At 38.2% G+C, this 72089-nt stretch overlaps 5 protein-coding genes across 5 annotated transcripts; 2 read left to right on the forward strand and 3 right to left on the reverse strand.

The window, feature by feature from the left end:
* The first annotated feature begins 16599 nt into the window (after positions 1–16599).
* Positions 16600–22491, forward strand: LOC585367 (lengsin). Its single transcript, XM_003725016.3, has 2 exons — positions 16600–17064; positions 20399–22491. Exon 2 carries the CDS (start codon positions 20424–20426, stop codon positions 21768–21770), a length of 1347 nt encoding a protein of 448 aa, XP_003725064.2. The 5' UTR covers positions 16600–17064; positions 20399–20423; the 3' UTR covers positions 21771–22491.
* Positions 22492–25621: 3130 nt separating this feature from the next.
* On the reverse strand, positions 25622–28626 carry LOC585390 (lengsin-like). The gene is made up of 2 exons (XM_785221.2): positions 28105–28626; positions 25622–27263 (listed from the first exon to the last, which is right to left on the reverse strand). Exon 2 carries the CDS (start codon positions 27232–27234, stop codon positions 25888–25890), a length of 1347 nt encoding a protein of 448 aa, XP_790314.1. The 5' UTR covers positions 27235–27263; positions 28105–28626; the 3' UTR covers positions 25622–25887.
* A 3999-nt stretch (positions 28627–32625) lies between these two features.
* LOC585406 (lengsin-like) lies at positions 32626–38059 on the reverse strand. The gene is made up of 2 exons (XM_011670145.2): positions 37939–38059; positions 32626–34881 (listed from the first exon to the last, which is right to left on the reverse strand). Exon 2 carries the CDS (start codon positions 34850–34852, stop codon positions 33506–33508), a length of 1347 nt encoding a protein of 448 aa, XP_011668447.2. The 5' UTR covers positions 34853–34881; positions 37939–38059; the 3' UTR covers positions 32626–33505.
* A 6315-nt stretch (positions 38060–44374) lies between these two features.
* LOC590331 (lengsin) lies at positions 44375–49371 on the forward strand. Its single transcript, XM_789940.4, has 2 exons — positions 44375–44582; positions 48010–49371. Exons 1-2 carry the CDS (start codon positions 44397–44399, stop codon positions 49369–49371), a joined length of 1548 nt encoding a protein of 515 aa, XP_795033.2. The 5' UTR covers positions 44375–44396.
* Positions 49372–56058: 6687 nt separating this feature from the next.
* Positions 56059–64535, reverse strand: LOC594186 (small ubiquitin-related modifier 3). Its single transcript, XM_030980848.1, has 4 exons — positions 64407–64535; positions 61232–61279; positions 59960–60037; positions 56059–58735 (listed from the first exon to the last, which is right to left on the reverse strand). The coding sequence occupies exons 1-4, from the start codon at positions 64422–64424 to the stop codon at positions 58604–58606; spliced, it is 276 nt and encodes a 91-aa protein (XP_030836708.1). The 5' UTR covers positions 64425–64535; the 3' UTR covers positions 56059–58603.
* Positions 64536–72089: the final 7554 nt, after the last annotated feature.

The raw sequence follows: 72089 nt of genomic DNA on the forward strand, positions 1-72089 counted from the left end.
ATTACCGGTGCTCCCGGTAAATTTTGATAAATTTCAAATAGCGCCTACGGCCGTACAATGGTAGATGCGACCATGAAAATCTCAGAATATGTAGTTGGGATATATAATTTCCAAACGGGAATAGCTAATCAGTCGATTTTAGTCAAGAAACATTGTTTCCTGGCTAAATTAATTTCTTGACCTTGAGAGGGAGCTATACAACATAAAGAGTTTATTATTTATAATTTCATAACTTTAGACTCGATTTCAACCGCGACAACGATCAATGTATATTGTAGGAACGCATATGCTTCCAATATGTTAATTTGAACCAAATTCATGACCCATACCAAAACTTTGTAATACCTTTAAAAAAAAAAAGAAGATATTGCAAAATTACGAGAAGAAAAAAAAAAATCATCGTTCAACGTTTTCTTTAAAGTACCATAGGCGCATTAAAACGTGAATATAAAAGAGGATACACAAAGTTAAATCCTTATTATAATTTATTGTCGATCACGTGATAAGTTTAAGAATAAATATAGACCGAAACGTGTAAATTATGAGGCAGCGATATTAACAAGTAAAATTTGCATATGGCAATAAGATGACCCAATGGGTGAATTGTTGAATAAGTACATAAATTGTTCATGTTTTAAATACAACTTTCAAAATAGTATCACTAGAAATGAACGTAGGTCTAAATTGCTTAGGTAAATTTCTATAATGCAAGCGTTTATTCTTAAAATAACCTTATAAAAGCAAGAAAAACAAAAAAACGAAAAAGGTTAGAAGCCGACTTTCGTCACACCGTGCTAGCTCTATATTCCTTTTTAGATAAGCTCATAGTAACTGCATCCATCATATTGGGAGAAGTAGCTAGAAAGAACGCTCGCTCTTGTTTCTTCATTTAGCTCGCATACTCCGTCTTTGTAATTTATGGACTTGCAACCAACTTCATGAATGCATTCTGCGGCGCAACGCAGCTTGGTTCTCGCTGGCACTGTCTTCATCACGTGATCAGTCAGACAGTGGCCAATCAGAGGGCTTCCCTCGTTGTTCTTAGCAACGGAGAAGAAGCCTGCAGACTTAACTAGATTGTGAAATAAAAATAGAAAAATAAACGACCATAACAGTTACAAATACATGTACAACTATAGTTAACAACTAAATTATTCAAACCGCTTGTAAATTTGATGTTTATTTTTTTCCCCCGTAATTAAAGAATGGAAAGTAGACTGGTGGAATAAGGGCGTTTGTTAAAATATTTTTAGCTGTAAGCAATAATTCTCAAGAAAGATGAATCAGGGGAAAATGAATTTTTCACATAATTAAGAAATTACAAAACTTGGTAAGGGTATGAATAATTTAATTGCTAACTTCATACATTTATCAATATATACATATACAGAGTGAGTCAGAAAAACTGTCCCACTTTTTAAAAGTTTTATCGTTTGAAGTATGAATATTTTCGTGGGTTTCATGATATGTCTTGATAGAGTTATCCTCCCAGTACATTTAGATACTATTTTCATTTGGATCTCTGCATGCATGACTGAACATCAGACATTCTTTACAAGACTGCCAGATATCACGCCAAGTTGCTAGGTGAGGAATAAAATAGTGTCTTTATTAAACAAAGACTGCCATACAGACAAAAAAAAACTTTAAAAAAAGACAGGCACACACACGCACACGCACATAAATGAGCGTTCCATTTCCAACAAGGCCCACCTAAACTGTTCCGTTTTGTCGGGAATTCTTCTTATCGTACGAAAAGTAGAGTGGCCGCTGTCCTCTTGGTGCGTATTGGCGGATGTTGTGCTTCATGATGATGATGATGATGATAATGGTGAAGAAGATGAAGATTAAGATGATGACAATGATGATGATGATGACATGGTGGTGGTAGTGAATGTGTACTAAATGGAAAGATTGTCAGGGTTATGCCACTTAAGCATAACAATCAATGCTTAATCAGAAAAAGGGAAATATATGAAACAATTGTCACCGTGTATGTGTGTGTGCATGTGGTGCATGTGTGTGTGTGTGCGTGTGAGTGCGTTGTGTGTGTGTGTGTCTGTCTGACTGTCTTTGTTTAATGCACTGTTTTATTGCTCACCCAGTAACTTGGCGCAAGTGAGATCTGACAGTCTTGTAAAGATTGTCTGATGTTCAGTCATGCATGCAGAGATTCAAATGAAAATGGTACCTAAATGTATAACTCTATCAAAACATTATCATGAAACCCATGATTAAATATTCATACTTAAACAATATAACTTTTAAACAACTTAAGAGGGTGTTATTTTTATCATGCACGACTATTGGAGTCTGAAAACTCGGCAGGGATGTGTGCTATGATACGATTAAGAAAAGGTAAAAGTTGAGACAAAACGAGATTGGTCTGAGAAGGTGATGGCAATTTACGGTTTTCAGGGGTTAAATTTGTTAAGAATTTAGAGATATTTGACGGAATTGATTTCGGATTTGAGTTTCCAGTATGAAGATGGCATTTTTGATGGCGTGGTTATACGTCGCAGTTGGAACAACATCCCTTAGAATATTCAGAGGAATTTGTTCGAAGTCTGTAGCATCAGGATAGTGGATCTACACGAAGGAAGAAAAAACAATAAGGTCCTAAAACGAACCAGAAACGGACAAAATGGCGCCTGGACGGTCACACACAGGGGCGTACGCAGGATTTTTTTAAGGGGGGGTTTGAACAAAACAAAGGAGGGTTTTAGGGGGGTTTTCTTAAAAATACACACATAAAAAATGAAAAAGGGGGGGGGGATGAGCACTATTTTTTTTTTTTTTTGCTCCCGTAAATTTGAAAATCGCGCCGGCAGAAAAATCGCTCAGTAGGGGGGGGGGGGGGGGGAGGGGGGAGGGAGTGAAACACAATTTTTTTTTTCTCTAACCAAATACTTTTGTATTGGGGGGGGGGGGAGGAGGGGGGGGGAGTGTGAACACAATTTTTGTTTTGGTCCTCGAAAAAAATTTCATTTGCACCCCCCCCCCCCCCCTTGAGCGCCAGGGGGGGGGGGGGGAGGCCAACCCCCCATTGAAAGACCATTGACCCTATAATTCCACCATTGAAACAATATTCACCATACAGACACCACCATTGAAACACCATTCACCATACAGACTCTACCAATGAAACACCATTCACCATCATGCACCACCATTAAAACACCATTCACCATTCAGAATCCACCATTGGCCACTAAGATTTGTTTGTAAGGGAAGGATTCCATTTTGAATGAAATTCTTTGAAATCTTGATAACCAAGGTCATGCTCCTTTTTTCTAATTCAAGAAACAGTCAATACCTACCTTCTTGTACGGCGCTCAGAGTAAAAGAGCAGTCTGTATTTGTCAGTCCAGTATTAGCAGTCACAGTGTAGGTAACTGTGATTGAATTGTCAACAGAGACTACAACACCACGCTGATGGTTAGACACAATGGATTGAATCCCAGTTGGATCAGTAGCTGTTGGTGGTGTCCATGTAAAGGAATGTGTAGTAGTAGTGCCAACAGAAGTTGTGAATGTTTGGTCTGGGGGACAGGAGTGGACTACTGGCGGTATAATATCTTCGACTGAAAGACCAAAGAAAACAATAACAGAGAAGCTTTAATTTTTGTCATCTACAGCTAACACCTGTTAATTGACGTTATGTTAATGATTTCTTTCGGAAAGTATAAATTGGGTTTGATTCAAAGTATTTTATTATAATATCATGAAAACTTTAGCTCGTAAATACATTTACTTACTGAAACGATTAGAAATAGGCAATATCATGACTTGTTTGACTCCAGAAAAACTGTTTATATGTGTTACTATAGTATATATATATATATATAGGCGTGAAGAAAAAGGTCGCACTTTTATATTATATATATATATATATATATATATATATATATATATCATCTCAGCAGCACAGGACATTATTCATCGCAGTATTATTCACACTGTTTGGGGCTACAAAAATTATACTATTACCGAAATTCATTGCCAGACTGTGTAATTCCCTGTCTGATAATCTATCGACATAGATAAATATTTCTATTCTGATATCTATTCGTTCACTTTTGTGTCATTACAGAATATGTTTCATTCATAAATATTGTAGGAAAGACCGGAGTATTTGCTTTTATTTAAATCTTTTCAGCTAAGGGCTTCTTCTTATAAAATTATTGCATGAGCATCATGAGAAGGGAATGTTTAAGCCGTAAAAAGCAAATTTATTTTTTATATTAATCAACATGATTTCGATCAGACGGTGATTCTTTTTCATTACAATTCAATTATATAAATCAATTTTAGATGACCAGTTCATGAACAATACGAATCGGAAACTAACTTCACCTGCAGAGACCCACTTGCACACACTTACAATTTGTTTTATTTATTTACTTTCTTTCCACTTTTTAAAAAGATTCTTTCTGAACAAAATCTTTATACGTGACACCCTATTACCCTACATACTCATATAACAGCGTCATGTATCCTGCTTCCCGGCTGCTATCGACTCAAGTATTCATGTTTATGATAATTGGCCTCTGCATTTATCTTGATTCTTTGACTTTCCTCCATACTTTGAAGTTTTCAATTATATATATAAACACTGTCGGTCATAATGGTGGTTATCAGGCGCGTACGCAGGGGGTGGTTTTGGGGTTTAAACCCCCCCCCTCGAGTTTTTTTTGTGTATATTTTATGTATGTTATTTTGGAAAACCCCCCCCCCCCTTTTGAGATTTTTATTGTTTTTTTTGTTTTTTTAAATAAAATTAAAAAAACAAACAAAAAATTGCCAATGGCTGACCTTTAAAAAGGTGACCTTACCCCCCCCCCCCCAACTGGACAAAATGTCAAATCAAATTTCAAATTTCGAGACCAAAAAAAAAAAAGTGTCCTCTTACCCCCCCCCCCCCCCCCCCCCCCCCCCCCAGAAGATTCAGCTGGCTGAGTCGTTGCGAATTTTGGGGGACTCTAAACAAAACAAAAAAAGGGTACGCTTACCGCCCCCCCCCCCGCTTATTTAGCGGCTGGATGAGTCGTTGCGAAATTTTGGGCCCGATTTGAAACCCCCCCTTAAAAAATCCTGCGTACGCCACTGGTGGTCATATTCAACTGGGGGACCTACGTCCTTAAGTCATAACTGACAGTAATGAAAGGGCACTTATATAGCACATCGACACGGTTTTGATCATGGGGGCTCACAGTAACGAGGTCATCGCTTAGCCACTGAATCGTGGCTGTACGCAGCGGGGGCTAGGGTACGTCGCCGCTCCCACACAAATATAACAAAACAAAGAAAATGCAATAAACTATCAATAATTCATTGTATTTCCCCCCGATCCTCAGCAGGAAAAAATTCCTATGTAGGGCCATGCATTATGGTACAACGCATGCCCACATAAAGGATTTTGTTATGTTAGGGGTCGGGGCAAAATGCAATGAATTATTGATAATTTTTTTTTTTTTTTTTTTTTGTATTTGTGGGGGCGGCGACATACCCTAGCCGCTGCTGCGTACAGTCAGGTTTTAGTGGCTAAGCAATGGCCTCGGTACTGTGATCCCTCGTGATCAAAACCGTGTCGATGTGCTATATTAGTGCCGTTTTATGAGGCATTAATCCTCATTAGGAACACGTCATGACATTGTGAACATGACGAAAAAAAGAAAGGGGACAAAATATACAGTTCCTCAGGTAGACAAAGGAACATCCCTTCACTGCTATTATGTAAAAAGGTGAATATGCATGTGACACCTGTTCTACACATTTTACATAATAGCAGTTAAGGGATGTTCCTTTATTTACCTGAGGAACTGTATATTTTGTCCGCTTTCTTTGTCAGTCATATTCATAGTGTGATGCGCGATGTGGCACTAACAGCTGGTCATACCTAACATAATCATTATTCTCATTCTTATTCACATTCACATTCTCATTCTCATTCTAATTCTTATTGTTATCCTTATTCTTATTTCATTGTTATTCGTATATTTATTTTATTATTCTTATTCTTATTGTTATTTTCATCCTTATTCTTCTTTTGCATTCCCCCCCCCCCGCCCCAAAGAAGATTAATTGAAAAATAAAGAGGAAAATACTACTAGTAAATGAAACATGACATTACCTTCGCAAAGGTTGGCCAAACGGGTATTACATACGTAATACAGCAAACCAGAGTAGGCGGTATAATAGGCGACGCAACTCAAGTAGCTACTGGCGGCAGCGGCGACTTCTGCCCACCAACCTTTAACAAAGCGAGCCATTAAACATAATACGAGAGAGAAATAACAATTTTAAGCTTTCAGAGGAAATGACAATAAAACTGTTCTGAACCCACTCCAAAAAGTGATAAACATACATAACCCCAGTTGAAATAGAAATAAAGAACATAAATAGGGGTAACCCAACCCGCTTTTGGAGGAGAGGTTACCCCTGTATTTGACAAATCAGGGTGTGTAGTAGGTCCATGAAAAAGTGTTGGGTATATATTACCCGATATGACGGTAATTATATGTGCGACCATAGCTTGTGCAGTTATAATTTATATTTTTGCTCATTTATTTAGTTAAAGGCGATTGTGATTTGACAAAACATTATCAAAATAGGATATGATATTGCCTAAAAGTTATTCGGACACGACATTAGTCACATGTTGGGCAATTTTGCATTTTTGTAAAGAGTTAGGCTGGCCCAGGGATTTCGGATTTTGTCTTGTGCTTCTCTCCCCAATGAAGTCTTTAACAAATTCAACCCATCTTCTTTTCTGATATTCTAGGCTTTTGAACAAACCAACATTTCGTTGACGTCTCATCTTTCCAATCAGTTAATCAGTAAGACAGCTGATATTTGGTTTGATTTCTTAAGACTTCAAGCGAAACATACCAAGTTAGCGTGACACTTACCACTATTGGCATATAACTGTGTGCCGTCTTCACATGGGGTGGTACCGTCCATAGCTTCATACGTACATCCAACCCAGTAAGTGCTCGGGTATCTACTGATGACAGCATTATGCTCATCGTTACTATTGGGAACGTAGAGAGTCCCACCAATCGATTTACATTGTGAAACCGCTTCGGAATGTGTGAACCGGTCATTCACCGAGTACTTGTAGCACACGTGACCAATGCGCTCCCATCCACTGGGACATACTGCATCTTTATGAAGAAAATTAGAGGAAAAGGATTTTTTTGAACAGCAACAACAATGATAATAATATAAGTGATGACAATAGTAACGATAATGATGATGATGAAGACGATGATACTACTACTACTACTACTACTACTACTACTACTACTACTACTATTATTACTACTACTTCTAATACTACTGCTACTACTACTACTACTACTACTTATAATAATAATAATAATCAGATTAAAGGTACGATTCACGTTTTTTTTTAAATGGTGTAAAATCTGTTTGAAATGTTGTAGACAGTGAGATCATATTATGGATGGCGACAATCTACGATTTTAGAGTTATTCTTATCGAAAAAAAGGAATGATTCAAATCATCATATTTATTCAAAATTTACCCTACGGTGTTTTTTTTTAAATTTTACTTCCAATTTCTTTTTGAATTAGTCGAAATATGGGTCGTATTTATTATTTCTCGTATTACTGTCAGGGAAGTTTATTCCTACACCTCAGACAACCATGTCAAAATGATAAACATTGCATTTATGTGTGAAAATAGTAATTACCTGTGCGTTGAATGGTTGAAGAAACAAGCAACATGATAAGAAAGACCAACATTCTTGGATCACACGACGTCACACTTATCGAAATGACACCCTAATCAGAGGAACACAATTTGTCGAAAAGCCTTCGATCCCAAATGATACAAGATCTGATCAGATAATCTCGAAATGCGTCAGATATATATATCTAAACGTCAAACGTCGAATAGGTACTAATTGTTTCGACCTTCGTCAAATATGAAAAACATCATTAAAAATGCATCCGTGTCATGCATGGATACGGAGAAAAACACTATTTCCAATCCAGGGCGGTTAAAGAAGAAGTCGCGTTTTGAATAAGGGTGAGAAATCATTTGCGAGCTTTTTTATTCTCTTTGTTCACTGCTTCTGGACCAAGGTTTTTGGAACAGTCTTTCTCAGTGCCATCATCCTTGTGGTCTGCTATCCACTTTCAAGACCCAGTTCAAGACATACCTATTCTACACGGCTTACAATGATTAGCCACTACTCCAGTCTTTCCAAGGTGAATCATGAAAGGTATTTGGTTAGTCATATTTTGATCAGGCAACTATATACTGTCGCTCTACGAAATCCAAGACTGGATTCGATTCGATTGAAACGTGGAAGAATATCACCGTAGTAAAGTCACATAATAGGACTACGGTGTACTTTAGTAATGCCCTCATAATCTTTGCGACAATTGTAATGCCACATGAATGTGTATAGTCCCATAGTAGTCATGAGCAGTGCTTTTTCATTGCTAATTGTGTTTGTGAATGACAGGAAGGTTGAGTATCAAAATCTCTCCTCATTTTGACGATTCCACAACCTCACAATACACAATCTTTTAATTCTCTTCGTAAACATTCCCTCAAAGCTTCTAGAATATTTTTTTCCACGATACACTTATATGCCCAGAACTCAACTTTACCTTAAAATTGTATAAACACAATGGAGTTCATTAGACCATGGACCTATGATTAAACCGAGCGATCCGTATACGCGTAGGATACGGGAGTGCATTACGGTCTCATTTTTGTGTCGTGTTTCCATATTAATTTTCTCCATTACCATAATGAGTTTTGTGAAGCTGCATATTTTATGGCTCTAGAACCACATCACCATGTTTGAAATGGTGGTGAAATCCTAAAGTTTTTTTTTATTCGATTCAAAAAGATCTGATCGTGGAACAAAATTACAAAATAGAACAACTTTATATCAAACAGATGAACACTAGCGCATTTCAAGGGGCAATAGGGGAATTGCCCTCGCCCCAAAAGGTTCTCAACCATTACAAAAAGCTCACATTTCAATCGCTATGAAGAAAAAAAATATCAAATTATATGATTATATTGCTCTTGAAACCTCATAAACTTAGGGCCAGGGAGGTGATTTTGAGACTGTGGATCACCATTGGGTAGGACGTGTTGCACCCCCACCACCCCCCCCCCCACGAAACCAATATCGACGACATGTGATATCAATAGATCGAAATAATAATTGTAATCGTGTAGATCAGGATGTTTTTGTGTTTGTATATATACAGAGTGAGTCAGAAAAAATGTCCCATGTTTTAAAAGTTGTATTGTTTGCAGTATGAATATTTAATCATGGGTGTCATGATATGTCTTGATAGAGTTATCCTCCCAGTACATTAATTTAGGTACCATTTTCATTTGAATCTCTGCATGCATGACTGAACATCAGACAATCTTTACAAGACTGCCAGATCTCACTTGCGCCAAGTTACTGGGTGAGGAATAAAACAGTGCATTGAACAGAGACAGTCAGACAGACAGACACACACGCACCCACAAGCACAGACACACACGCACACACACAACACACACGGTAACAATATTATTGTTTCATAATTTCCCCTTTTCTGATTAAGCATTGTTTTTTATCAAGATCGCGGAATGTTTAAGTGGCATTTCCCTGACAATCTTTCCATTTAGTACACATTTATTACCACCATCATTATCATCATCATCATCATCATCATCATCATCATCATCAGGGAAATGCCACATTCAGCTGCCAGGCTTGTAACACGCGCACCTTCGCTCCAGTACTCCGGACATTGCATTGGTTGCCGGTTATATACTGCATTATGTACCAGGGGCGGCGATCCCGGGAGGGAAAGGGGAAACCCCCTTCTTAATTGTTTTACTGACCAGAGACTGCAAAAAACGTTAAGGCTTTAGAGGGCCCGAGAGTGCAGCGTTTAGAAAAATAAAAGTGCAAAAATCTTCTCGAGTCCTCTCGAATCGAATCTTCTCCAATTAGTGACCTGCATGCCAGTGTCAAAAATAAGTATTCAAAATTCAAAATGTGCTCATTTGATCGTTATCAAATAACAATCCCTGAGCTACATGGGGCCTAGCCCCTTGACCCCCGCCCGGTTTTTTCCCCTGGACCCTACGCCAATTTACGGTCCACTTGCTTTGCTCTTCCTGATCGTAAATACTTTAGCCCCCCCCCCCCCCCCCACTTTGAACAACTTTCCGCGGGGCCTGCATGTAACATGTAAGAGTGGGGGTGATGCGGATTTTTTCTTCTTCATACTGCCCCCAGACTTTTTGCTCCTTAGGCCACTGCTCCCTCTTCCCGCGTATTTCGCCCCCCCCCCCCCCGGTCATGAAAAGAAATCGCCGCCCCTGTTATGTACAAACTCTTGGTTTTAAGTTATAAATGTATTCATGAATTGGCACTAATTTATCTGCAAGAACTAATTGCACTTTTCACAGTTTTCATTTTTATTTATGCATAATTGATTTAATCAATTTGATCGCTTTCTATATTTGCCTGAACAATGGACATGTCGTTATAACCTATTTAGGACAGAGTTCTACATTATGTTATAATTTTGCTTATTATTATTATTATTTTCATTTGCAGGCACAATATATTCCAGATACAGGATGTTAGTATTGCGGCAGGGATTCGAATCCCGTACCTTGTGGTTAATGGTCCTGAGACTTACCCGCTAACCAGCTGAAGGTAATAACACAATCGAAATGACATCTTGTGTCCAAGCAACGGGCATATAAGCATTGTGATTAATTTTGACATTTAGTTATTGTCACGTGTATTCATCCTCTTAATAACAAAGAAACAACTATTTTCCTCCAATTAAAGTCCACGAAAATTATTTTGACTGTAGTATATGCATTGGCTTATTAAGCAAACAAACAAAGCATAATCAGGATAACTCTGAGTTGGTAGCTATATAGATCTGGGAACTCACAAACCATTAGTATTAAGCCTTGCAAACGATGCAAACAAGTATATTTTTTCAACACCGCACACAAAATATGGATAAACAAACACAGCATAGATAACGGTGAGTTGGTAGCTGCAAAAGTCTGGCAACTCATAAACCATCTACCTATTACAGTGCGACAGGGATTCGAATCCTGTACCTTGTGGTTCACAGTCCACTTAACCCCATGCATGCATGTAATTATACAATCGAAATTACACCTCGTGTTCATCAGGCGTATAGCATTGTGATCCCTGTTGACATATATATATATCGTCATGTGTATACATCCTCTCAATAACAAAGTGACACTTATATCCTCACATTTAAAGTCCGCATTAGTTAATATATACATAGCCTAAATTGGTTTATTAAGCCTTGCAAGTGATGCAAACAAGTCATTTAAAAATACACCGCACACAAAATATATGAGTTAACAAACACAGCATAACCAGGAAAACGTTGAGTTGGTATAGCTCGAACTTATAAACCAGTACGATTGATTAAAAGACCTATCAAAATTATTGATGATTTAGTCCAAGGATATTTTCAAACACGCTCACAGCACTCTGAGCATTACTGAACACTGACTACAATTTTACTAGTACAACAACATCAACAAATCCAGAGCAATATCAATATCAGACCATAATAATAAATGGATTGTATATCACACACGAAAAATTGTTAAAAGTAAAGAAGAGTTCTACTTAATAGGTCAAAGAAATAAGTATGATTATCAAGTTCACCTTGTGGTTTTTTGGTACTGAATCTATACAAATTTCATAAGGAATTACTGTCTGGTTAATTATTCTGTCTTTTGCATCAATTCATGCGTTTGAATTCACATGATGTATACACATCAAGATCAACCAAGAATTTTTTTTAAAGATACTGCAAAATTACGAGGAGAAAACAAATCAATTTGAACAATTTATCAAATTTAGACGAAAACAAAAATCATCGTTCGACGTTTTCTTTAAAGTACCATGGGCTCATTATTAAAAACGCGAATATAAACGAGGATACACAAAGTTAAACCCTTTAATATAATTTAAAGTCGGTCACGTGATATTCTAAAAGAATAAATATTGACCGAAACGGATACATTACGAGGCAGCGATATTAACAAGTACAATTTGCATATGGTAATAGGATGGCCGAATGGGTGAATTGTTGAATAAGTACGTACAATTTTTTATGTTTTAAATACAACTTTCAAAATAGCATCACAAGAAATGTAAGTAGGCCTAAATTGCTTAGGTAAATTTCTATAGTATAAGCGTTTTTATTTTTAAACTAGTCTCATAAAAGCAAAAAAGAACATTAAACGAAAGAGTGCTCTCTATATATACTTATTTAGATAAGCTCATAGTAACTGCATCCATCATATTGGGAGAAGTAGCTAGAAAGAACGCTCGCTCTTGTTTCTTCATTCAGCTCGCATACTCCGTCTTTGTAATTGATGGACTTGCAACCAACTTCATGAATGCATTCTGCGGCGCAACGGAGCTTGGTTTTCGCTAGCACTGTCTTTATCACGTGATCAGTTAGACAGTGGCCAATCAGAGGGCGTCCTTCGTTGTCCTTAGCAAGGGAGAAGAAGCCTGGAGATTGGATGGTGGTTGTCGGTTTAACTATATTGTGAAGTAAAGATAAAGAGATAAACGACCATAACAAATATAAATACATTTATAACTACCGTTAACAACTAAATTATTCATAACGCTTGTAAATTTGATGTTTCAAAAAAAGTTTTTCGTAATCAAGAATAGTTAAATAAGGGCCTTTATTTGAATACTTTTAGATGTAAGCTTTATTTCTCAAGAAAGATAAAGCAGGTCAAATGAAATTGTCACATACTTAAAAAATTACAAAACTTGGTAAGGGTATGAATAATTTGGTTGAAAATTGCATACATACATACATATATGTAATATATGTTTATAATATTGACATATTTTAAAGACAATTACGTATTAATAATAATAATAATAATGGTGGCTTCTTTAATTGTGCACATGTCCGTCGCGTTGTGACGCTCCTGGCGCTGCCCAGATTATTACCCTGGATTTAGCAAGGCGGCCATTGCGGCGCTCTAGCATTTCAAGGAATTAATTCCTGCCAGGTACCCATTTACATCACCTGGCTTGAGTGTGGAAAATGTAGATCAGATGTCTTGCCAAAGGACATTAGTGCCGTGGTGTGACTCGAACCGCGGACCTTGTGATCGACAGTCCAGCGACGAATCCACTCGACCACGACACCTCTATATTAATCTCCGTAGGCATGGACAAAACAAACAGAACAAATTAAAAAACCAACATTCTTATTCTTAATCTTATTCTTATTCTTATTCTTAATCTTAATCTTAATCTTATTCTTATTCTTATTCTTAATCTTAATCTTAATCTTATTCTTATTCTTATTCTTATTCTTGTTCTTATTCTCATTCTCATTCTCCAAAATCATCCAATCCAAACAAAAATAATTAATTGAAGAAAAAAAGGGAGAAAAAAACTAATGAAACATGACATTACCTTCGCAAAGATTTCTATAAGATTGATCACATAGGACGTGGAACAAACTGGAGAAGTAGTGAGATAAGGTGACGCAGTTGTAGGTGCTACTGGCGGGAATTCCGATGTCTGCCCACCACCAACCTTTAAGAAAGCGAGCCATACAAACAAAAATACGAGGTAGAAGTGAATTTGTTTAGCTTCAGACATTTTTGCACCGAGCTGTCCTTAACCCACTCCAAATAGTGATAACCATGCATACCCCGCAGTTGAAATAGAAATAAAAACATATCCAGAACTCCTTTCGATGGAGGTGTTACCCCTGTATTAAACAAATCGTAGGTCCATGAAAAAGTGTTGGGTATATATAACCACATATGACGGTAATTATGTGTGCGACTGTCGCTTGTACAATTATATTTTAGATTTATGCACATAATATTTAGTTAGAGACGACTGTGATTCGACAAAACATTTTCAAAAATTGGATATGATATTGCCCTAAAGTTAGACGGATACATCATTACTCACATAATGATTAATTTCTGCATTTTGTAAAGAGTCGGGCTGGCCTGTCAAAATTTCAGATTTTTTTCCTGTGAAAGAATAATGACCTAAAAGAAATTCGCCCCAACTATTTTTCTGACATTCTGGGCTTTTGAATAAACCAACATTTCGTTGGCGTCTCATCGTTTCAAGCTGTTAATCAGATATACGACAGCTGCTATTTGGTTTGATTTATTTAGTCTTCAAATGAACATAACACGTTGGCGCTATACTTACTACTATTGATATCTAACTTAGTCCCGTCTTCACATGGGTAGGTACCCTCCATAGGTTTATACGTACATCCGACCCAGAAGCTTCCCTCATAGCCTTGGTATGTACTGGTGACAGCATGAAGCTCATCGTTACTATTGGGAACGAAGAGTGTCCCACCGATCGAGTTACATCGTGAAACCGCTTCGGAATATGTTATGATCCATTCATCGACCAAGTACTTGTAGCACCCGTGACCAATGCTCTCCCATCCATTGGGACATACTGCATCTTTAGGAAGAAATTTAGGGATTAAAAAACATGATGATGATGATGATAATAATAAAGATAATGATGGTAATGATGATAATAATACTACTCCTACTACTACTTCTACTAATCATGATAATATTAATGATAAGATTAAAGTTGTAAAATCTGTTTAAAAAGTTGTGGGCAGCAAGATCATATGGATGGTAAAAATCTCGTTAAATTCGTCATCAAGTTTTATTGGTAGGCCTATATTTTACGATTTTTCAGTTATTCTTATCGAAAATAAGACTGATTAAATCATTATATTTAATCAAAATTTACCCTACGATGCATTTTTATTTTACTTCCGATTTCTTTTTTACTCGAACTACTACACCCTAAATCAACATGTCAAAACGATAAATAGTGCATTTACGTGTGAACATAGTAATTACCTGTGCGTTGAATGGTTGAAGAAACAAGCAACATGATAAGAAAGACCAACATTCTTGGATCACACGACGTCACACTTATCGAAATGACACCCATTTTAGAGAAACAAAATTTGTCGAAAAGCCTTCGATCCCAAATGATACAAGATCTGATCAGATACTCTCGAAATGCGTCAGATATATATATATATCTAAACGTCAAACGTCGAATAGGTACTAATTGTTTCGTCCTTCGTCAAATATGAAAAAAACATTAAAAATGCATCCGTGTCAAGCATGGATACGGAGGGAACCAAATTACCTACATTTCAGGGAAGTTAAAGAAGAAGTCGTGTTTCGGATAAAGGTGGGAAATGACTTGCGAGCTTTTTCATTCTCTTTGTGTAGTATACCTTCACCCTTGTGGTCTGCTATCCACTTTCAAGACCCAGTTCAAGACATACCTATTCTACACGGCTTACAATGATTAGCCACTACTCCAGTCTTTCCAAGTTGAATCATGAAAGGTATTTCTTTAGACATATTTTGATCAGGCAACTACATACTGTCGCTCTACAAAATCCAAGACTGGATTTAATTCGATTGAAATGTGGAAGACTATCACCGTAGTAAAGTCACATGATAAGACTACAGTGCACTTTAGTAATGCCCTCATGAACTTTGCGACTATTGTAATGCCACATGAATGTGTATAGTCCCATAGTAGTCATGAGCAGTGCTTTTCCATTGCTTTCATTGTGTTTGTGAATGACAGGAAGGTTGAGTTTAATAATCTGTCACCATTTTGACGATTCCACAACTTCACAATATACACTCTTTTCATTATATCTCTACGTAATCATTCCCTAAAAGCTTCTAGAATTTTTTTTCTTCCCACGATACACTTGTATGCCCAGAACTCAACTTTACCTTAAATAATATGAACACAATTGAGTTCATTAGACCATGGACCTATGATTAGACCGAGCGATCCGAGCACGTAAACGCGTAGGATACGGGTGTGCATTATTAATTTTAATATGTGTTACGATCTCACTTTTGTGTCGTGTTCCTTATTAATTTTCTCCATTACCAAAATTGATAGAATTGTGTGAAGCTGCATATTTTATGGCTCTATATAGAACCACATTTTTGAAATGGTAATGAAATCCTAAACGTTCAATTAATTCAATTAAAAAAGATCTGATCGTGGAACAAATTTTAAAAATAGAACAACTTTATATCTCACAGATAACCTTGGGCGTCTGAAGGGGAAATGGGGAAACGCCCCCGCCCCAAAAGGTTCTCAACCATTTCAATCGCTATGAAAAAAATCATTCTATGCAATTATAATGCTCTTGAACTGAAACCTCATAAATTTAGGGCCAGGGAGGTGATTTTGAAACTGTGTATCACCATCGGGTAGGATGTGTTGCAACCCCCCCCCCCCCCCCCCCCCGCCACGAAACCGATACCAACGAAATGTGATATCAATATATTGAAATAATTTTAGTCATGTTGATCAGGATGCTTATTTGTTTGAATATATATATATATTTTTTTAATTTATTATTTTTTTTTTTTTGGGGGGGGGAGGTTAGATATCTGCTTCTTTTAAATTCGAAGTTAGTATACAAAATGCCATCGATGGCTTGTTTTTAAACGCGTGTGTTGCACCCACCCCCTACCCCTCTCTCTATCTCTCTCTCTCTCTCCCCTCTCTCTCCCTCAAGCCATCCAGGGTCAAGGATTCGGTGCATTGCTGCCAACCCATTAATGGCCTCCAATATTGACTTCGAACCTGATCATGGGCACAGTGGACCCTGCACTGTTATGCTACTGCGCACTATATTTAGACGGTGATCACACAGTATACGTATAGTTAACGACAATATTCCGAAAGATTTCGTCGGGTTGAAGTTCAATTTTGAAGCATAATATGTGCAGCATCTTACGATTTTTGTCTTCATGCATGCATGCACATCGGCTGCTTCCGAGGATTGATTTCCGTTGATTATTTCAGCTACAAAGCGATCTTAGTATATCTCTACTGCTTTACCAGGGAACGAGTAACAAGTGGTGTCCAGACAGTCGAGGTATAGCCTAACTCATTTGCTTTTCAAGGTAAGCATTCATAATCACCACGTTTCACAAAAGCATAATATTCATTCACTATTCGTTAATTATACCTATACTTATTAAATAAAATATTAACGGTGGAAGAGAAAATAGGAATCTTGTTAAAGTCGATCGAATTTGCAATCAAAATGTCGAGGGGGTCGAATATCCTACCCATCCCGTGACATTTATATATTTGCACTTTATTATCCCCAACATCATTTTTATGTAAAGGAATTATCAAGTTTTTATAAAGGATCACCACGCCTTCAAGGTTACTTTATGTCGCAATCCTTCTTCATGAACGTTGGTGAGGTAGTAATAATTTGTTTATTATCATGATTATGTTGTACATGTTTAATGGTCTGTAACATTGGGGAAAGTCCATGAATAGAGAATTACAGAAATCAAAAGAAATTAATCATCATTATCATTACAAGGGTAATTTAATTCAGCGTAGCAACTTTTTTTATGTTGGGAAGGTTCGTGCAGCCAAAAATGAATATTAAAAGGAAAATGCGCTAACAAAGTGAGAAAGAAAAAAGAGAAGAAGAAGAATTCACATTACGCTACGTAAATTATTATACTCAATACGGCCTAGGATATACTTAAAACATAAACCAGCAAGAAAGAAAAAAAAACCCTGATTTATTCATATAGGCCTACTTATATGCAGGTTTACTGAAACGTTTAAAAAAAACATTAAGTTTATAGTATTGCCAATACATCCTCCCCGTTTGAAGGCCCTTTAAACCAAACCAAAGACAAGAAATCCGGCACATTTTCTCCATTTGGTACCCTCACCCCACCCCCCCCCCTCTCTCTCTCTCTCTCTCCCCCTCTCTCACTCTCTCTCTCTCTCCCCCCTCTCTCTCTTTCTCTCTCTCTTCTTTCTCTCTATATCTCTCTTGCTTCTTGCAACACATTTCTGGATGCGCCACTGTGTATTATCCATTTTTTTCAGTTATCGTGGAATAACTCATGATAAGAATCTCATCAGCGACATCACATAACGTAAACAGAAGCATTATTATGTCAAGTTCCCCCACATAATGCCATCTTTGAGTACAGTACATGTTGTGTGTATACAGAGATGCTATTCATCGCTGTGTAACATGATCCATTGGCGCCATGTAGATTTGCCGGAGGACAAAGTGAATGCTTTCACAGTAGAATCGTTCGCGGCGCCGTGTTACACTTACACCCTCAGTCACACCATCGCAATTATTCCGCACCGGCCCTGTAACTATCGATCTCTTGGCCATAAGGGTCAATGTATTTTTTGGCTCTGTCTCTTGTCGGTATGGCGTCGGTCTTTGTCGTGTGACCAGGGTGTAAATGCACGGTTTACATCCTTGAGTAGGCGATCGAAACAGATTCACGAAGTGTTTTTTTTTTTCTTCTTTCATGAATAACTATTAGGCTTTGAATCCAGACCTGAGTTTGGGGAAAAAACGGAGAAAGGGCTTGATCGCGAATGAGAAAGAGAAGTGACACACGCGCAAAATATAGATAGATAGTGAGAAGGGAGAACTGAGGAGAGATAGGGGAGAAAACTCCCATATATTTCAACAATTACACACTATAGAACAAAGTACAGCTATATACTATTACAATCCTTCAGAAGATAACAAATTAGGCCATAAAAAAAATAATTTGTTGGGTTGTCCTCGATTGCTATTCTGGAGTAGGGGCGGGCAGGCGGATTTTTTTTTTTTTTTTTTTTAATTATTTTTTTTTTAACCTAATTTTTTTTTGTGTCTGTTTTTGATTTTTTTTGTTTTTAATAATCTTTTTTCCTTAAAAAAAAAATCATTGGGATTGTCAAGCATTTAAACAAACAAAGTCTATAAAACACTTTAATATGGTAAAAGACTAGTTTAATGTACAATGAATATCAAGACCAACACAGAAAGTATTTTGGGCTTTGAAATACAGCACCTTTTAATTCGCCATTATACTACTTATAGCTTCTTGCGCCCTCTATGTAGCAAATAATGCCTAATCGGTGACCATTGGTCCCCCATTATCCTCTTTATCTTATATTAACTGAGAGCTGATTTGATGAGATAACCACATGTCCAGTGACCTTGCAGGGTGGTCTAATCCCTCCTGTTAACTAGTACAGATGGGCTTTAAAATGAGTCTAAGAATGCTCAGAACTTGATTTGAATGAACGACATTTTGACATAGAAAAATAAAAATGGCAAGTTCAATAAATACCTAAGTGCGTACTGAATAGACTAACTTGGCAACGGGACGCATTTTGATCATTGCAAATGCAAAAAATGGTATGTCTGGCATTTAATATTGCTCCCCCCAAAAAAATTGAATAAAAAAAAAAAAAATGAATAAAAAAAAATATATATATATTAAAAAAAATATAAAAAAATACGAGCGGCCCGAAAATGACGAGCGGGCGGTCGAGGACAACCAAATGATTTTTTTTGGCCTTAGAGGTAATTGTCGCGTTTAGGACGACAAGATAGATTTCCTAAACAACAACCACATCTCAATGATATTACTGTTCAGTAGGGCGACCCCTTTCGGACAGTTACCCTTCAATAACTCAATCAAAACATTTTTTAAATGCTTACATAAAATTAATACCAAATGACATTGCAATATTACATAGAAAATGAAACTTATTTGTGATTATGCAATATTAATTAATGTCGATAAGTAATCAAAGCATTTATGACACAAGATACATATCCCAATTCAAGTCGAATATTGAAAGAAACTGATAAATCCACCAAAAAGCAGAGCTTTATTTGTTAGGATTACTCCTAAAAGAAGAAAAAAATAGTTTTTTATATAATTTTATTATTATTTTTTTTATCTCAGGGGTGCTCGAAGATAGTTGTCCGGATTCAACTGACAGTTAACTATGCCTTTTATCAAATAAAAGGCTCGCCCTTGTAATCACCCAAAGGAAATGTTAAAGATCTGACTTTTGCAATTAGGTTCAGCCAATATCATCATTATCTGGGGGAAAAAGCGCGAATGCGTTACTCGCATAATTCCTAGATTCATCTACAATGAATATAGCAGCCCAGGCTTTGATGGAGTATATCTTTCTATGTATAAAAACGAAAACAACCCATCATTTACTATTTACCCCTAATTTATGTATTTTGCTTGTACATCCACTTAATTGTCAGGGCTCACAGGGCCATCAAGCTAATTTGCTTATCTTGGTGCCCTTGACAGTTCTGTTTAACATAAGTCCATATTTCTTTATTTATGTTCTAATATATACTGATGTTATTTTGTAATCAGAAATGAAAATAAATAAATTAAATTAAATGTACATATCTTTAAATTTTTGTTGTTACAGATTTTGGAGTCTACAAAGCCGCAACATGGAGCTCATAAAGAAACGTCTACAGGATAATGACATTACCTCGGTTCGTTTCGAACAATCTGACATGTATGGGATCCCACACTGCAGATCCATTCCAACCAGGCATTTCGAAAGGATGGCAACGAAGGGAGTTAACATCTCCATGGGTTTTATGGCTTTCGACCCCAAGGGCCAAGTCGCCAAGAACACTGGATATGGGGAGGAGATTCACAACGCTGATTGCCTCGCCTTTCCAGACCTGGATACCTTTCAGATCTTGCCTTGGTGTACGAAGACGGCTAGGGTCTTGATAGAAGGGGTTTACAATGGTGAGAAGGTGGCTGTCTACCCAAGGGTTGTGGCTAGACGACAGTTAGAAAGGCTGGAGAAACACGGGTTGTCGCTTTGGTCGGCGCACGAGCACGAGTTCTTTGTGGTCAAAGAAGACACCCTGAAACCGTTGCATGATCAGACAAATGCCATTGCGGTTATTCCCATGGCCGCGTACGAGTCGTTTTTCCAGCAGATACTCAATGACCTACCTCAGGCTGGTGTTGACGTTGAATGCTACGGTGTTGAATCCGGGCAGGGACAACTGGAAATCACCTACCGCCCAGAGTTTGGGATCAAAGCTGCCGACACTGCTCACACGTACAAGCTGGGTATCAAGGAGATTGCAGTGAAGCACGGATTAGTGGCAACGTTCATGTCAAAACCATGGCCGGACGTAGCTGGTAGTTCAGCACATTTCTGCCACTCGCTCTGGGACGTTGACGGGAAGGTGTCCAAGCTCTATGATGCTGGAAGCCCGACTGGGTTGTCGGAGATTGGGCAACACTGGGTGGCTGGACTCCTTGCTCACGCCCGAGCCATAGCCGTGCTGATGGCACCAACAACCAACTGCCTCAAGAGATTCAAGCGGCATTCTTTTGCTCCTTGGAACGCCACATGGGGTCCCGACAACCGAACCTGCGCCATCCGCGTCAAGGCAAACGGCAAAACTGGCACATACGTCGAGAACCGGATGGGAGCCAGTGCATGCAGTCCTTACATCAGCATGGCTGCGACTATTGCAGCAGGTTTAGACGGTATCATCAACAAACTCCCGCTTCCAGAAGGCATCGATGGAGCAGGGGATGCATACGAGGAGGAATACATCCCACACGGAACACAGACGCTACCGGACAACATGGAAGAAGCCATTGATGCCTTGCTCTCTGACGATGCTATCACTGCGGCCCTTGGACCAGAGTTTATCAAGTGCTTCGTTGCTACTAAAAGGCATGAAGTGAAACTAGAAAAGGAGGCCATTTCAAAAGGAACAGTTGAGGAGTGGGAGAGAGATTACCTCTTTTTCATTATGTAAGAAGAGTGTCCAGTCGGTCTTTTGAACCAATACCCTTTTAAAGTTAGATTATGTGTATCCTTTAAAAGCAAGTTAGACGACAATTCTTAGTATCCTTTATCATATAGTTTTAGTGTGTACTGTCAATCAAAGGGATATTGCTGTTTTTCTCAGCAATCGTATTTTACATGTATTATACAGCTCAAATCATTTGGTTTGAATTTCAATGTCATATAGTTTGCTGGGGCGTAACGTGGTAATCTCAGGTCAGTACTACCTCGACTACTTACATGTTAACAGACTTTCAAACGGTACCGTCAGATGATAAAACTAACGATGCCAATAATAATATAGGTTTTCTCGGCCAATTTCGCACTTCATTAAATTTAGCGCAAACACCATTTTCGGTTGGGACTGTCATTCAAAAATGCACTTCAATCATTCAGTTTAGAGTATCGGACAAGGAATTTCGCACTTTTATCATTTTTATTCATTCCGTCTAGTGCGTGTGTCAAGATTCATTCGAATCCATTGGCACTTGCCAGAAGGTGATATCGGGCATTCAAATTCGCGAATGGGCAGTCAATTTGGCAACATGTTCATTTAAAGTAACATGTATATTGTTTATGTAGGCCCTATCTATTTGTTCTTCTTTAGTTCCCTAGAAATGAACTGATATTGATTTATCCCGTTCCATTTGCATTGTTGATACCAGACGCATTTTAATCATTGATTAAAAAAAAAAAAAATCGACTCAAATATCCAAAATTAAAATGAAATATATAAACCATACAGTATTACAATATATAATAGAACAAATGAATTATACAAGTAACAAATACTGGTAAGTATCTACGAAACAAAATAAGTTTACAGAGTACATTTAAGTTTTAGAATAAGACAAAATGTATTAACTGAGAGGGGGAGAGAATCTCAGTCATGCTAGGCTTGTTGAGCGAGATGAATTAAGTTCTTGTAAATGTATTTTATGTATCCCTATTTTCGTCACCTCTCAAAGCTATATTACATCAGATACCTGAAATATTGTTTGCCAAGTACTTGAAAACAGCTACAGTGTATTAATTGATAAAGGAAATCTAACCCATGAGTGGTAAATAGATCAATCAAAAATGTTTAAAGTCCATTTAGTGTCTCTAAAACAATCTACAAATCATTCCTGTTTGGTAAATGTTAAATACTACGGTGTGTTCTAGGCAACCTCTTGTGCTGGCGCGTTTCCTTGACGTCTATATCCACGTTTTTTTCTTTTTCTTTCCAGGCAGGTAAATAAATCTGAATTCTTTTTTTAGTACATTTTATATGATGTCATCGTATTGTACCAAATATACAATCTTTGTATCTAGTATCTTCTATGCTTGTCTTTAACTTTAAAAGCAATTATACTTAATAACCTGATTGGTATCATTTAAATCAAGTTCTTGACTTATTATATATTGCAAAATTTAAAAAAAATATATATAAATCAGCTTTATACATCAGCTTCTTAGTAGTTGAATCCTATTTTTGTTCTAGCAATCACTCTTATCTTAGATATAATTTTGATTTGGATATTTTTGGAGTAATAATGCTACAAATGTTGTTTTTGTAACGTGTTTATGTAATAGTATCTTTTTCATTTTCTTTCGTAGTTTGTTCAAAGCGTAAATATTTGTGATAGTGTGTATAACAGCTCTACAAATAGCTCTAATGTTGCCTTTTTTTTTCGTTTGTAAATTATGTCTTAATATCTTTCGTAATCATGTATGTGTACAGTGTTTATGTACACGGGGCTCCGTCGTGATGTGAAATAGTTTTTAAAATATGAGTGAAAGAAAAAAATATATGCGGTGTGGGAGTGGGCGTGTGTATAGGTATGTGGACCTACACATACGTATAATATAGTATACATGCGTAATGTGATGCATGGTTTGCATGTACAATGATTATGAGAATTCCGTCTAATTACTTTTTTGCTACATTAATCTGGTATTTTCTGTATTTAAAAAAAACAAAAATCGATGTTGTTTTTTTAGCAATCACCAGGCATCCAATATTTTTTAAAATTATTAATATCATAATCATCATTTTTGTATGCTTTTATAATGTTGTTCATTTTCGGTGTATGTGAACTTTTGATGTTGTGTTCCTGGATACTTAATAAATACAAAATATTGAAATGATAATAATAAAGACCTTGCTACACAACCTTTTCCAGAGTGAATAATGCATAATTTTAAACATCTCATATTATCACTACATCTGTGGAACAAGGAAAGTGGCAGACTTTTCATGTCATTATGATGGTTCGACAGGCGCGTACACAGGGGGGGGGGTTAAACCCCCCCCTCCCTTTGGTAATTTTTTGTGTGTAAACCCCCCCTAAAACCTAAACCTAAAAAACCTAAACCCCCCTAGACCTAAAAAAGCTGACCTTACCCCCCCCCCCCCCCCCCCCCCAACGGAGCAAAATGTCAAATTTTCTAATTTCGAGACCAAAAAAAAAAAAAAAAATGTGTCCTCTGCGTACGCGCCTGTGGTTCGAGATTATGAAACTAAGGGAAAAACAAAGCGTTATAAATTATAATTAGATCGGAAGACCCCGTATAAATTATGTTCAAGCAAAAACCATCGGTACACATAATATGCAATCGTATTTGTACATGTACATGCGCCCCTACATTATGTATAGTTTTGTATATGGCCATATGGGGTTGGTTTATGCGAATAATTAAGACGTATACAAAAAAAAAGAGATACAATTTGTCACATCTTTCTAAATGTAAAACTATTCATAGATATTCTTATTTGTGTACACCCTTGAAACACTGAATGATATTACCGAAGAAAAGATAAATGTATAAAATGAAAATGCATTGACAACATGAAGTTTTGTCATATACAACGCATCATAGCAAAAGCTCAAAAGACCTCGTTTTCAAGAAAAAACATCTGGGCACATAGTATTCAATGTTATTTGCACTGTGAACATGCTGGACAAAATGACTTAAAATGATCTTGCCATGCAATTAATGTCTTAAATCCCAGCGAAATGTCTTAAAACAGTCCATTTTCGATCGCGGACCCAAACGGTCTTATTGTGATCTTATGGCATTCTTTTTGAATAAGATCATTAAAAGACTAGTTTCAGGCTGTTCGCATACAACATGGGCCTATGACGAAGGTCGTGAGCCTTATATTAGTTTGACAGTTATACTCGGTCACTATTCAAAGCAAGACGACTAATAACGATCTTAATTTTAACTCATTTTGACTTGGTGGAAGTCCGTGGTTCGGAAGACCCGACCACTAAACTGAATTAGGTTTTCATACACGTTGAACCATCTTTTGGTTTCTCTCTCTCTCTGCTAAATAATCCAAACAACATATTCAACCAAGTAGAATCATTATTGTCAAACGAATTTGTCCTGAAATTTCAAGTTGTTACTGCACGTCATAGTAGAATTACAAAGAACAATGTCGAACGATTGTCGCTAAAATTCAGAAGATGTTGATTAGATTGCTTTTCCCTGAAAATTACCATGAGACATCAAGGTATATAGAAATATGATCGACAAACATGATATTGTCTTGAAAACATTCAGAAAACATGCTGCTATTACTAGTACAAATACTACATTAATTATGTCATATTGTCTATTGTCATGATTGAATTCTCTACTTAGTTCCTTTTTCTATTTTATTTAATTCAAAATACATATTCTATTCGAGGTAAAAGGAAGGCAATGACATATGAGAGAGAGACAGAGAGAGACAGAGAGAGACAGAGAGACATAGAGAGAGACAGAGAGAGACAGAGAGACATAGAGAGAGACAGAGAGAGAGAGAGAGAGATACAAAAAAGCGCTAGGGAAAGCATAGCCTGCGTTCAAACTCAGTATTCGTTAAATCATCGTAAATCATACATTCACCCTAAATTTGATTATGGCAAATATGTTTTTATACAACCACTGTATGAAACAAATCTTTTCCGCCAACAGTAACTGAGAAAATGAAAGTTTATGAAATCTTATGTATAGAGCAAATTGGAGTTTATGTTTCACTGATGGCTGGCTTACAATTTTAACAAAAGCACAGTCAATAAATTGTTATTGAAACATAGAACGGCAATTGTACATGTTTACATCATATAAAATAGATATTTCCTCTCCCACTCTCCGCATTGTCCTTTGGCTATTGCCTCCTTTTCCAACTTAATATCGTGTCTCTTTGCTGCCACAAAGCATTTGATGAACTCAGGGCCGAGTGCTTCAATGATGACTTTGTCTTCCAGCAAAGCTTCCACTGCCTCTTCCATGGTCTCAGGTAGCTTCTGAGTTCCTTCTGGAACATGCTCGTCATTATACGCATCTCCTTCACCATCAATGCCTTCTGGAAGCGGGAGTTTCTTGATGATACCATCTAATCCTGCAGCAATGGTTGCGGCCATACTGACGTACGGATTACATGCGCTTGCTCCTATCCGATTCTCGATGTAGGTGCCTTTTTCTCCTTGTTCCTTGACCCTGATGGCGCAGGTTCGGTTGTCAGGACCCCAAGTGACGTTCCAGGGAGCCATGGAATTGCGTCTCAATCTCTTGAGGCAGTTTGTGGTGGGTGCCATGAAGACGGTGATAGCTCTGGCGTGCTCAATGAGTCCAGCCACCCAGTACTGTCCAATCTCCGACAAACCAGTAGGGCTAGAGGCATCGTAGAGTTTCGGAATCTTACCATCAGCATCCCAGAGCGAGTGGCAGTAGTGCGCTGATGAACCGTATTGATCTGGCCATGGCTTAGACATGAACGAAGCGATGTATCCGTGCTGAAGTGCGATCTCCTTGATTCCCAGTTTGAAGGTATGAGCTGTGTCGGCAGCCTTGATCCCAAACTCTGGACGGTAGGTGATCTCCAACTGTCCTTCTCCGGCTTCACACCCGAAACACTCGATGTCAACACCAGCCTTAGGAAGATCGGTGATAACCTGCTGGAAGAAAGAATCGTAGACCGACGAGCAAACTGTTGCTAAACAGAATGTCTCAGAGTCCATTGGCTTCAGAGTTTCTTTGTTCACGAGGTAAAATTCGTGCTCATGGGCTGACCAAATGGACAGATCTAACTCCTTCAAGCGCTCAAGTTGTTGTTTGGCAACAACCCTAGGGTAAACAGGTACCTTCTGCCCATTGTATTCTCCTTCGATCAAGACCCGAGCAGTGTTGGAACACCATGGTAGAATCTGGAAGGTGTCTAGGTCAGGGAATGCCTTGCAGTCAGCATAGTGGACCTCTTCGCCATAGCCGGTGTTCTGAATAGGCACCCCCTTCGGATCAAATGCCATGTAGGTAAGTGACATGTTGACTCCACAGGTAGCCATATGCTCGAAGTGTTTGACCGGGATAGATCGATTATGAGGAATTCCGTAGGTCTGCGATTGTTCAAATCGGACAGTCTTGATGCCATTTTCTTTCAGTGATTTCAAGATCTTTTCCATGATTACTACAAAAGTTTCTAAATAGCCTCCTAGAGTAAAGAGAAAAAAATAGAAAAAGATGTGTGTTTGTATGTGTGTGTGTGTGTGTGTTTGTTTGTGGGTAACTTGGAAACTGCTAACCTTGAAAAAGTGAATATCAGACAACGCAAATACCTGTAAAATAGCGTATCAAGAAATTGGGTTTGCTTGGTGGAGCAGATCCCGTGCCTCCAAAGAAAGATAATTGTTATTTAACAACGTCACGTATGCTTCCTAGACGCTACCCGCCGTGTTTTTTAATTTGTCGTGCCGACCTAATTACTTCGTTCCATTGGTTCTTCGCGTCGAGTCGGGCTGTTGCGTCGTTACACAACTTTTGTGAAAACATTCCCATCTTTTTTGGTTTGCTTACATCTTGTGCTATAGACATCAACTTACATTTTTACTTCAGATGTGAGCGAAATACAAAAATGGAATAAGTAATCTTTAAATCATTTTTGCAATTTTTCAAAACATCTTTCCCGATATAATGTCGACAGAAAATGTTGCATTAACAACTTCATCACACATTAATTTCTCTAACATTTTGTGCATACACAGCGTAAATAGGGACTTTTAGATTTGCACAAATACAACGCGGATTGCTACGATCGACGTCCTTTTAATGCACTGCCTTGAATGGACGTCACACGTATCAGTCCACTCAAATCTAAAAGTCCCTGTTATGACCAAATTAACGCCCTAAACAAAACTTCTGTTCAACATTATTAGCAGGCATTCCTATTATCATGATTACTTCGAACAGACATCTATATCCACCTCAAACTATGCATTACCACTCACTTTGATACAGGGTTAAACTCAATATCTATTTCTATAAGCATTACTTACTTATAAAGACTGTCAAACAGTTGTACGAAAACCTTATCAACGGTAATCCGCTTGTGTCTCTAACACAGGCACAACAACAACATGCACTTCCCCCTTGAACGTGACAAATGTGCTTTCCCCAAACTTCAATACAAACATGTGTGTTAAAACACTAACGTGGGCGGCGTATTACACAACCAATTATCCATCCGCGAAACCGTGTGTAATATGTGTAATGAAGTAATTTGCATCATCGGATAAGTCCGCGATCTGCATCAGATATAAACTAGTCCACATTCCCATAGGCTACCACCCAAAAAAGTGAGGATTTTTTTTTACATATTCATGTGTACATCAGTGCTTATGTTTCTGGTTATCTTTATCATATAGTATTGTCAATAATTTGTTACTACATGTATTCATTGCAGAAGTAATATACAGTATATATACATAAGGTATCTATACTGTATATTAATTATGCCATAAATTGAGCATGTTAAGAGGCTCCAAAGTTTAGATTTCAACATTGAGCTGGAAATTAAATAAAACTAATGCCAATAAAAATGAAAGCATTTCAAGTTTATATCAAATATAAACTAACAAGCAAAAATAATGATATTAAATGAAATGAATATCACTGAAACAAAAAAGGCTGTTCTTTCGCAGGTCCGTGCACAATAAAAAAAAAAATGTACAATTTTAAAATAACACATGGGCTATCATAACATAGAAATATTGAAAATCAACAAAGAACATAATTAAAAAGAAGAAGACAAAAGTAAAATAGAGAAGAAGATATGTTACTACCACCCAACCTACCCCCCCCCCCCATCAGCAATCAGCAATCAGTTCTCTTCAATCAACGTTTTTTTTTTTAATTTGTTATAGTTATACTTATATAAATAAATATTTAAGTGTAAGGTGTAGTTGTTGAAGTTGTTAAGCCTTAAGGTAAAATGTCGAGGATGGAGGAAGTGGGTATCAGGAAGGAGGGAAGGGGTGAGAGAACTTTAAAATCGTAAGAGATCTTGGGTTTACAATTTCAATTCCACTTGTTTACTTTTCTACTATATTTCTTCAATCTCAGCAACCCCTCCCCCCATGTGAAACAAACAATTTCCCCAGATTACCAATCATCCCGTTTAGAAGACACTGACAAAAGGCACTAACTTAAAAGTGGTTGTATTTCAAGCGGCAGCCGAAATCCAATTGGATAGCTAGACGGACAACGGGGTTTTATACATCAAATTATCGTCAGATGAGCATAATAATTTTATAACTTATTTGTGACACTGGCAGGTCACGAATTGGCGAAGGGTCTAGGGGGCGGAGCCCCTGAAACTCAGGGGTTTTAGGCAATAAATTACGGTCAGATGAGCATATTTTTATACCGTATTTTTGACACTGGTAGGACACAAATTGGTGTTGGGTCCAGGGGGCGGAGCCCTCAGAAGCTCAGGGGTTTTATACATCAAGTTTTCGTCAGATGAGCATAATTTTATACCTTATTTGTGACACTGGAAAGACACGAATTGGCGTGGGGTCTATGGGGCGGAGCCCCCGGAAGCTCAGGGGTGTGAGGCAATAGATTACGGTCAGATGAGCATCCAGGGGCCCACCTTAGGGCCATTGGTTGGGTTCGGGGGTGGGGGGGGGGTGGCAGAGCCCCGGAAGCTCAGGGCTTTAGGCATTTAATTATGTCAGATGAGCATAATTATACATTATTTGTGACACTGGCATGTCATTAATTGGCATGGCGTCCAGGAAGCGGAGCCCCCAGAAGCTCAGGGGTTTTAGGCATTGTATAACGGTCAGACAAGCATGCAGGGGCTGCCTTAGGGCCCCTGGTGGGGTCGAGGGGGTGGAGCCCCGGAAACTTAGGGGTTTTACGGTCAGATAAACATATTTTGATACCTTATTTGTGACACTGGAAGGACACTATTAAATTGGCGTGAGGTCCACGGGGCCGAGACCCCAGAAGCTCACGGGTTTTAAGCGTTAAATTACCGTCATATTAGCTTCCAGCCATCCGCATTAGGAGCCTAGGTGGGTCCAGGGGGCAGAGCCACCCGAAGTCAAGGGGTTTTAGACATTTAATTACGGTCAGATGAGCATATTTTTATACCTTATTTGTGGCACTGGTAGGTCACTAATTGGTGTGAGGTCCAGGGGGCAGAGCCCCCAGAAGCTCAGGGGTTTTAAGGCATTTTAATGGGGGAGGAACACTTTTTCTATGTGCTTCTGTGTGCTTCCTTTCTTTTTCTTTTTGCCAGGGGGGGGGGGGCGCCCCCCCCCCCCTGGAGTCGCCTCTGGTTCGTGCACTCCTTCATCGGTATACTTTTGTACATGGCCATATGGAATTTGGTTTATGCGAATAATTAAGAACAAAGAAATACAGTTTGTCACATCTGTCTAAATGTAAAACTATTCATAGTTATCCGTATATGTATGCACCCTTGAGACACTGAATGATATTATCAAAGAAAAGATTAATGTATAAAATCAAAATGCATTGAAAACATGAAATTCTTTCATACAACGCATTATATAGCAATAGCTCAAAGGACCTTGTTTTCAAGAAAAACAATCTGGGCACATTGTATGCAATATTATGTGTATGTATAGGCCCCCTACATCTGTACAGCTTCATATCATGTACATGGGGTGGTTTTAAGCGAATAAGTAAGACGTATACTGAAGAAAAAAAAAGAAATACAGTTTGTCACATCTGTCTAAATGTAAAACTATTTCTAGATATATTTATTTTCATACACCTTATAAAACAATTAATGATATCAATATGGAAAGATTGATATAAAAATTAAAATACATCGAAAATACGATATTATTTTCCCATTCAAGTCAAGTGCGGCGATGTCTTGTAATAGGGACTTTTAGAATTGCACGTTGACAGCCTTGAGTGCAACGTGTGACGTAATTTTAAGGCACTGCGCATGCGTCACGTCGTCTCAGTCGGCGATCGAGAATGCGTCAACCTTGATTTTCCTAAATCGAGTACGGTACTAGTATATGCCGCGTGCGCATAAACTATACAGTTCCTCAGGTAGACAAAGGAACATCCCTTCCCTGCTATTATGTAAAAATGTGTAGAACAGGTGTTCACCTGTTCTACACATTTTTACATAATAGCATTGAAGGGATGTTCTACCACGTAGCAATAGGCCATTTTCGTAATGTTACCAAATTTAATGCACAGGTCTTTGTGAAGTGCCTCAACACAAACTATTTCATTCACCTGATAGGAATAATAGTATTTCAATAGACAGAATCCTAACTGCATTCATTATAGTTGTTGCCAGCTAGGTTGGACAAACATTATGGCTTGACCTACCTAGCAACACTTAATATATGCAGTTGCATTCTGACTCTTGAAATACTATTATTTCTATCAGATGAATTAAATAATTTGTATTGAGGCACTTCACAAAGACCTATGCATTAAATTTGGTTACATTACGAAAATGGCCTATTGTTGAGAGTAGAATGAGGAACTGTATATTTTGTCCTCTTTCTTTGTCTGTCATGTTCATATAGTGTTACTTCCTACATGCATGTATATCGTTGAGTGCAATCTAAAAGATTTCTAATTGTAGTCAACATGGGCAGTTGAGTACGTTGACACGCATGGTCAGTTGGCGTTCGTCGTGTTCTCGTCCACTCATTCTAAAAGTCCCTAATGACAGGCAGACAGGCCGGGGGATAGCGACACTTGAGTATTAAAGCTCACTATGAACATGACTGACAATGAGAGAGGACAAAATATACAGTTCCTCAGGTAGACAAAGGAACATCCCTTCACAGCTATTATGTAAAAAGGTGAATATGCATGTGACACCTGTTCTACACATTTTTACATAATAGCAGTAAGGGATGTTCCTTTGTCTACCTGAGGAACTGTATATTTTGTCCGCTCTCATTGTCAGTCATGTTCATAGTGGCTAACGATATTTTTTACAATAGGATTTCGCGTTTCGCAGAATAAAACTTGACATGGTAGTGACACGTAAATTATGTTCATCATCATTTTGTTACGTGACATAGCAACCGAGAGTAAACATTTCATATTTTCTAGAATCTAGAATTTTAGACTTTTAGAGCACTAATGATCGCACAGAAAAAGTCAAAGTCCGTATCTTTTCTCTTTGCTCCTAATGGGTTCCTAGAGCATTAAATCATAAATTTCCCCCTCTTTTTCCCCTCTCGAAGTGCTCTTCCAAATTTTAGGGATACCACCCCTTGAAGAAAAAAAATCCAGGTAGAGGCATCCCCAGCCTTCCCGTACCCCTTGAACCACCGATTCTGCATATCGTGATACAGGCACTTTGCGAAATTTGCATTCTCTATGTTCTTGTTAACATACAATGGAATCTCTCTATATATGTATTTCCTACGGTTTTAATATCTAACTAAAAACATGATTATATTTCTGGAAAGAGTGAGACGTAGTATTCCAGAGGGCTATAGACAGAAAATATAATGTGCTGTAGCTGAAAGTCAGTATTTGCTCCACTTTTTTTTTTTTTTTTTACTTTTCTCTCGACATTTTCGAGAACGACCCTCCCTCCGAATATTACCATAACTTTATTAAATCCATGATTCAATTTGATTTACTTCGAAACTAGCAAATGAATACAAATCTTTTAACAATTACTTGCAACATCTTTTAACAATTACTTGCAACATCTTGCATTTACCGTTTATCGATCATGAGGGGACAAATGAGAATGAATAATTGATATTAATTCTATCATTTTGAAGCACTGTTAAAGGGGAAGTCCACTCTAATATTAAGTTTGTTTTAACAGGAGCAGAAAATAAGAGAAACAGGTCAGTGAAATATTGAGCAACAACCGATTAAAGATTAGGAAATCATGAATTGTTGAAGGTGCAATCATCATACACCAGTTGGCAACTCTGTGACGTATTTTTCGAGCTCTCCTCAAATTCGTCCTGTACTAAAAATAATGATTATATTTTCCCTTAAGAAACTGTTCAATCGTACATTCACCCTAAATATAATCATTGCAAATATGTTTTTATACAACCCCTGTATGAAACGAACCTATTCATCTATAACTAAGAAAATATAAGTTGAAAATCTTCTGTACAGAGCAAATTGAAGAAGAGCTCACAAGATACGTCACAATGTTGCCAATCTGTGTTTCACTGAAAACAATTTCGTAAATTCATAACTTTCCTTTTTTTAATCGGTTATTGCTCAAACTTTTACTAACTTGTTTCTCTTATTTTCTTATTTTGTTAAAACCAATGTAATATTCGGGTGGACTACCCCTAAGTGTCTAATTAAAACCCGGATGAATGATATTTCTCTGTCTGACTTACAATTTTAACAAAAGCACAGTCAATTGTTATTGAAACATAGAACGGCAATTGTACATGTTTACATCATATAAAATAGATATTTCCTCTCCCACTCTTCGCATTTTCCTTTGGCTATTGCCTCCTTTTCCAACTGAATATCGTGCCTCTTTGCTGCCACAAAGCATTTAATGAACTCGGGGCCAAGGGCTTCAGTGATGACTTTATCTTCCAGCAAAGCTTCCACCGCCTCTTCCATGGTCTCAGGTAGCTTCTGGGTTCCTTCGGGAACATGCTCGTCATTATACGCATCTCCTTCACCATCAATGCCTTCTGGAAGCGGGAGTTTCTTGATGATACCATCTAATCCTGCTGCAATGGTTGCAGCCATACTGATGTACGGATTACATGCGCTTGCTCCTATCCGATTCTCGATGTAGGTGCTCGTCTCTCCATCTGCCTTGACCCTGATGGCGCAGGTTCGGTTGTCAGGACCCCAAGTGGCGTTCCAAGGAGCAGCAGAATTCTGTTGAAATCTCTTGAGGCAGTTTGTGGTCGGTGCCATTAAAACGGTGATAGCTCTGGCATGCGCAATGAGTCCAGCCACCCAGTACTGCCCGATCTCCGACAAACCGGTAGAGCTAGAGGCATCGTAGAGTTTCGGAATCTTACCATCAGCATCCCAGAGCGAATGGCAGTAGTGCGCTGATGAACCGAATATATCTGGCCATGGCTTAGACATGAACGAAGCGATGTATCCGTGCTGAAGTGCGATCTCCTTGATTCCCAGTTTGAAGGTATGAGCTGTGTCGGCAGCCTTGATCCCAAACTCTGGACGGTAGGTGATCTCCAACTGTCCTTCTCCGGCTTCACACCCGTAACACTCGATGTCAACACCAGCCTGTGGAAGATCGGAAATAACCTGCTGGAAGAAAGAATCGTAGACAGACGAGCAAATTGTTGCTAAAACGAATGTCTCAGAGTCCATTGGCTCCAGTGTTTCTTTGTTCACGAGGTAAAATTCGTGCTCATGGGCTGACCAAATGGACAGATCTAACTCCTTCAAGCGCTCAAGTTGTTGTTTGGCAACAACCCTAGGGTAAACAGGTACCTTCTGCCCATTGTATTCCCCTTCAATCAAGACTCTAGCAGTGCTGGTACACCATGGTAGAATCTGGAAGGTGTCTAGGTCAGGGAATGCCTTGCAGTCAGCATAGTGGACCTCTCCGCCATAGCCGGTGTTCTGAATAGGCATCCCTTTCGGATCCAATGCCATGTAGGTAAGGCACATGTTGACTCCATGGGTAGCCATATTCTCGAAGTGTTTGACCGGGATAGCTCGATTATGAGGAATTCCATAGGTCTGCGATTGTTCAAATCGGACAGTCTTGATGCCATTTTCTTTCAGTGATTTCAAGATCTTTTCCATGATAGCTCCACAAGTTTCCAACTGACTTCCTGGAGTAAAGAGAAATGAAAAAATGAGGTAGGGGATTAATGAAACCTTGGAAACTGCTATTTTGAAAAAGTGGATATGAGAAAACGACCAAAAAAAACAGCGTAAATGTTGTATCAAGAAATTACGTTTGTTGGAGGGAGCAGGTGCCGGTCCTCCAAAGAAAGATAGTTGTATTAACATTAGTATGACAACGTCACGTAGGCTACCTAGGTGCTACCCTCCTTGGTTTTAATGATTATTGGTCTTGGCGCCTTCCTTCATTCCATCGGGTCTTCGCGTCGGGTCGTCGGGTTGCTGCATTACACGACCTTTCTTGATTAACGCTGTCGGGTTTCACGATATTTTGTAAACTCTGCCCCTAGATTCGCAAAAAGGCGGGTAAACTTAAAAAGATGGTCCTAATGAAGACATGTATATATATATATATATATATATACAGTGCGTCCCAGCAAAAACGAAACCGAGAAGTATCGATGTTTTATCATAACTTAATCACAACCATAATTAATGAATGATACATATTTGGAAAGCTTAGAGTCACGTGATGCATATTTTACGCATGAGTGATTAAAAGCAATTTGAAGGAAGGAAACCAAAAAGTAATTTGGCGGGCGGTATCTGAATTTCAAATAAAACTCATATTTCTAGAAAGTTCTTTTTCTGCTATTTCATATGATACCTCAATCTGGAAATATGAGCCAGGAATAACAAAGTTCTGTTTGTTTAAAGTAGCCCTTACATTTTCATAATTTTAACAAACGAATTCGTTTTCACTGGGTGCCTGCCGTAGCAAAAAGCAGATTTGACAAAAGACTTAACTCCGTTTCGTCGACAATCAGCCATGCATGAAGACTCTCGTCTACGGCTGATTGTTAACGAAACGGAGTTAAGTCTTTTTTAAATTGCGTTTATTGATACGGCAGGCAGCCAGTGAAAACGAATTCGTTTAATAAAATTATGGAAATGCAAGCACTACTTTAAACAAACAGAACTTTGTCATTCCTTGCTCATTTTTCCTGATTGAGGTGTCATATGAAAGGGCAGAAACTCAACTTTCTAGAAATGTGGATTTTTCTTCGAAATTCAGATACCGCCCGTCAAATGTCTTTTTGGTTTCCTTCCTTCTAATTGCTTTTAATCACTCATGCGTGAAATATTCATTAATTATAGTTGTGATTAAGTTATGATAGAACATCGATACTTCTCGGTTTCGTTTTTTCTGGGACGCACTGTATATATATATATATACATTTGTGAAAACATGCCCATACAATCACACAATGACGTGGTGTATTTTGCTGGCCTTTTACGAACACTTGTGATTATTTATCTCGAATTAAAAAAGTGTCGGTCGAGACGCGAGTTTTCGAAGATATGCTGTGGTTTTTAAAAAAGAAAGAACCCGGTAAACTGGACCCGACACTTTGGCGATATGAGGGGTATATTTCACAAACAATACATTTGACTATTCGGTAATTAGGGCTTGATTATTCATAAAAGTTCGTGTAACCTGAAGACGCGAAAAGCCGATGGAACAAGATAATCCGGTGACCACTCCCCCGCCCCACCCCTCTCCCTTATGACTATTACATTTTTGATACCCCATAAACTTTGGCCATTTCAGGAAATTTACAGCCCTACGATGTTGGTGTAGTGCATCTCCTAAATTGTCAGAAGGTCCGGGAGACCGACATAACCGTCTTGCTGGCTGTCGGTTTCGTGAACCCTCGGATGATTTTTCAGTAGGACCACCTAAAGGACATTGTCCGCCTAGTCATCCCATTGGATTTTGCCTGCCGCTTGGCTTAAAACCACTGATTTTTTTTTCCGAGACCCATCATGGTGTGCGATCGTATGCTACGCTTAGACTATGTTCCCGGCGGCCACGGCAATCACGTTTCAGGCCAACGTGGACAAAACGGGATGGACGTGAGACAACGCGGGGGACGGAATGGGTAAACGTGACTAGCCGTGATTGCCATGGATGCCGGGCCAGATTTTCAAACTGTCACAAAATTTGCCACGGCAGTCACGGTGCGGATGAGAAACCTTGTTGGCCGTAGGTAAACGGGTGGACGCAACAAACCATGACAGTACGTATAAACAGGCCGTAACAAAACTTGGAGGCGGTCCGTTAGTGGGACGGTTTACTTGCCCGGCGTTCTACTACGTTTTGACACGGCGCGAGCGGTCAACGGATACAATGTTTGCTATTGCTTGGAACTCTTGGGAGGCCTCTTTTTTCATACCGTGGGCAAAAAGGTGCTCCAAAGCTACACGGCGTCCACGGTTCATCCGTAGAAAACCTTGCCAGAACGTGAACAACCTGTCAGACCTTGATCAGAACGTGAGAAACGTGAGGGACCCCATCTGAATGTAACGGGCCGGGAGGGAACGTACTGACATCCTTGGTAGACCACGGGTCGAACCGTAGTCCCGTCGCGGATACCGTGATAGGCCGTGCGAAAACTTGGAAAGTCCTAACGAAACTTGAACACAGAGACAAAAATGGCCAAAATCCCGCGGTGCACTACGCTTCGGGCAAACTAGGCTGCCGTGGCCGCCGGGAACAATTATAGTGTAAACGTAGTACTAGCATGAGGACGCTGACTTGCCCTTTGAAAATTTGAAATTAAAATAGATATAAAGTCATCATTGTGCATTCGGAAATTCGTTTTGCGCTGGAATAAGTTTACCAATGAATTTACAAATATAATCATGTAATCATAGACAATACAGTAATGGTTGATCATTATAATGGAAAATCCATTTATGATAGCTAAAGCGGCATATTAAAGTGTGTATAGGTTACAAGAAATCGATGTCATAAGAAATCAATTTTATACCGTATACACCACGGTAGGTAAAATGATAAAAAAACGCTGCACTTTTATAATGCCATCGTTTGAAACACGGTCTGCAATCAGTATACTTTTATTGGCATAGGGTGTGCATGTATCATTAAGTGAACTGAAATTGGACAAAAACTTTAAATTTGTACTTTCCAATGGTGACAAAATGAGTATCGATGCAAATAAACTAAAATCTTGACTTACCTGTAATACTTTTGACGAAACAATTAAGTACTCTAAATGTCTAAGGTCTAAAGATCCGTCGAAATCAACTCCGGTGTTTAAAAGCTTCTCGTTCTCTACCTGGGCAAATAATGTATGTAGTCAGCATTCCACCTGTAACATTAAGGTCTAGACGTAGATTTTATTGCGACAATCCTGATTGTTTGCAGATAAAGTAGAACTTTGGACTACCCTTGTTTGATTTTGTAGTTAAAATTTTAAGAGTGGTTCTTATCTTATTTGTTCTTTGTTGCTCATGTGTGTGTGTGTGTTGCCAGGTAACGGGGGAATTGTCACAATGGCTTGGACGGGAAATCGTGAGGATCGGAAGATTTTTGTTTGTTTCTCCTTTCATCTTCTCCCCCCCCCCCCCCCTCTCTCTCTCTCTCTCTCTGCCTATTAGCTCCGTCTATGTCCCTCTCTCTCTTTCTTTCTTGTTCCTCATTCTTGTCCTTATTGACTTCCCCTCTATCTTAGATCTTTTACCTCATGCTTAACAATTTCACAATTTTTTTAAAAATTTAGTTAGTAGAAGGCGGATTCTTGTTTGTTTGGGTGTACAAAGCACCGAGCTGACTGCTTCATTTAGTTGATAGTAAAATTAAGTCCTTCTTCAAGCATTTAGGTGTATTATATTCAAAGCTGTACTTATGCTGTGTAATAAATATGTGCAGAATTATCTCCAAAAAAATATTTAAAAAACAATTTCACCATTTTTACTTCTTTGCCCTTTATTTGTGTCCGTGATATTCATTTTATTTATATTGTTATTTATCCTCGTTAGTTTGTAATTAATATGAACTTGACATGCTTTAATTTCAATTACATCAGTTTTTATTTAATTTCCATCTCAATGTTGTACATCCAACTTTTCTAGCCTCTCAACATATTGAATTCATGGCAGAACTAATATATATATATATATATATATACACACACATAATGTATATAAACATCATAATATCAATTTAAGATTCAAGATTTTAGATTAAAATATTATTGTCCACTTTAAAAACACACAGAAGTTTGGCCTCCACTGGCAAAATATAACAATAAATAACATAAGAATACATGGATTTGCACAGAACAAAATCATCAGACAAATAGGGTTACAAAGAAATTTAAATACATTATGACAAATGTAAAGACCTACGCTAAAGAAGAGGAAATGGCAGAATAAGAGGATAGACCGAAAAGGTATGAAGAAAGAGCAATAAAGAGCAAGCATGTAGTTGAGGGGAAGAGAAAATAAAAACCGCTTGCATATTATGCATCCAAACAGCTGCTTTACTAGAGTTTTAAAAAAGGTAAAAAAGGGCAGCGGCCCCCACTTGCAAACATATACAAATTCTGCACGACTCCATCTGCAGACCATCTCCATAGCGCGAGAATGCCACAGCAAAATCTCAACCCAAACAGGCAAGAAGCTCGGCAATGATAAGCAAACACGTCCCTTCTAATCTTCCTGGATTGAAGTAATATAAAATGTTGGTTTCATACTAATTTTTAGATTTTTATTCTCTGTGCATTATTTGTTGTTGTATTTTTGACCCTGTCTCGTGTCAGTTCAGGAGGAGCCTGTTTCCTTCTTCTGGCAGATTACCCGGGTAATATCCATGTAACTTCTATAGACTTTCTTCTACTGAAATAAAGATAACATGTACATGTTTGTAATACATGTAATATAAAATGTTGGTTTAATATTAATTCTGAGATTTCTATTCTCTGTGCGTTATCGGCTTGTAATATTTAAACGTCTGTAACTTTCATCTCAGTTTAAATACCTGTCATTTTAATTGTTTCATGAAACAAGGCAAATAATGAAATAAAACAAAGATTATCAGAGAGCCTATATCAAAATAGAATTGAATAGAATAACCATAGACAGAGAATCGTTTACATTTACATGTAGTTTTAATCACACCTTAATTAGATATCACGATTGACCTGGATTATACGATTAAATAATATTTAAGCAACCAAAATTATTGCAGAAAGGGTGACTTCTTTTATCAAACTATAATATAAACCTATCTTGTCTACTCTCTCATGAAATAAAGACATTTCAATACATAATTATGATACAAATAAATATAGATGTATTATACGTCATGTTTGCCATGCTATTGGGGTATAACAAGAAAGGAAAACAGAAATAACCCCCTTTTCCCGTTTCACATGACGTAGGACAGTGTATTCAATATTAAACATTTTTGTCGTCAAATATCAAGAGTGGCAACACTACGGGATGTGCACACGTCCCTGGGGAAATTACATAAATCAGAATACAGCAACTCCGAGCATACAATCGTGTCGATATTTGTCGATATATTGCGTTCCGTTTTATAATCCCATACAGAATGGCGTAGCTACAGGGGCGTTAGGTTGACATGTCCCCCCCCCCCAAAAAAAAAAATAATAATAAAATAAAAATAAATAAATAAATAAATAAATAAATAAAATAAAATAATAATAATAATAATAATATTCATATATATATATATATATTCATTTTAATATTAAAACAAATTGGCAAGAAAAGAGAGAAAGGTGGGATAAGAATGACGCAACAAAATATAAGCTCACTCAACGACCTTGGTTTTTTCGCATTTCACTCAGGTATAGTAAAATGGCACCCCCCCCCCCCCCCCCCCCCATGACATCAGTGCCCCCTCACACGCTCCCCCACTTCTCCTATATCATCTAATAACAAGCCACCTGTCCGCTTCTCGGCATGTTCGGTGAAACAAACGTATGGATGCAGGCATATTGGGTATGGCCCGAATCGATAAATGGTCGCGTTCATCTACAAACCCTCAGTATCGCTGAGGTGATGGCCTGGTGTCTCTAGCAGATTCCCCTCCAAGCTCAAGTGATCCGGTGTCATGAATAATTGTCAATGTTCCTTCCGAGGAGGCGGGGATCGGTATATATTATGGGTAAGCGGGAGGAGATGGATGCTGCTAAAAGACAAATACATCTAGATGCACATAGAAAGTAGTAAATGGGCGATGGATATCCTCTTTTTAGCGAGGTTAGTGTCATTTTGAAAATTGAGATTTGCTTCTTCCGTACCTCTGTCCACTAAAGGGTAAGGGGCTGATCATTTCTAGATTAGTTTCTTGCTTGGAAGTGTCTATAGTCTCTTCAAATCATGAGCAAGTGTTTTCATCTGCCTAGATCGATATTTCATGTTCTAGAACAGTTTTTTGCTACAAGCATGCATGACAAATCCATTACGTGCGGATCAACGTGTAAGCCGATGTAAAACGCCTCTTTTCTCTTTAATTTGTCCTCTATTTCATAAATGAAGCAAGTAAACATGCAATCCACGTCTCGTTGGCCAAAAGACCCCCAAAACAAATCAGGCAACCAGAATACATGCAACCTTCAGAATGCACATAGCCTTCGATGGAGTTCTAAAAAATTATCATACATTTTTTTCTGCACCAAACTTTGTAAGCTTGAATGTAACAAAACATGGGTTGTGCCTGAAGCACGGAGCCAGTAACACTGCACCAGAGTATGTCAGTCTCACTATACCAGGGAGGTTGTGTTTCTTTACTTTGGTTTCCACCTCATTCCTATATAGAAAAACGATGGTAAGAAAACCTGAAAATGGAAAGGAGAAACGAGAAAGAGGATAAATCTCGAACCTCCTGTAGGATGCATGAACATTCTCGGCCATTATTACGGCCTTTCGATGAACCTGTTGCATCAATATGGAGGGGGAAATGATAGTAATAATCCAGCAGCAAGCTGCTCTGGACGTGTATGGCATAAGAGGGTCCCTGGAGAAATTACAACGTATAAGATATGTTAGCAAGGCTAGACTCCAGACGAAAATGATTCTAACATACATATCTCCTGTCATTATTATCATCACTCCCGCCTTCAAGTGATATATAATAATGATATTTTAGTAAGCATCCCCCTTTTTTTTTTGGAGCAACCGCAAATTGTCTATTATGATCTGTAAGTGTGTGGGATTGTAGAATAATGGGATATATATATATACACATACATCTTATGTATATATAAGAGAGAGCGAGAGAGAGAGAGAGAATGAGCGAGGAAGGGGAGGGAGAGAGAGAGAGAGAGAGAGAGAGAGAGACAAGAGGGGTTGGAGATAGGTAATTTGACAAATACAGATACAGGCAGACAGGACGTACAGAAAGTAGAACATTCGAAAATATAGGTTGAAAGAGAGATTTTAAAAAAAAGTGAACAGATAGAGGGAGAAGAGATAACAGAATATGCAGAGAGGGGGAGAGAATGAGAGAGAGAGAGAGAGAGAGAGAGAGAGACACGGGGGTAAATACTATAGTGGGAGAGAAAGAGAGGAGGGCGAGATACAGACAGACAGAGGCAACCAAATACGCATATACAGACAGGAAACACAATCGAGCACCGAGAGACAGCTAGGAAGAGAGACGGTGGAAATAAACCGCATAGTAAACGAGTCCCCTGTCAAATTAAAGACGGCGGTCGATGGTCGCTTCGCTTGGAGGGAACAAGCGGGCGCGACCCGATGTCGATGAGCAGCGATATTAATCTCGCGCTGTATTGATCGAGAAACCTGTTGAATATGTGCACAGTGCGTTCGAAGTTCAACAACAAGGAGAGAAGAATCGGGTTTCGCTTTCTTCGTGACAAGACCCTTCGATCTCCCGCGGTCTGAGGTGTGCAGAGCCCGTGTCACAAATTACATGGCTTATATCGCTACGGGAACACTATGGAACGCTATCAACTGCATGGATGCATTTAAATTCAGTCGATGAACAATTCTAGAGGCTATTTTCATAGACGATTATTAGAGATTGCCTGTGTGTCGAATAGAGGTTTAACTGTCATAACTATACAGTGTCATAACTATACAGTATCTTAACTAGATAAAAGTAAACCATGCAATGTGAAAATGTGAGAATTCAGTGATATTTCCAATATGAGATAAAATCTTAGAATGTAAAAATATTATATTTATATTAAAACTTTAAATCCATTATGGAACTCACCATTGTTGATATTATGTGAAGCAGAGTTGCTTTCAATGTCTACATAGTATTGCCCCAACCATTGACAAAGTCCCCCCCCCCCAAAAAAAAAAAGCCATAGCCCACACATTATGCCAACCCCATTCATATCGCGGAATGTGTCCAAATTCCACAATATACCACACTGTGGCGCATGATTATAGTGGGTTATATTATGTTACCACTGATTAGTCCACGTAGTGTGTAAATAATATGTATTACATAAATACATAAATACGTGTTTTCTGTACATGCATGACCAACAATTTCAAATAAATCCAAATCCACTTATTTGTCACTAAGTATGGTGCGTATAGTACACTTATAGCGCCATACGGTGTCTAAAGTGTATCATTATATCACACAGTGTTAACACAGCGTTTCAGATTGTTAACTTATAATAATGTATTGGTCTCATTTAAACTCCAGGGTTATTCTGTGCTGCTCAACTTTTGTCATTCTATCTGCGACCAGACACAGAGTGAACAAAGAATGTTTAAAGTATCAACGAGCCTGGGACCACACTAGTATAGCTGTGGTGTACACTCCCTATAATTCTACATGTGGCCACAGTATTTTACTGTGTCACACAATGTGAACATGCAGTGTTTCCTCACAGCTAATTCTAATTACGGACCACAACTATGGTGGCGCACACTCCGAGACTCCAACTGAGGGCACTGTGTACACTGTGTCACAAAATGTGAATATGGCATGAAGTGTGAACACAGTTCCCATAGTCAACACTAAACAACGAACTCCAAAAAGTGTTTCAACTCCACTCAGTGGTCACACTGTGATGCGTACACTCACTGACGGATTTAGCGGGCACAACTGCTACCCCACAAATGTGGCCCCCTTTTAATTTGTTTTGCATCTGAACATGAGACAACTTTAAGCTATGATTAATACAATGTACAAAGACAAATAAATAACCAAGAACAGTGCTAATAATAGTATAGAATATTTATAAAAGAGAGAAGGAAACAAAGTCATTTTCTATCGCACTCTATCTGAAATTGCGTGCCCAGGTATAACGATATTGAAAATAAAGGAAAACCCAACAAAACAAAACGAAGAAAAAAGGGGAAAGAAAAGGAAAAGCCACGGGCCGCATGCATTATGTGTCTGTAACCCATAACATGAGATGCCCCATTTAGCTCAAATAAATGCCCATGCCGCTTGCCATAGGCTTCAAGACGGCTGATATCATCCCCTTGAGCCCCTTAAGATTGATTAAAAACCCAGAGCGTAATAGTTCACTGGCTTGAAGCAAACTTCCCCGCAATCAGTTATAATCTTTCTGCGTTGCCGAAGTAAAGACCGACGCACGCGGGGCGCGCGATCGAGCTCCGTACCTCCGTCGCGTATACGACAAGCGACACTCGATGCCGGCTGAGAGCACTGATGGGAGTAGACAGTGTTACTGATATCGTCGGAGTGATCGAAGTGCGCAGACGACACAGGGGATTCATTTTGGCGGGAGAACGATACGCTGAGCTCGACGATATCGGAAAGCTGGAGTTTTCATTGTATTTCGACGTCGTTGTCACGTTCATCGCCATTGATATAGGAGCAGGAAAAGAGCTAGAGGTAAGCATGATTGTAATTTGTTTGTAGAGTTGATATGACATTTCCATATTTTTAATAAAAAAAAAAAAAAAAGTGTAATAAATACATATTATAAAGATAAGCAAGTACATCAATGTTATCAATTGAAAAAGAAATGGGTTTAGTTTAAGATGGCTTAAATGTCGAAGCATATATTTGAATAAATCAACACAAATATTGTTTTGTTATATTGGTTTTATAAAATGTAAATGCGATTTTAAAAACTACAAAAATTGGATCTCCCTAGCTATGGAAAACAAATATATTGCCATTTTATTTTTCCACAAGTTACGTAATTAAGTACACCCAGACTGCAAATTTTTGATAGGAAATTAGTATATAAGCAAGCGAATAAATGAATGATAAAGTGAGACACGTTATTTCAATTTTTCATCTTCATGTAAACTAGACCCTGTCTATACTGTTCTCAATAAGGATTGCTCCTCTTCATTTGCCTCTGTTATCTCACAGATTGTCAACTTAAAGGCTGCCTTGCTAAAGCCAGCATAATAATCGGGGCAGCGCCAGGAGCGTCACAACGTGACGGACATGTGCGCCATATAAGAAGCCACCATTATTATTATTATTATTATTACAAAGTTTTGGGAAAATTGAAAAATGGGTGGATAGTGATTCTTTACAATTTTGATATATTTGGATGCCCCTGTGGATGTATTATAAGCACTAGCAAATTTAGCCCCTAAAACACAAAAAAATAAATCTTAAGAAATATCTGTTTAATATAGGTTATAATTGATTACCATTACCTTCCATGTCTGTACCTTTCCTATTGCACTTTTTTAAAAATTTATCATGTATTTCATATTTTGCACAAGCTGCGCCTTGAGCATTTGATTGTCAAGTGGAATTGGCGCCTTACAAATATTATGTATTATTATTATTTAAAACACACCCCTAATCTGCTTTTAACGGTCGATATGTCCCCTCATATACATGTTTATCAGAATTATTCATTTTCATTTAAACAAAGAACAAAACTATTTAAAAACAATTATTCGTTCAATCTTAATCAATTAAAGATTGGTTTCATCACAAGGAAGCGGGAAAGGGAGTGGCCCCTAATAGCGACCTACTTTGTATTGGAAAACCTAAATTTGTCATAGTTTTCTTCGTTCTTCAATCAGTCTTCATTCAGGTAATGAATCTGTCTAATAAGCAATCACTTCATCGATCAGTCTTGATGAGAACGAAACACCTCGGAAAACACTTCCCGCTTAATCAGAAACACGTTGCAATACACTCTCGTTTTCATTAGGAGGAACCTCAAAACAACGGTACATTAAAACGGTCGTATGGTTGATTTAAATTTAAAGCCCCAACAATGCTGTGGACAATCTTTTTGAGGCAAACTAAACGGGTTTTTTTTAAAAACTTCTAGTCATTTTTCTCTGTTGGCCGCTGCGATCGAGTTAAGGAGAAAATAGCATCGGACGTTCTCGGTTGTTTTCCTTTTTATCCCTTGATTTTCTTTTTTTTTGCTTTAACATTTTCTCGCTCATGATCATGGAGGCGCGCCACAACAAAAATCAAATTGTCATGATTGTAATCCTTGCGAAACGAGAGAGGCGAACGCCAGTCATATAGAGTTGTGGTTCTCGTCCGGTTTCTGCCATTAGGAGGAAAGGGGATAACTAAAAGTTCAATTTGTTTATGGTTTCCAAGACCTGACCGAGATTGAGGCAGAAATGTAATATTGCAGTTAGAAAATGCATAGGCCTGTATAATGAATGACAGGGGAAGGAAAAATAGCTAGACCTTTTAAAAATACATGAACGCCCGGAAGGTCTCGATTTATTAACAAAACATTCTGTAAGAACAAAAATTAGATAGAATTTTAACGAAATCTGTTTCATAAACCCTATGAGAAATTTGATGCAATTTAGACAAAGTCGGAAATGGGGATTGTGTAATTTTGACTAATCCACGAAATACAAAATAGGCCCCCTCCCCCCGATCCTCAAAAAGGAGAGAAGTGAAGAAAAGAAATGTTGAATTAGTGCAGCAGATTCACATGCGCAAAGCACAACAGACTGCCACTTTAATTAAAACGCAATCGTGTCCAAAAGAGATGGCAGAACAGAAATTAATTTTGAGCAAGGTAGAGAAACGGGCCTCAGACAGAGTCAATATTGCACCGTTTTATTAGACCTCTGTCGTAAATGAAATGTTGGGGGCGAACCAGCACATTGAGTTGCTTGCTTGGCAATCAAAGCGGAATAGAACACTGCAAGAGAAGAAAGAATCGAGCGCAGGAAAGACGCCGCGCAGACTGTAAGCTGGTATTCGTAATAAAAAATATTTTATTTACCGATCCACAAAGTTCTTTAATTAATTATTAACATAATCATTTTCACAAAAAATCGATACCTCCACTTATCCATGACTTGTCAGATAAATGTTCAAACAATTAACACATTACAAAAATATACTTGGCTTCACAGCGACAATTATAAGATATTAAACTTGACAAATATAATTTGTACACCAATTTTATATTATAAAGTATTCGTAATTATGTTGGAAATGTTTATCTTGTTCAAGTTCGTAAAGTAGGCGCCTACAATTTATTTCAATTATCATTTGCATTAAAAATGTCCTTAGAACGTAGTCGCAAGACTTTCGAGTAACTAGCTCAGTGGGAATTTCATTAACCTTCTGATAAAATATCCTACAGAAAACATGTTCGGATTACGCAGTACTTCATTGTAATGTTCACACGATCCAATTTTGTTTTGATGACACTTTACTTTAAAATATTTTCGGGGGAAATTTTCGTAATGCTTACCTACCAATCTCAAAAGATAGTGATTTGCACAAAATATCAATTTCAATTATTCACAGATCGGAGCTGAAGGGAGAATAATTGCACTTTTGCCTTTTACTCCTTCGGCTAAATTCGACTACCTTTCTGTCTTCTGACTATACACATACACAGAGAAGTGCATTTTTATAAATTCAATGTTTCAGGGTGAATTCTAAATTACCTGTCCTGTGTTTAAAGATACATTCAGGATTTCACAGTAAAGTCTTTGTCAAACATTTCCACGTTACTCTTATTCATACTTTGATAGCTTGCTATTGCCATAATCTGATATTTTATCACTAATCCATACCTTAATTGAACTTGATATATAATTTACTACAACGCTAGTTCTGAATGCAGATAATGTACCATGAATACCGTACGCATAAAGTTAATCATAAAAAACAGAACGTACGTGCTGTCGGAATAGGAAAGGTTATCCTGTCTTCATATTGGCCAAACAAAGCTGAGTTGACAAGCCATTAAGAATTCGGTGTTCATATTATCGACATAATATCCAACCGCACTTGTCACAGGCCACACTAAGTACACCTTCTTTTCATTTGTCATCGTGTCCCCTTTCAGGTTCTCGACGTCACCAGGAGCATGGAGAGGGCGCTGAAGCTGATCGATCTGTTTGGCATCACCTCAGTTCGCTTCGAGCAAACTGATTACTATGGTATCCCACACTGCAAGGTGATCCCGGTAAAGCACTTCCGGGACAAGGCGATACACGGCCAGAACTTTTGCCTCGGGTACCTGTCGTTCAACCCCCATGGCCAACCCATCGGAGGCACAGGATACGGCGAGGAGATTCACTACGAAGACGCCGTCTGCTTTCCAGACTTGGCTTCCTTTCAGGTATTACCTTGGTGTAAGAAGACGGCACGGGTTCTCGTAGAGGGCGTCTACGAAGGGAAGGTTGTTGAGGGATACCCCAGGGTTGTCGCACGTAGGCAACTTGAGCGTCTTGAGGAGATGGGATACTCACTATTCTCCGCTCATGAATTTGAGTTCTACATGGTCGATGAGAAGACGCAAGAACCGATCGATAATTCCACTAACGCCAACGCGACATCGCGCCTCTTTAAAATTCGGGACTTCACGGAAGACGTGTTGGAAGGACTACCTCAGGCAGGTGTGGATTTGGAGTTCATTGGGAGCGAGTCGGCCACGGGGCAGTTCGAGATCACCTACCGTCCAAGTTTTGGCATTCGTGCTGCAGACAATGCCCACACCTACAAGATGGGCATCAAGGAAATCGCACAGAAACATGGATACATCGCCAGTTTCATGTCCAAACCTTGGCCGGACAAAAGTGGCTCATCGGCGCATTTCTGTCATTCTCTTTGGGACGTCACCGGGGAAATACCCCTGCTCTACGACCCGTCTCAACCATTACAGCTCTCAAAGCTGGGTCAGTACTGGGTAGCTGGTCTGCACGCACACGCATGTGCGCTAGCTGTTCTAATGGGTCCGACAGTGAATTGTCTCAAACGCTACAAGCCATTCAGCTTCGCCCCAAGTAACGCAACGTGGGGGATGGATAACCGAACTTGCGCCATCCGCGTCCGGGTCCAAGGTGCCAAAGGAACCTACATCGAGAACAGAATGGGAGCGAGCGCGTGCAACCCTTACATCAGCCTAGCGGCAACGGTTGCGGCCGGAATCGATGGTATCGTCCGAAGGTTACCTCTACCCGAGCGGGTCATCGGAGATGCCTACAAAGACGAGGATATCCCACCGCTGACACCCAGATTGCCAAACAACATGGCGGAAGCGTTAGACTGCTTATTGAATGATGAGGTCATGGTATCTTCCCTAGGACAAGACTTCATTAAGTGTTTTGTTGCGGGAAAGCGAAATGAGCTGGAACTCGAGAGAGCAGCAATTGAGAGGGGTGAACTGCACAAATGGGAGCATGACTATTTCTTTGAAGTAATGTAATGGACGGTCACTTCAGTACAAAATCTTTGACCAAAAATATATGTTGCCAAATTATATATCATAGTACTATGTGTGATGTGGAGTGCTAAAATATTTCGTAGTTTGTTACATTTTTTCATTTTTCTGTAAAACAATTCGGGTGCAGAAAAAGGAAGAGCAGACTGTCTCTTCGAGAGTGATTTACACATACTGTACATTAATTATAAGATAGAATTTTAGATTTTGATGGATTATCTATCGATTATGATATACAGTATGGTCCTGTATGGAGGATGAAAAACAGACAAACAAGCACGCAATATGACCTCAATTTGAAAAAGGGTCCTATTTGGAGAAGAAAAATGCTTTACTTTATGAAAAATATTGGTAACAGAATATCATCATTGATTGAGAGTAATTAGGACTGATTTTCTTCGAAATACGGTGCTTCTAACTTTAGCAAAATTAGTCGGATGTTTCGTAAAGCATTATTGGATGCGTATTACCATTCTTTGTAACGTCTTGTATCAGACAAAATTTGTACGTATCGTCAACATAATGTATTTTCTAGCTTTTTACCTCTCCGGTGAACAAGGAGATCTGTAGGTTTATATGAATTTAATAAGCATTCATTAAAGGTACTATGTCCCATTTGCAGGCCCCCAAAATAAAAGGTTAAATTCTAACGGCATTTGAAAAACAATACTAATTTAGAACTACCCTCAAACCGAAAGGGCTTGTAAATGGCTTTTAGTGGGAAAATAACGACCATTAGTTGTCAAATCGACTTAAGTGATTGCAATCACATAGATAAAAGTCTGATTTTCAGACCGTTTTACCGAATCGTCGTACATTTTGTGCTGCACAAAGATTCAATAAGTTTAATCTACCCAGATGTTTTTTTTAATCGGCACCCGTTTGGATGCGTGAGTCGTGTTTTTTGAGCGTTTCTAAAATGGCGCCCGACTGGAATGCCTCCCAGGGAGTGTACAAAGGGCATAATACTATTGATGTATTAGACGCTATAATTTATTAGTAGCAGGGACCGATCCAGGGGGGGGGCACAGGGGGCACTTGCCCCCCCCCCCACCGGACAAAAAAAGATATGTTAAAATCAGCCCTAAATTCGCCAAAAATGCACTGAAAAACAGAGACGTGCCCCCCCCCCCGGCCCAAAAAATTAAATTAACAAATTTCTATAAAAAAAGCAAAATGTCAAATTTACAAATGTCGTGACCCCCCCCCCCAAAAAAAAGTGTCCTCTTACCCCCCCCCCCCCCCCCCCCCCCGCTTATTCAGCGACTGGCTGAGTCGTTGCGATTTTTGGGGGGACTGAAACAAAAAAAATTATATGTTCTCTCACCCCACTTGTGCCCCCCTGTGCCCCCCGGGACCAATTATGAGTAGCCAATTATTTATTTTTTTTAATGAAAAGATGGTTAAGTAACCCCTTTAACTACCCTTTCTCTCATTTCGTATTATTCAAATGTTCCATCCTGCTAAAACGTCTACATTTAGAAAAGGATTTCTATTTGGTTCTTCGTTTCTTTCTTCTCCTTTCATGACTAAAGCGTTCATTCGAAGACACAACTGTTGTCACGACTATGTGTTTTTGCCTTTCTACTCGTTTTATATAATGTCGCTGCATTTGTATTTCTATAGCCTAATTATGTATATGTACGGAATCTTAGTGAATATTTTCCGAAGATGTAGGCCTGTGATTATTCCAGTTTAAATTGTCAGCATATTCGTTTGGGCTACTCTCCTCCATGAGGCTTAGCTGTGCGAAGCCGAGACCTCTAGGATCATGAGATCGAATTTTAATGTGGTATGCGAAGTTACAGATTAAATTAAATCTTGCAGTTTTCCTAATGGAATTATTTGGTAAGAGTAAGAACATTGAAATGTAAAATGTGAATTGATATGCTGTTGTGAGTTTCAAAATAATTGTTTCGTGTCATTTGAATAAATACTTGGTTTGATGACATTCGGAAAATATTTATGATATAGCAGGTTTTCATTTATATATTTTGTTTTGGGCAAGGATTTATATTTATTTTCCGGTGGATACATTGATGAGAGGGGAGGGATCTTGCATTATATTGTGGAGGAAAAAACAATAAAGTATAAAGGAAAGATGCTCCTGTACGGCTGTACCCCTCCATCATTGCCCCCCCCCCCTTATCATGACTAAGGGTTTCATACATCCAGTTCGCCCCCCCCCCCCCCCGCCCATCCTGGTTTCGCCGTTGAGGTTGCATCATGAAAATGAGCCATTGATATGTACATTTCGCATACATACAGGGCCCAGTTTCATAAAAACTTGTTATCAATAGCAAGTTACCATTACTGTTGTAAGCTACTGAAATCATAATATGTGATTGGCTTACAGCTAATTTGTCATAGAATTTTAGCATCTTTTATTGATAACAAGTTTTATGAAACAGGGTCCTGGTCAATACATTGTTTATTTGTATAAGTGTATGGCAACAGGGAGAATGAGATTGATTTTCAGACACGTGAAAGCAAGAAAAGTGAATATTAAGGAGAAATATAATAATAATAATAATAATCCGGTTTTTTATATAGCGCTCAATACACCGATCCAACGATGTGCCTTTACAGATATATTATTACCCCAGTCATCGGATTCAGGCTTACCCGCACACAATGTGTGCACATTTTCCACTCCCTGGGGAGCATTCCAGCCAGTCGCCATTTTACAGGCGCACACTTGCTCGTTCAACCACATGAACGTTCGCATCCTACCGGGTACCCATTTAACACCTGGGTGAAGAGTAGCAATATTAATATATGAAGGGGTGACCAAAGTTCGCGGACATTTTAGAACATATTACAAAATGTGATATTCGATCTATGATTTCTCATATTCTACACAACTTTATTTATTTCAATTATTACCAAATGGACGGCAAAGTTTTTTACTACAGATTGGTTCAACTAGAAAAATTTACCGTCGAAGGATTTCGGAGATATCGCGATCTAAAAATTTGATGTCCGATCGTGCGCGCACGCTGCATCTAAAAAAGTCATAAAAACAATGAGACCTAACTTCACGCACGGTGGTTTACAGTTGATTTATCAAAAAATGTGATCCATCAAAAATAAGGTAATATCATAATTTGCAAGGCAAGATATCGTACAATCGGTTCGTACCACTCTTTACTTACAATTTTCAGGATTTCTGATCTCAAAATGAAGATTTCCAGACCCTTATCGGTAAGTTGATAATTTTTCGGAACGGACGCAAATAACTGCAAAATTTGCCGATCTTTTGTCAATATTTTCACAATTTCGCAACCAATTCTAAAGAAAATTTCGTTTCTGGGTAATTTTAAGACCCTCTTTCCATTGGTGATATCAGATTTTCGAAATCTTACCGATTTTTTGAGAAAGCGAACTTTGGTCACGCGCGAACTTTGGTCACACCGCCATAAATGAGAGGTATAAGGGATATTATGAAGTATACGTGTATAAGTGAGAGACGGACAAGTATATCGTCAGAAACACAGAAATAGAGATATATAGTGTATACATGAATAATGAAAGGGGAAAGAGAAATGATAGCAAGAGCAACAGTGAGAGAGAGGAAGAGAGGGGGAGTGAAAAAGAGAGAGAGAGAGAGAGAGGGGGAGTGAAAAGAGAGAGAGAGAGAGAGGGGGAGTGAAGAGAGAGAGAGAGGGGGGTGAAAAGAGAGAGATATGGGAGTGAAAAATAAGAGAGAGATAAGAGAGAGAGAGAGAGAGAGAGAGAGAGAGAAAGAGGGGAGCGGTGAGGGTGGGGAGAGGAAATCAAGGGAAAAGAGGGTGAAAATGAATTATGTCCGTATATTGAAGTATTTCCAAAAGGACGACACGTAAACAAATTAGGTTTACTCCTAATTAATATTTCATCTCGCCCTTCAACATTGACTTACTATGGGGGTAGTTTTTCCCGGGTTGAAATGAAAGATACATCATGGGGAGGGCCAGCCTGCATGCAACTGCACCTACACACGTGTAAGCTTCTTTGAAGATTTGCAATCACAACACTCGGGTGAGTACTGGGGAGGAGACCCAGGACATAATTGTTCAGATAATACGTCGAGATGAAAACACATAAATGAACCAAATAAACCAAATAAATGAATGAATAAACGAATAAAATTGGTCATGCGAACACCACGTCGAATGTTTGCGTGATGCATATAATATTGCGCGCTTTAAAAGGTGCGTTTATTTCATGCGCCCTTTGTCAGTGATTGCATGCGCGGCTAAATTTGATGGCCACAAATCACATTTTTGCCTCTTTCTCTCTTTTGTGAAAATTTTCCAGTCGTTTATTTCATTCAAGATTTCTAATACGTTGGGTGTGAATTTGAATGGTCTACAGTTGGAGCTTAAAATCTGGGTAAGCACTTGTTTTTATTTATTATAATGTTTCATTTTTCGAGTATTGTTAACAGGGGCCTTCAATACCTTCAAGGGAAAGGGAAAGGGCTAGATCTAGGGGATAGAGATTAAAAGAGAAAAACGAATGTAGCAGTGCATTGACAGAAGGGGATTGATGGCAAAAGATGATGGGAAAGTGGATCGAGGAGGGAGGCAGGACCGGGGGAGAATGGAAAGAGGGAGAGGGAGTGAAAATAGTGAGACGATATTCCACTGGAGAAATGAAACGGTTAATTGGTGTTAATCAATGTAGGGCTAGGAAGGCAGAAAACTTTGCAAAATCACTTTGATCGATCACAAGGCTAGAATAAGTTAGATGCAATAAACTTTTAAGAATGTACATGTTCATTTAAACTTTCAAAATACATGTACGATATTGATTTCATGCCGTACTATTTCGCAGGTGCTGAGTTGACTGAAAATACAGACGTCAAATTGCTTTCTGCATGAGGACTTGGGGGTATTCTCTTGCCTAGCCATGGCTAAGAAGATACAGCGCCAGCTTTAGTCTCCTTCATTACAGCGAACCAGGGTTTTCTCACCCGGGTTTTCACCATCGAATTTCAAGTCACTGATACCTCCTCCTAGCTCCTCCTCCTCTGTTACCATGACAATATTGTTCACCAGCAACCAGGACTGGGGACCATGGGTGAACTTTTGGAGGACGTTGTTCTTCTTGGGACAGGAAAGACTCAAGCCGTCGTCGTCGTCGTCGAATAAGAAGAGCAGACGAAAGCGTCGACATCAGCGTCAGCTTCCGGGACATAGTTTGATGATCACGACTACAGCGGAGACCGTGGAGGTTGAACTTGTGGAAGAAGGGGGGTTAACCTGGAGATCTGCACTGCTCTTCTGGTGCGAACAATTTATCATGGTCTTCATGTACTTCGTGTTCATATTGGCGTTTTATAGAGCAGCAAAAAGCATTCTTTTAGGGACTGAATGAAAATGGACGATTAAACAAAAAACTGATTAGCTTTTTCGGTAATACACCTCAACTGAATTCTGATAAAATGAGCTTTCGGTTCGATTCAAGATGATGTAAATCCGATGTATTTGAGAGCAACTAGGACCTTTGCAAGAGGGGGGGGGCAGCGGGATGGGGGGGGGGGGTGGCCAATACCACGAATTCGCATAAGTATGTACTTACGAATCATGAGACAACGCATTTGAAGGTAGCTCCGTCGGTCCGGAATTCCCTCATCTTGATTGACCATTTCTCAGATTGTCGACATGAAAACTTTTTATCAAATTAGTTGGGCAAAAATCATGTCCATGCAGCTGTGGTTCGGAGCATTTTGTTGTAAAATTCGCTAGATTTTGTGAGAATTTCTACCTTCATACCTTACATGTCAAGAGCAGAAGTTAGAGATGGAGAAAATTGTAAAATCTAGTGTCTCAACCATTATCCTCTTGTAACGTTCTTGAATTATTCCCGGCTTCCCTCCACTACCATGTTAATTTCCGATGATTTTCTCCCTCTCTCTCTTTCTATGTGTCTATCTCTCTTACTCTTCCTTTCTGTGTGTCTATCTCTCTTGCTCCCTCTTTCTGTGTGTCTATCTCTTTCTCCCTCTCTCTCTCTCTCTCTCTTTCTGTGTGTCTATCTCTCTTTCTCCCTCTTTCTGTGTGTATATCTCTCTTTCTCCCTCTCTCTCTCTCTCTTTCTGTGTGTCTATCTCTCTTTCTCTCCTACCATGTAACTTCCTCTGCCTTTACCTTCCACTCTCTCTCTCTTCCGTAATCATGAATAAATTATGTGCCTAAACATTGCCTTACAACACTACAAGTCTTTTTAACAGTGCTCGTAACAATAATACTTGTTATCTTCTGACCATCATTATTTTCTCCCTCTCTCTCTCCCTTTCTGTGTCCATCTCTCTTTCTGCCTCTCTAACTCTCCTGTCCTGTAACTTCATCCGCCTTTACCTTCCGCTCTCCATCTCTTCCATAATCATGAATAAATTATGTGCCTAAACATTGCCTTACAACACTTCAAGTCTTTTTATCAGTGCTCGTAACAATAATAATTGTTATCTTCTGACCATCATTATTTTCTCCCTCTCTCTCTCTCCCTTTCTGTGTTCATCTCTCTTTCTGCCTCTCTATCTCTCCTGTCCTGTAAATTCCTTTGCGTTTACCTTCCACTCTCTCTCTTCCGTAATCATGAATAAATTATGTGTCTAAACATTGCCTCACAACACTACAGGAGTCTTCTTACCAGTGCTCATATCAATAACAATTGGACTCGGCCGGGTAAGATACTGAAATTCACTTTATTAAGACATGCAACAATAACAGTCTAAACTAATTAATATTACAAAGCTACGTGTTCAATCAAAACATGGTTCCATTTTCTTTGATTACCAAAACAAAATTATAAAAAAATACTACTAATAATGATAAATGAGAAACTTAGCAGTGACGTTATGAGAATGAAATGTGAGAAGAGCAACAGCAAGATGCATGCATTTTCATGTGACTTCTATGAAGTCCCCCCCCCCCCCCTCCCCCAAATGGGGTGCTGCAGTTGTTGCTACCTTATCAGATACGTTGTGTCTGTGTACAGGAGTTTCCCCTCCCCCTGACCATGTTCCTTCTGGCAATTAACAATGGCAAAGGAGTTTTTGTGTTGGTCAATGTTGCAGCCCCAGTTTTTTCTCCTCGACTGAGAACCTGTACCAACGTCTGCAAGCGAAGAAATTTGGAGAAAAAATGTCATTGTGTACACATCTTGCCTCAGCAGAATAAAAAAGGGATACCTCGGGCAATCTCCTCTTCCTCTCTGCTGAGGCAACTTGTAAACCACTTTCTCCCAACAACCAACAAGGCATATTGCATCGCTTAAAAGTCCCCAAGTCACAAGAGTCTGAGTTTTAAAAGCACAAAGTGGAAATGGTGCAACTACAGGTAGGTATTAAAGAAACGAGCTGCCAAATAATCCTCTATTTCATCTCGCAAATAATTATCAAAAGTCTATTATTCATTTAACAACAAAAACAACAGTCATGATAATCATTAAATCCAAATAATAAGAGTTTAGACTGTAAAACAAAATCATGAGTCAAAACATTGATGAGAGATGGAAAATGGAACCTAAATGTTTCATCTACATGTAAAAAAGGGCATTTTCTAGCCCCCAGCCGAAAAATACAAATTTACTTTTTCTTCATTTTTTAAGAGACATCTTACATTCATTTAATTAGCAGCATCATTTCAGACTTTGGACGAGACATTTAACAAATGGCACTTGTAAAAAAAAGAAATTAAAAAAAAAGGAACAAGAAGAATGAAAAAAAGTCTACCCACTGGCAGCATATCAACACTTTTTACAGAAACTAAGTATGAATTAGGGTGAAAGAAATAATGTCTGTGGATTACACATGCTTACAGATTCAAAATATATTACAAGAATATACCTGCATAATTCAAACCGTTTCCCCACAAATTCATTCTCTTTTAGTGCCCGCAATTCAATTTACATGTAGTTTTAACAGGGTGGGAAAGGAGAAGCTCAAAAAATGGCATCAAAATTTAAAAGAAAATCCCCCACTGAATGTGCAAGAACTGCAAATGATACATTTCTCGAAATCGGAAACTTTTCTGTTAGTGTTACTAATTCCAGCAGCATCGTACATGTAAGTGGTAAATACTATCATTAGAATGCTTATCATTGCTAGTGGACATTTAAAAAAAAAACATTTACATGAACTTAAGATTTAGGGATAACCATGGCATTGCATAATTCAAAACTACCTTTATAAAGCCAATGAAGAGCTCTCAGACAAGTTAAGAGAACGGATGATGCTCGAGGATTGCGCTAAATAAAAAGGAATTGCGCGTTATATGCGTCTGTGCACTGATAATCTGTAGCCCAATATATACACACAAGCATGCAAGCATTATATTCTAGTCACTAAATGTCTTCCTCCTCATATAATCAAGAACTAGTCAATACAAAACTGTCAATGAGCTGGCTTGCAGAGGGGCTAGACTTTACAAGAAATGAAAAGCCTATATCAAATGAGGGCTGTTGTATACATCGCATCTATTCGATCTCAAAATATTTTTCTTTTCATGACAAAAAATGGAAAATATATGCTGTTAATTGTATGTTCAGATTTTGTTTGGTCAATTTACCTACGATACAAAGTGATTTCCATAAACACCATTGTAAAGCTACCGTAACTGGACAAAAAATGGAGTGCAACATTCATAATATTGTACAGATTTTTAGATTGTCGCAAGGAAATTTATACACAAAAAAAGAAAGGGGGAATACCCACAACCTACATGTACAATACATGTCAATGAGTTAGACACCTGCAGCTACACAATGTACGATATCACTCTTGCCAATTGCTATCACGTGGCAAGATGCCCACCAGGTCACAGTCCATATATTTACAAAAGAGATTTTTTTTGGCAATCCGAGCGAGAGTTTGGCACCGTAGAACCTAGGAGATGACTTGAGATACGGTAAGCCAAGAAATAACCAATAGTTTGAAAGCCGGATGAATTCTTGAACAAGGTAGGCCCAACGTGTCGAGAGCACCAAAATCTTGGCACGCTGTATCAGAAGCATTCAATAAGGAGCAATTTCTTGGAGTGTTTCGGTAGATTGTCTAGGGAGCTTCATACCCTAGGCATAATAATTACTGGGGGCTATTAAATAGTAGTGACCGTGATGAGCTCTCTTGGACAGCACTTCTTGTGGAAATGCACATGTAGGTTGTGGTCTAACTGGTGGAACTAGTGTCCGTCTCCATCCATCTCAACGCAAAGAAGGGCCGGGTCAGACCCTACCCCCTTCCACCAGTCTGCTCTTGGTATGCCTCCAGCTGGTCCTCATCCTCCATCTCGAGAGACTCCGGTGTGTCATCTTCGTTTACGGGCTGTCCGTCGTATCTGAAACGGAGCTGTCCCCTCAAACCCTGAAAAAAAGGAAATAAGATCAATATATCAGAATGAGAAGGGGACAGGTAGAGCCCAGTTATAGTCGACTTTTGTTTCATTTTTTAGTCTACATGTATCTTGTGGTTATCTTTGATCATTTTACAGGAGAGCATAAATTATTTTTAATTAGCTAAAAACTAGAGACCATACAGTCTCATGCCTAAATGCCCTACTATCATAATTCAGTGAATGGAATCTGCCCATATCCCTTTATGGCTGCCTGAATGCATCCGGTGATTTTTTTTCCCCTGTTGCATTTTTGTGACCACTACTTCTCTAGTCCCACACATCGATTCCAAACATTATCTTGCAGCTGCAGTGTCAAAAATCACTGCACCGTTTCGAGCCGAAAAAGCCACTTTCCCAAAGACATTGTACAAGAGAATTATGAACAATTACTGTGAACCGTAACCATTACTTACACATCCATTAAATAAATTAATAAGAACTTCAAGGAATTATCTGCTATAGGATGCTACATCCTATAAAATATTATATCTGTAAAGCGCTTAGACACATCATTGATGTATTAAGCGCTATATAAAAGCTGAATATCATTATTATTATCCACAAGCCAAGTTTCTTAGCTCATATTGCTGGTCCCCTCCCAGGTTGTGAGGACAACAAAAAAAAGCAAGCATTTTTAAAGCCCCACTGCACTTCTTATAGCTACTTGCGCCCTCTACACAGCCAACAATGCCTAAGCGATACCTATTGATCTCCCATGATGCCCTTTTCCTTATGTTAATTGAGAGCTGATTTGATGAGATAACCACCTGCCAGTGACCTTGCAGGGAGGTCTAATCCCTCCATGCCAAATTGGTGCAGAGGGGCTTTTAAATTGTTAACTTATCAAACTACATTACAAAATGAATGTTAACACTACTAGATAAACTGAATAAATTTAAGAAAAGCATGTTATAATGAGACAACTTTCACGACAAGCATTCCATCTTAAAGCCCTGCTGTCCTACTTGTAGCTACTTGCTCCCTCTATATAGAAAACTTCCCCAATCAGTCCCTGTTGGTCCCCCATAATCCTCTTTTTCTTATGTTAGTTGAGAGCTGAGTTAATGAGATAGCCACCTGTCAGTGACCTCGCTGTGTGGTCTAATCCCTTCTGGCCCAGTAGTGTTGACGGTCTTTAAATGGTTCAGTTTACTATTGATTGATACTATTTCATGATTAGACTTGAGTTATACCTGCTTTTCCCTGTAGGCATCCATGAGTTTGGCCAGCTTTGTCCTGCGCCTGATCTTGAAGCTTATCGTTGAACCATCCTGTTACGAAAAAAAGAAAAGAAGACAACATTCTTACTTTGGTGCAGACTTGGAAGAATCATATTTATTCATCTATTTTAGAAACCGGTTCTAGGATGTAGGCAATCTAATGGGTCAAATGACACCATGTGACTGTGCATCATTCATTCCTACCGTACAAAAAAAAGTTCCCATCAAAAAGTGATAACCCAAGACTCAGAGTGATAATGCGCAGAGGAGATGCGTGTATGTTTATTGCCGACCATAAAAATTAAGATTCAAATGGCAAGGGCAAGAATGCGTGCATTATATTGTTTGGTTACGCTTGACGGTGCGTCACTTGGCATTTTGATCACTTTTATCTTGACTCTAATTCATTTTTCTGACCTGTTTTATATAAAATTAATAATTCTCGTTTTAAAGCTTTTGCATTAGTGAAATGCTCTGCACTCAGTTAATTGAGCCGGGAAATGAACTGAACAAGTTTTCTGCATAATCCTATCGTGACTGACCTGAATGGAGTGCATATTCACTAATGCACTTGCAAACATTAATTGTTGGTATACTTATACTTCAATGTGAAATCATACTACTTGTGTATTTCATTTGTGATGTCTTCAAATATGGTATGCTTACATCAACGTTTCAATGCAGATTGAATTTGATAATAACAGTAGGCATACTATAAGTTCTCATAAAAGTTTGATTAAAATCATGACAACTGATAATGTACATGTAACCCCAGACAAAAATATCTTTGCACTGTCAAGTGTCAAGGCTGGTCACATACATTGTGCACGTAAACATTTTGTATGAACAATTTGTTAACAATAAATCCTTCCGTAGAAAATGTATGATAGCAACTAAATTATGATCCAATACACCAATACGTCTTCTAAATGTGTATATAAAACAAATTTTGTTGTTATTGATATCAACCATTGACATGCGACCAGTAGTGTTCACTTGACAACTGGTAAAATCATCCCTACCCTAGTAACTTTGCATTTTCCTACAGTAATTGAATGTGTCCAATACAATGCTATTTGTGTTGTAGAATCTAATTTGGTATTGGTAATATTCTTTCTATTTGATCTCTCCCGTATCATCATGATTCATCTCTAAGAATTTGGAAAATAAAACAAATGTACTTCAAACTCTTTTGTTGAAGGACATTTCCCATCTTATTCAGTCTCAGAATCAAAGTATACTTACATCACCAGTTACTTTTAACTGCACATGTTCATTACTTGGCTTCACTTCCTGTAGGTGGTGAAAAAGAAAGAGAAAGAGAAAAATTATGGTTAATCGACTGATTCTGATTCTTTAAAAAAAAGGGGAAAGTTAACCTTGAAAATTTTGCCAGATACTTCTAAGCCATACATACGACAGTAAACCAAAGTGAGCTGGATATCACAACATGAGGATCCACAATGCACAAGGAGGATGCACAATTGCACATCTCAACATCCAGAAGTATACTGTCATTTCACCCAACCTGTAGTTGACAATTGGAATGAACTACCGATGACAGCAGTGAATACACCAACCATTAACAGCCTCAACTCAGAGGTTGATGCTTATCTTGCGACACACAGCTCAACAAGTTTAGTTATACATGTAGGCCCAGCAGGTGTTAATCATGTTGGGTTTTCCCACAGTCGTCATTAGTGCTGTAACATCACGGATATCTCCAATTCCGTTTAACCGCCTGTCAAAACCGGACGGTTTTCGGTTAAACGATTTATTTAAAAAAAAAAAAAAAAAAAAAAAAAATTTTTTTTTTTTTTTTTTTTGGCCGTGTGAAAAAGCAGGAAGGTGATTTAACTGAAGGCGCCGATTTGTGCTTGTGAACTAGTCAGAAATAATAGTAACAATGTCGTTTTAGAATAATGTGTAAGATCATTAAAGTAAATTAAAAACAGTAGAGGACCTAGGATAGAACCTTGTGGTACACCATGTGTTAAACTTGGATGAATATATATTGAGATCTATTACAAAGATTACTTTCAAACCAAGATGACAGACAAATTGGAGTGTTGTTCTAGTTTCCAAGTGGTAAGTCATCACACCGATTACTGAGCTGGGAGACATTGCCAGGCATAGTGCCAGGTGGAGGGGCATAAATCGAAACTTTAAAAAAAAAAAAAAAAAAAAAAAAAAAAAAAAAAAAAAAAAAAATATTAAAAAAAAAAAAAAAAAAAAAAAACGGGAAAACGAAACCGTCCAATTGAAAACGGAATCCGCCATGGGCGGTCGGATACCGGACGGTTAAACGTTTGACTACAGCACTAGTCGTCATAAAGTTACAGATTTATTCTATCAGGAAATGATACCATTGCACTGGTGCTTTTGATGGGTGGGCATTAGGCCAAATAAAATAAAAAATCATGTTTAGCTTCCCCGTCTGCTTTCTTTTTTGAGTCCCTCTGCTTCTTCTTTTTTTATAATGAAAAAACATGAAAATCATACTGCTAAAATACTGAAATAATGTACTTGCACTGAAATGCAGCTTGTCTCTTTCTAATTCAATCAATGACTGATTCAATGACGGAAAAATCCAAAAGGACATAGATAAACTAGACATAGACTGTTACTTCATGTCTAAAAAACACAACAGGACTGAAATATCAGACAATTCGTCGCTAATTCATGATATTTTGGAAACTATCATGTCCATCACTCTGAAGATAAAAAAGACAAGCTAGAGAGAAATTATCAAATTTTATAGACGATTTAACAACCTACTAAACGCATCATGAGGGGGGGGGGGATGCGTTCCAGCGTTACAAACGTCTCTAATCAGACGATGCACAAAGAACTTTAGCTTACAATCAGTGCATCATGCGGCCATGGGCAGATCACTCATCTGATCTCAGCCTCATTTTCTTAAGTTGGCGTCTAGCCTAGCCGACATGGGCCCTTAAGGTAAGCTATCCTTTGTTTTCTATTCGCTCAATGCTATAAGATATTTGTGTGAGGAGCAAGCCTGCTATTTTCTGTTTTTTCCGATACCAAAATTATGATATTTCAGTCAAACCGGAAACCCTCTATTTGTTATGATTTTTTCACTTACCGGGTAAGTATTTCACTGAACTTTTTTTAAAGTTTGAACAATTCTCATTATCGTCATATTTAAGGTACCGTACAAACTGGAAATTTATTCTGAGATGTTCGTTGATTTTTCTATGTGATTACAATGCCCTCTGTGCGTCAGTTTTCAGTTATGTGTGAAGTACGTCACCTGTTTGAAGCAGGACGTGTCAAAATCTCTGTGGTGTGACGTACATGTAATATTACGTATTGACTTTGCCATTAAACTTAACAGTAGGGGCGCTGGTCCCAGATATGAGGATCGTCCTCATAAACAAGGATATCCTCATAAACGCTCTGGGGGTTTCATGTTACAGAACCGCTCGCTGGCGATGCCAAAAATGGATTCCCCGGGGGAAAATAACCCTAGTTCACCATCTACTGTTATGGGTTGTCCGTCTTCCCAAGGATTTATTGCTCTTAATCTGAAGGTCTCTGTACAAAGTCAATGTAGACCTCTAAATTGCATCAAGAAAATCATTGCAGAATCTGTTTTTTTACATTGCCAATGCACCAATAAAAAATATGAGACCTCTGCAAAAATGCAGACGATTTTTGAGGACGCATCGGTCCGTGTTTACGAAGATGATCCTCGTTTATGAAGACGATCCTTATTCTCGCCCCAGCGCCCCTACTGCTTAAGTTGCGCTTAAGTTACGTAGGCCCTCGTGCAATTGAATTCAAAGCGAATCGAGCACATTGGCCAATGAGAGCGAATAAACTCACTGTAGATCTACAGCGCTCAATGCGCAAAGTTCTTTGTGCGATGATGGAGGATCTTTCATCTTTCCATCCTGCCAAAGTCAGATTGACAATGACTGAGCAATATCTCTCTCTCTCTCTCAGTCTCTGTTTTTGTCTCTCCGCTTGACTGAGAATTGAGAAGTTTGCAAAGTCACATCACAGAGACAGACTAGATCTAGACTTCTAGTCTACACCGTCACTATGTAAGTTCAACTTGTGCAAGAAGGTGCATTTTCTTAATTTTTGCTCTCCTTCGTTCTCAAGTAAACGCACCACTAACGGCAATAACATTAGCTCACTCTCACTCTCATTCTATTTCTACTAGTAGTATGCATGCAGTGCAGTATAATCTACGTGCGTTCAGCAAGTCAGTGCATTGGCCGTGTGAAGAGCGCTTTCATGCCGTTTATGCATGTGGGCATTTTGAAGCTTTTGTCACACGCCATTCCGAATTCGCCTACAACTTTCAAAGAAACAACAGCAAGACAAAATCATATAATAAGAGGATGGAGAACAGCACAATAATTGGATGAATTGTTCTGATAAATCTTACCTTGTGTTCAGTGGTCATGATATTTGTAGTTTGAGTTCTTGCAAAAAAACTGAAAATTTAAGGGGGTTGATCGTATAATTTGCACACACAATGAATGAACGCGGGTACAATTTTCTAATTGGACAACAGAGGGCAGTATTACTTTAATGGTGCGCCCTCAACGATTTGCACGTATCGATATGCGTTTATTTACATGTAACGCCTAAATATTTTCATTGTCATAATAATTCATATTCCATTTTTTTTTTGCTTAGTCATCAAAATAAACAGTGGTGAATAAAGAGGCGAGGGGATCATTCTCCGTTGTGTGCGTGTGCTCATTTGGATGTGTGTATTTATCTGAGCGTTTTACAGCAAATAATAGTTTTTATACATTCTATATATTTTGGAGAACCCAATGACTCATGAATACATAATTTTTCTTGTTTAACGTGTTAAAATTTATATATTCTATTTTTCAATTTCATTGCATTTTAAGGTTTCATTTTCATCTTTATTTTATTTTAGCTCATTTTATGTTATTTTTATTTTTTATTTAGTTCATTTTATGTTATTTTTACTTTTTATTTAGTTCACTTTATTATATGTTATCATTTTTTCTAATTTTAGTTATGTACTCATCCTTATAATTTATTTATTTATTTGTTGGTTCATTCATGAAGGTTAATTTTGATTCAAGTTTTGGTTTAATCATACATTTTGTTGCTTGTGGTTTAATTGGCCTCTTGGATTTTACGCTCCTGCCTCGGACGGGGGGGGGGGGATGTATCAGCCTATGAATATTATTGTTTTTTCAACACTTTAGTATGAAAACTGTCGAAATAACGCCTGAATTACCCCTGGATATTGCATTCATGAGAGATTAAACTTTGATCAAGCATGATAAAAAATAATTCTCAAAAGGGAAAAGAAAGAATAGGAGAAATAAATGAATTGATTGGCATGGTTGGCGCAGAGATTTTTTAACCGTTATCACGACAGTTTCTCAAAGTCGTCGAGCGCCACCTTGTGTTAGTATCGCAATGCAGTTGAGCAGATGTGTTGTCATTATCTCTCGAGCGGTATAATGGTAGATCCCTTATATTATTGCGAACTACTTTTTCACTTTTCAAACACAATCCATGTCTAAACGGCCAAATTACAATGATTGTTGATTTGCAGCATATCATATTTGGGTTGGTAGTATGTCATTCTTCCGTTCAATAATATTACTTTCTATTTTCTTCTGACTATATTCCGATAACAATCTACGGAACAAAAATTATGAATAACCCTGTTGTTATACTGAACGGGTGGTTGTAAATCATTAAATCATCTTAACGCTGATGACATTCTCTCCACCCCGGCCACCTCCGCTCAAGAACGCTTCGGATACTGTAGCCGGCGATTTTTTCAATAAGTTCATGTTGTGGGGGCATTTCATATTCAATGGGGAGGGGCATTTTCCCCACCCTATACGGAAAATTCGGGATCTGCGTCTGAAAAGTTTCGACCGATATTCAAGTTAATCTAGCATTCTGTTTTGGGGCAATTAAAAAAAATCCAAATAAAGTGTAGATGACATCGCTCTATCTCTTTACTTTTCTTCCTCGGCCCCCATCTCCCCCCCCCCCCCTCTCTCTCTCTCTCTCTCTCTCTCCTCCCTCTCTCTCTCTCTCTCTCTCTCTCTCTCTCTCTCTCCCTCTCTTTCTTTCTCTCTCTCTCCCCCACCCTCTCTATTTCTCTCTCTATCATCGCTCTCATTCTACTAGCAAGCACCTGAGCCGGTATCCTATCTTAGTGTGATTTTCATGCTTGTGTCAACCTTTTCATCAGGCTTTCATGATGAAAATTAAACTGACATTATTGGTCGACTGCAAGTTCTCTCTAAACATGCTATCTTTGAGTTTATCACACGAACGTATTATCCATTGGAAGAAGAAAATGACTCCCACATCATGCCATAGACCAACAATTAAAGCCCCACTGCACTACTTATAGCTACTTGCGCCCTCGGCTATCTAGCAAACAATGCCTAAGCGGTGACCATTGGTACCCCATGGTCCCTTTTTTCTTATGTTAATTGAGAGCTCATGAGATAACCACTAGTCAGTGACCATGCAGGGAGGCGTAATCCCTCACGGCCAAACTAGTGTAAAAAGACTTCAAGTCAATTAATTCATACAAAACTAAAGGCCAGTGCATGGCTGTAACAATAATAATAATCTGGATATAATTATAAAGCTCTACATAACTCTACATAATCGCTTTACAGATATGGCGGAAAATATTGTTTATTATAACACTCTCATAAGCAACGCAAGTGGCGTACCAGATGGTGGGTTGATGATTTTCTTTTAAAAAAACACATCTCCCCTCCCCCCCCCCCCTGATATTTTTTTGACTTTAATGTCCCTCTCTCAGTGAAACATTGATGACTTTGTTGTTGTTGGTGTCATTGTCGCTTGTCATCCCTTTATGAGACTTTTACCCCTCTAACAAATTTATCCGACCCCGCCCATGTACACCCACCTACATCCCCAACCGCCATAAAAAAAAAATCATATTTAAAGATGCACGAGGCAAAGAGATAAAAATGATTTGGTTTACAAGCATGAATCATGATCGCCACGACAGCCAATAGACGCTTGGATTCTTCCACGATCTCTTCTTGTTTCCGTTTTAGGTTTGATGAAAGTTGTCACTGACCTGAATAATGAAGAAAAGAAGATCAAGAAGATAAAAAATAGCAGTCGAAATGTTTGGTTGCTTGGATGTGGATCACCTACATGCTGGGTGAAGGTTGTGGGTAGCAAACCAGAAAATCTACAGCTATAGATTTAATTATACCTCCATCTATTGTTATTTTGATTATAACTGTTATATGAAAGGGAAAAATGTACAATCATGTATAAGTTGAGATTTGTCTATGTTAATTGTTCATTGAAGTGTCTTGTATCGCAAATCTTGTTAATCTTATATTACTTATTGTGAGGATTTCTTGTAATATGAATTGATGAGGAAGGGGGAAAAATAGGGGGTGTCATCTTTTTCTCTCCTCCCTTAAACACAAACAAAACAACAAGAAATATTGAGAGTGAGAAAGAAGAGAGGGTGTAGTGTAGTAGTGGTGGTTATTCTACCTGACAGCTAAGAAAGCATAAATGCTTGTTAGTAAGCAACCAGAGGACCGACGGCTTTAGGTCCTCTCCGTGAGACCTGGTAATGAGGATTAATGCCTTACCGAAGGGCACTAGCGCATCGCCTTGATTTCGAACCCGGGTCATCGGATTACGAGACCACTGCTCTACCGACTGAGCTATCGAGATAGAGAGAGAGAGAGAGAGAGAGGAAGGGGACAGAGGGAGAGGGAGATACAAACAGAGAAAGAAAGCGAGAGGCAGAGAAAGAAGATGAGGGAGAGAGGGACAGGGAGATACAGACAGAGAGGGAGGAAGAGAGAGAGAGAGTGATAGAAGTTGTCCCCTCGGGGGGGGGGGGGGGGGCAATGATATCAAGTCGTGAGTGGGCGGAACGATATACGATCATTTGGAAATCGAGAACCCAAACGAACGCGCGTGGCTGAGGAGAGGAGGAAAACCAAATAATGCGAATCGGAATGAAATTGGCCATCCCGCTTTCCAATCGACACTTTCGATTGTTTCGTCACTCCGTCAGCGTCAAGTCCACGTGAGCGAGATGATGAGATCTCATTATTTCACGCACTCGTACATTGTTGTATGATCGGAGAGGGGGCCCATGACATATATAGCCATCCCGACATGAAACCATTCAACTAATCAAGTCTATTGCAGAGTCGTGGCGAACAGGAGTCGCATTCAATGATTTCTGCTTTTGTTCAGAAACTCTTGCTCCTTCTCCGTCTCTCTCCAATTCACCATCGTCAACAAAGTCGACCAACACGATGACGGCTTCCAGCGGGTGTTTTCCTTAGCTCATCGTCGTCACCATTCACCGATTGGCTTTTTTATTTTACGGAGTGCGAGTTTATTTTGGTTTCGAAACACAACAAGGAAAGTGTGATTTGGATTGTAAGCGTCGTCACAAAAGGACATCTTTTGGATATCATTCGATTGTATTTTCATCGTGAATTCTGATTATCTAAAGGTTAGCATTCTAAAGCAAGATGATGCTCCCTTCTCTATCTTCATCGGTAAGTATTCACTTCTCTAATAATCTGTTATGCTAAATCATAATTTGTATTACTCATTATAAGACAAAGAAGAACAAATAGATTGGACTCTCTTTGCATCCATCTCAAAACTAGAAATGTGTACTCCCCGTCAATGATTCATGAACGTTCTTAAAACTTGTTTAGAGTCGAGTACTAAGTTGAATTGTGTATTAATCTGTCTTTTGTATGGAAATACATCGCCGAGTTTGAGAGGAAGAAAATAAAATATGAAAGGAAAACAAAAAGGGGGAAAGTTGGTTTTCAATAGGAATTTTATTCATGTAGTCGTAAACATGGTACTAATTTCAAAATCACAGATACAGAAAAACAAACTAGAGGAGTAATTTCAAATAAACTCCAAGAAACTGTCACCATTAATGAAACATTGATTTACATACCAATCTAGACTGATTTTGATCTACATTTATCTTTGTTAAATATTAGTACCTTTACTGTTCTCGCTCTTCTTCTTTTGTCTTCTCTCTCTCTCTCTCTCTCTCTCTCTCAATTTGCGAATACAACTTTAAACGAATCGTCATGTTCAAATTTTAAGTTAAAACTCTATAATACGATATAATATCGTTAATTGGCAGTACATTATAGTAAAATACCTCCAACGAAACAGCGAACAGTTTGATGAATATTTTTCATCAAGATTTCTATATTGATGAAATGTTCTAAGTACATGCTAAACCATGGCACCTTGATTGTCAATGTTCACGTTCATTTGAAAAATTCTTCAATCATCCCCACAATATGATAAATATTATATAATTATTGCACTGTTCATTTGTAAAGCTGTATACCGGGACACGGTGTGCCCATTAGTACGCTTACTATAATAAGTAAGATCATATACCATAATTCTCTTGTGATAGATTCCAATGGACTTGGATTATTTTTTCTTGTTTTTGTCTGTTAAAGTGTATCCTTTAAATAATGATGATGCATGGTGTATTCTTGTTGCAGTTCTTAACAATTAAGGCCTGTTCAAATTGTCAGCATATTTCCCATCTCAAAACGGGCTTCGCCAAAAACTGCGGAGAACTTCATTCATTTTCTCAAACATTCCTCGTCCCAGATATACTTTGTATTCCGAGCTATGCTATAGAACAAACTTGGTAAACAGAGCACAACATCTTGAACTTTTCATTTAGTTTCCTGAAAGTTGAAACTCAATATATTTGAATTTCACTTTTGTTCATTTTTTAGGGTCAAAGTTTCGGTATTTTCAAAAATCCTCATTGTATATGGTTGTATAAAAGAGAACCACCACAGAAAGAAATCGAAATCCGTTGGACGCCGAGGGGAGGGGGGGGGGGGTGTTTCACAAAGTTCCTAAGTTGAACTTATCTCTAAGTTGGACTGCATAATTATGGAAAGCCGTTAGCATCTTTGAAAGTATTCTGTAATTGTTATTGTCAAAGGCATATAATGTTGATTCAAATCATTCATATTTTCTATTATCAAGGAGATTTCATGTTCTTGATGTGGAATTTATTAATAGTGTAAAATACTTGTCTTTTTGTCTTTTTAATATATTTTATTTTAAGGCTACAAATGGCTCTCCATAATTGTTCGGTCCATCTTAGAAACAAGTTTAACCTAGGATCTTTGTGAAACACCCCAGAACCTCTGAACCTCTATCTTCTTTTTTCTACTTTACTACTTCTTTTCATTTTTCCTACAGTGCGTAAAATTGCTAACAAATGTATTATGCGCTTTATAAGAACTATGTTATTATTAGTATAGTGGTAGTATAAAAGACCTTTAGCTTCCAAATATACCAAGAAATTACATTTACATATAGGTTTGAATCAAATTACACAAGTTTCACGGAGCAAATTCGAAAGTGAACACAATGGAAAATTGTGATGATATCCTAATACTACGATATAAAAAGAGCGCTCTTGCACTCACTCATTCATTATTTAATTTGCTCGATTGGTTGAGTATGTTCTCGAGGCACAGGGTGATTCAAGCGAAATTTAAAGAAAGAGGGAAACCGCACTTAACTTTGAAGTTAAAAGCGCAGAAGTATTTAGCCTGATAGCGTGCGCAATTTTTATAGCAATCTTGAATTCATGTTCTATATTACAACTTTTCCTTTCATTTGGAAGCAATATACCACAAGGTCGTTGTAATAAAGGGAGCAATTATATTCAACCGACACTATATTTTTTTTAAAATAATAATATCATCGACTATTTAGGAGCACTAAAAGCAACAAAAAAAGTACCAAAGCACTTACAATTTCACAGAAATTGAAGAAAAAACATCAAATACGAAGGTAAATTACATCATTATCCTATTAATGAAAGAAGAAGTATGTTTCGAGGAAAAATTTGGAAGAGGCAAGACAGGTGAAATCTCTGATGAGAAGTAAAATATTGTTCCACGTTCTTAATGCAGCCTCTGTAAAACATTTTTCGGTAGATGAGACTCTGGATTTGGGACAATTTTGTTTATATCTGTCAGTTGTTGATCGAAGGTGACAAGCTGGTGTGTTATATTTACACAACAGCTTTGTGACTCCTTTAACCAATGATTTTTGTGTGTTATTGGTTTACCATGCTTATACAAAAAAAATAATATATGAGAAATCCTTCATGGCGCAAAAAGTGAGAATTGTTGAATGAAATAATGAAAGTAATATATACTTAAAATCGATGAAAATAGACTTGACACCTTTTGCAACTACAGAGGCTCAAAAGGCAATAACGATTACCCTTATTTATTTGATCCTAGTTTTGAACTTAGGTCTAGTTCTGTCATTATGGATGAAAGAAAGCCGCTTTCCATTAAAAAACAAAACACCCACATAACAAAATCGTAAGAAAAATATTTTTGTTTTGCAACTACAGAGGCTAATATTATTAAAAGGCAATGTGACTGTACGATTAACCTTATTCATTTGATCCTAGTTTTGAACTTATTGTTTGTTTAGTCATTCCCGATGGAAAAAAAAGCCGCTTTCCATTTACACAAAAAAAACACATAAGATAAATCACAAGAATTTTGTTTTGTCCATGTCAGTCATCACTTGGACGAGAGGAAGCGGTGAAAGTGCTTTAACATTATTCTCAATCACATTACTCCCTTTTTCACTTCTTCTGAATACCACTTATTTGTATTTAATTCAAATGGTGTATTTCATGTTTTTAAAAAGATGGTGCATTCAAGAAAAAGAAAGAAACGATTTCAATGGGGTCCTTTACAAAATACATGTACATATGGAAATAAAAAGAAACATTGTAACAACAACAACAAACAAACAAACAAAAACAATCATAAGATTATATACAGAAAAACAGAAAGTAGGAAGTTTCAGGCCATTCTCCTATCAAAAAGAGTAATAACATGTATCCACATAAATATGGCTAAATTGTTAAAGTCTGCGTTACAAATATTAATTTTTTTAGGTCAGTAATTAATACACAGGTAGTGCCTTTTAAGCCTGTATTACAATATTATCCACGAAATGATTTCCGTTTGCAATTTCAGATTTT

The sequence above is a fragment of the Strongylocentrotus purpuratus genome, unplaced genomic scaffold (genome assembly GCF_000002235.5).
Source record: "Strongylocentrotus purpuratus isolate Spur 01 unplaced genomic scaffold, Spur_5.0 spur5_scaffold_11, whole genome shotgun sequence".
Taxonomy (NCBI): domain Eukaryota; kingdom Metazoa; phylum Echinodermata; class Echinoidea; order Camarodonta; family Strongylocentrotidae; genus Strongylocentrotus; species Strongylocentrotus purpuratus.

Excerpts from the sequence above, each read along its gene's own strand:
- LOC594186 (XM_030980848.1), bottom strand. Across the intron at positions 60,038-61,231 it reads AGTTAAAAGTAACTGGTGAT|GATGGTTCAACGATAAGCTT; the intron begins GTAAGTATACTT and ends TTTTCGTAACAG. Across the intron at positions 58,736-59,959 it reads ATGCCTACAGGGAAAAGCAG|GGTTTGAGGGGACAGCTCCG; the intron begins GTATAACTCAAG and ends CCTTTTTTTCAG.
- LOC585390 (XM_785221.2), bottom strand. The coding sequence starts at position 27,234 with ATGGAAAAGATCTTGAAATCACTGAAAGAAAATGGCATCAAGACTGTC.
- LOC585367 (XM_003725016.3), top strand. The coding sequence starts at position 20,424 with ATGGAGCTCATAAAGAAACGTCTACAGGATAATGACATTACCTCGGTT.
- LOC585406 (XM_011670145.2), bottom strand. The coding sequence starts at position 34,852 with ATGGAAAAGATCTTGAAATCACTGAAAGAAAATGGCATCAAGACTGTC.
- LOC590331 (XM_789940.4), top strand. The coding sequence starts at position 44,397 with ATGGGAGTAGACAGTGTTACTGATATCGTCGGAGTGATCGAAGTGCGC. Across the intron at positions 44,583-48,009 it reads GAGCAGGAAAAGAGCTAGAG|GTTCTCGACGTCACCAGGAG; the intron begins GTAAGCATGATT and ends GTCCCCTTTCAG.